Genomic DNA, 72,089 nt, shown 5'->3' on the forward strand with positions numbered 1-72,089 from the left:
ACAGTATCAAACCTATGAAGCCAATCTCGAGGGGAGTGCTTCTGGCCATGGAGGCACTTACGAAGCAAACATATTAATGATTTCTACCCATTCGCAATATGACTTGAGTCAATAACTGTCACCACAATGTAAATATCATAAGTCAAAAGTACAATTGACCATTTATTTGATCATAATTAAAGAGTTTTGTGTTAATTATGGTCAAAGAGTTCTTTTAATGGTCAAAGAATTGACTACAGTCAAAGATACTTGACTCTGGTCAAGTAAACCTGACTGATCGGGGAGACTTGGTTTATTACCAAGAGGGTTAACTACGATTAACCAAAGAACTACAGAGTTGACTACGGTCAAAGAGTGTTGACTTCGATCAACGAGACTTGACATGCGCCAAGAGAATTAACCACGATTAACCAAGATGTGCCAACTTCGGTTGGAGAGACTTAGCTATAATTAAGGCGCCTCTACCCTTGGTCAAAGCCCCTTAATTATGACCAAGAGCGTTGACTTCGATTAACGAGAGAATAAATATATTTTTTTAAATTTATTCATTATATTTGTTATGTGTGCACATGTGTTCAGTGGGGACGCCCACCGTGACTAGAACTAGTTCACAATGTGTTGTTTGCATGCAAAGCGCTAACAATTAATGGGTGCCATGGTGGTGCGCTTTAATTAATTGTTGCAGGTACTAGGAAGAGTTATTTTCCTAAGCGCTACGGGAGCCTAACAAGCATCTAGGAGGCGGTTTGCGTGACCAAGTGCTTCGAAGACTCCAGAGTTGCCCTAAGTGGCATGTAATAGGATTTTAGACAAGTGGCATGTTGCCAATTTGAAATGAGCTTGAAGCTCTTGTAATATGGATTCACGTTGGATTTTGTATCAGGCAGCTCTACGCTAAACTCTTGTAACAAATTCTCTCTTCAAGAAATAAAATACCTTCAGGGGGGTCCAGCCCGACATGTTGTCTTGGGCCCTAGCTGTGTGTAGAGAGAGAGAGAGAGCTCTTATGAGAGTGTTTCTACAGTAAATTATGAGCGTAAGGTTCCACAAGAGAGTTAGTATTTCATTGGTATCAGAGCCTGGCTTCACAGCTTCCTAAAGCTGTGACGATCAAGTACTAGTTGCGTGGAAAATTTCCAAAGAAGGGATGCTATTATCGTACAGAGGGATGGACAGACGAGAACTCGGAAGAGCTGAGAGTGCATTTCCCATTTGAAATTTCCCGTGCTCATTAACCACGTAGTTCACAGAGAAACCCGAAGCCCAAGTCGACGGAGCACATATCTAGGAGCAAAGGAGTTGTGGAATGACAACGTATGAGACCTGCCGATGTGCTGGATTGAAATCTCGAACCATCGTTGTGCTTCACTGACGTAATAGCACGCAACTGCTTAAGCGTAACGTTTAAAGCGGGGTGCAAGGTGCTGGCGAAAGTGAAGCCTCTGTCCAAAAGAAAGCGATGCCTTGTGCGTCTTCTTTGTCGTGACGTAGATTCCTCATATATGGTCAGACATGGAGAAGGTGCGAAGGAGCGACGGGTCATGCTATCGTTCTAATTTCGACCAGTGGATGAAAATCTTTGCTAGTCCCATGACGTGTGCACGCGATGCTTGGCGATGCCCTCTACTCTAAAGCTTCACGAAACTGCTAAGGTGACGCAACGTCCACGTGGATGCTGACGTGGCCAAGGTGCCAGCTAGGAGTACACATGGCAGATGAGTAACAAGCTTGATGATGTGGCAGTCCATGCTGGCAGACAGCTCAGTAGATGGCGTGGCATCCGCACGTGCGAGTTGATGTGGCAGTTAGGTGACACGCATGTGCAATAGATGACATGGCACTGACACGTGGTAGACATCGCAGTAGATGACATGGCAAGACACGTGGTAGGCTGATGTGGCTCTTGTCAGAGGTCTAGTTAACTTGACCCAACTAGACCAATCTGGTCACTGTAACCAAACTGTGACTCCAATTAGTCCAATTGCAAACTAACCAGACCAAAACCAATCAATCTGGTTAGAGTAACCAACCGGTTACCCATCTGGTTACTGTCTCAAAAAAAAAGGACAGTTGCAAAGACTGTTTCTGCTAGCAGATTTCACCTACCTGTCAGACTTTTACCGTCAGAAAAGCAGCAGAAAAGCAAAGAAACCAAAGATTTGCACAAGAAAAGGGATGCATGCCTTTGTGCTCAGAAAAAGGGAATCAGATGCATACTCAATGCTTTTTGTAGCAACCAGAAAAAGGGCAATATAGTTGATGATGCCTTGACAACTTTGTGGGTATATGCCTTGAGTTGCAACCCGGTACTGGCATAGATTGTGAATGCAAGACACCTCTTGTTGAGGTAATTTTTCTCTTTAAAAAGCAAAGATAGCGTGCATCAGTTGCATACACAGTGTGTGTGAGAAACTTACAGATCTCAGACGAGTTGTAAGAAAATGGCTCAATCACCTATCCGATGTACATCCAAGATAGAGAAGTGTGCAACAAACTCAACAAGAATTTGAGCAGATGGTACACACTAGTATACAAGAGATGGAAAATCTCAGAAAGGATCCTAGGACTCAGCATTTGTTTCAAGCAGAAGCTATGCCTAATGCAGCATATGATGTGCCAATGCCAAAGGCACACTCTCGTGTACAGCCAGAGAAAGAGAGATCTCATAGGGGACGGTCTCATAGCAGGAAGACATCGAGGCATCATCACCGATCTCCTAGTCCATCACTGTCTACCTCGAGTTCGACTTCTGTATCTTCTTTATCAGATAAACCATCAAGGAAAAGAAGGAAACACAAGAAGTCCAGGAAGAGTAAGTCTTCCAGAGAGACCAAGGAATTCAAAGAGGGAGGTAAATCTGTCAACTTTATGACCTACAATGGACAGTATGGTCATACAAACAAAGCATTGCAGTTTATCAAGCAGTTTGATGCTGCATTCGGTACTAAAAAGTTTTCAAAATCCTCCAAGTTAAGAATGGTCAGTTTGCACTTGACAGCGATAGCTAGTGCATGGTGGAGTGCACAGACCACAGATGGGTCAACCCCAAAGAAGTGGAAGGACTTCAAGAAAGACTTCTACCAACAGTTTATGCCTAAACAGTTTAGAGATCATGTTCTTCAAGATTGGGACAGTTTGCATATGGATGCAGGAGATACAGTGGATGTGTACAACCAAAAGTTTTGGGACGCTTATTTGCACGTTGCACCTTTCAAAAAGATCTCCAAAGAAACCCAAATGAGAAAGTACAGAGCAGGTCTCAGTCCAAGAATCCAGGCAGTAGTGAATGCTTTGGGGGCAAAGAACATTCAAGACCTTATGCATTCAGCTTCAGTAGCTAGTCTTGTGCCATTACAAGATCCATCTATAGTACTATCCTTGCATGCAGGACGTGCTGAAAGAAAGAAACTGATTTTTCAAAATCAGAAAAGAAAGAGTACCCCAAGGTTGGAAAGAAAGGGTTTCAGCCTCAGAAGCCGAGGGGTACTCAGTTTTCAAAGACTTATAAAGGAAAATCCCCATTCACTCATGAACAGATAGCTGAGTTTCGCAGAGATGGGAAATGCTTTAAGTGTGGGAAAGAGGGGCATGTAGCTGCCCAGTGCCCTGAGAAGCCTTCGGGTTCTAAGGAGCAGAAAAAGCCACAAGTACCACCGAGGCCAATGGTGAGAGCAGTCCCAAATGTTTTGGGGAGAGTACCTCAGATCCAAAAGAAAAAGTGCTTTTGCTATCATGGGAAAAGATAAGAGATCAGCAAGCATTAATCCTATTTGATCTAGGGTCTACAGACAATTTCATATCTGAAGATTTAACCCTGAGATTAGGGATAAAAACTGAAGAGCTAGGCAGAGCTCTTGATGCTGATCAAATGTTTCAAGGGAATCCAGTGCAAGTTACTCCTTTGATTGGAAAGCTTCATGTCCATGTGCAGAACTATGTAGATCAAGAGGACTTTTTAATCTCTCCTCTCAAGCAGCATGATGTTGTACTTGGTACACCGTGGTTCCATCGAAAGGAAGTGACGATAGAATACCCTGAGAGGGTGCTGAGTTTTATCCATAGGGGAAAAAACCAGCGTTTAGTTGCCAGGAATAAAGGGGAGACTATCCCCATTGTATCTGATGTTACATGTGGTAAAGCAATAAAGTCTGCAATTTCCGCGTACATGGTTTTTGTAAAAGAAAAAGAAAATGATATGCATGCTGAAATGAATGATGCAGACAAAGATAAATTTCAGTTTCTTGTAAACTTTAAAGATTGCTTTTCCGATGCTTTGCCAAGGGAGTTACCCCCAGAGAGACCAAAAGATCATCAGATAGAGTGAATGCCTGGTAGTGAACCACCAAACAGACCACCTTATAGAGTCAGTGTGACTCAGAGAGAGGAGATTATGGCTCAGGTACAGGACTTGCTGTCCAAAGGGTTGATTCATCCCAGCTCATCTCCTTTTTGTTCCCCTGTACTGCTAGTACAGAAGAAAGATGGCTCATTCCGTATGTGCGTCAATTACCGCGTACTGAACAAAATGACCATCAAGAATAGATTCCCTATTCCGCGCATTGATGATGTGCTAGATCAGTTAAATGGAGCTTCAGTTTTCAGCAAGATAGACTTGAAGAGTGGCTATCATCAAGTCATGATACAACCACAAGATGTGCATAAGACATCTTTTCGCACTACATTCGGGTTGTATGAATACTTAGTGATGCCTTTTGGGTTGACAAATGCTCCAGCCAGATTCAATAGAATGATGGATCGCATCTTCCGAAAGTACAACCATTTCACGAGTACTTTCTTTGATGATATCCTAGTCTTTTCAAAGACAGAAGAAGAGCACAGGGAACATCTTGCTTTGGTATTTCAAGAACTTCGAAATCATCAACTTTTTGCCAATAGCAAGAAAAGTGAATTTTTCTTGGAAGAGATCCATTATCTGGGGCATATAATATCCAAGAATGGGATACAGATGGATCCTACAAAGATTCGAGCCATCCAAGAATGGCCGGAGTTGAAAAATGTGCAAGAAGTCCATAGTTTTTTGGGACTTTGCTCCTATTATAGGAGATTTATCAGGCATTTTGCTGATATCGCAACTCCATTAAATGACCTTACTAAGAAAAATGCAACCTTCACATGGGGAATATCACAGAAGAAAGCATTCAATACACTCAAGGAGAAGTTGACTACAGAGCCTATTCTTGTAGTCCCGGATCTTTATCAACCTTTTGATGTTGATTGCGATGCTTGTGGAGAGTGTGTTGGGGCTGCATTACATCAAAATGGACATGTAGTAGCCTACGAGAGCCGAAGATTACGTGATGCTGAAAGAAATGTGGGAATCTATGAGAAAGAGTTATTGGCTGTAATTCATGCCATCCATACATGGAAGCACTATCTTTTGGGTGCAGATTTTACTATTAAAACAGATCACCAAAGTTTGAGATACTTTTTGACTCAGACCAAGCTTTCCGAGAAGCATATGAAATGGGCAAACATGATGTCAATGTATCATTTTCAAATTATCCATACCTCAGGAATTCGGAACAGAGTGGCAGATGCCTTGTCCCGAAGACCCCAGGTCAATAATGTGACTATTGCTTATCATCAGGACCTAGAAGGCATGAGGGAGCAATATGCTAGTGATGCAGATTTTGGTGAGATTTTACAGCAAATGCAAGAGGGGCAATCCACCGGTCACTATTCCTTGAAAGATGGGTATCTAATGAAAGATGATTGCCTATGCATCACCCAGGAGATGAGGAAAAAGATTTTGGAGGAATGCCAAGCACCTCCCTATGTTGGACACAAAGGAATTACAGCAACAACTCTAGCACTAGAGAGGTATTTCTTTTCGCCAGGGATGCGGAAAGATATACATCAGTTTGTTACTCAATGCCTTACATGTCAGAAAGTGAAGTATGATAGACGAAAGGCACCTGGCCTACTTATGCCTCTTCTCGTGCCTCAGGCACCATGGGAAAGTATTACAATGGACTTTATTTTTGATTTGCCAAGATCAAAGTCAAGGAATGATGGGATTTGGACTATCATTGATAGATTCAACAAGCAAGCTCATTTCATTCCGGTTCGCAAAACCATAAATGCAGATCATATGGCTAAGCTTTTCATGGCACAGATCTTTAAGCATCATGGTATGCCTAAGTCCATTGTCAGTGATCGAGATCCCAAAATGACCAGTCTATTCTGAAGAGCTTTATTTGATAACATGGGAACGAATTTGAATTTTTCTTCTTCTTTCCATCCCCAGACAGATGGTCAAAGTGAAGTAGCAAATTCTACAGCATTGGATATGCTGAAATGCTACATGGGTGACCACGGTTCAAACTGGGAAAAGTACCTACCATTGGTAGAGTTTGCTTACAATAATACAGTACACAACTCTACAGGAAAAGCCCCCTTTGAGGTCATTTATGGGAAGTTGATTTTGCGACCTATCTTGAGGACCAAGGATGAAATATTTGCAGCCGATCAGGTTGTGAGAGACCTCCAGACAGCTTACAGCCAAGTTCGGACAGCAATCGAAAGGTCTCAAGAGAAACATAAAAGAGCTGCAGATAAGCATAGGAGACAGTTAGATCTCAAGGAAGGGGATTGGGTACTTTTGAAGTTTGAAAAAGCTAGGCTCCGCAAGTTTAAAGGAAAACAGAAAGTGTATGCAAAGTTATCTCCAAGATACTATGGCCCTTTCACGGTTATAGAAAGAATAAATGAGGTTGCATATAGGTTATCATTGCTAGAGCATTGGAGGATTCACAATGCATTCCATGTGAGTCTTCTAAAGAAATTCCAAGGGCCAGAGCCTACAGAGCCAATATCAGAGGATCCACCAGAAGTGGATGAGCTGGAGGAGGTCCTTCAGCCAGAGCAAATTGTGTACCATATTGTACGCAAAGGCCCTCAGGGCAAGGAGTTTTACAGGTATCTTGTAAAATTCAAGAATTATACAGCATTAGATGCCAAGTGGATGGACGAAGACATGTTATCCAATCATCCATAGCTTTTGGATGTTTACAAGGAATCTTTTCAGTTGAGGTCAACTAAATAGAAGCCGAGGGGATGTCACCACAATGTAAATATCCTAAGTCAAAGTACAGTTGACCATTTATTTGATCATAATTAAAGAGTTTTACATGTGTTAATTATGGTCAAAGAGTTCTTTTAATGGTCAAAGAATTGACTACGATCAAAGATACTTGACTCTGGTCAAGTAAACCTGACTTCGATCGGGGAGACTTGGTTTATTACCAAGAGGGTTAACTACAGTTAACCAAAGAACTACAGAGCTGACTACGGTTAGAGAGTGTTGACTTCGGTCAACGAGACTTGGCATGCGCCAAGAGGATCAACCACGGTTAACCAAGATGTGCCAACTTCAGTTGGAGAGTTGTGCCAACTTCAGTTGGAGAGACTTGGCTATAATTAAGGCGCCTCGACCCTTGGTCAAAGCCCCTTAATTATGATCAAGAGCGTTGACTTCGATCAACAAGAGAATAAATATATATATATATTTATTTATTTATTATGTGTGCACATGTGTTCAGTGGGGACGCCCACCGTGACTAGAACTAGTCCACAATGTGTTGTTTGCATGCAAAGCGCTAACAATTAATGGGTGCCATGGTGGTGCGCTTTACTTAATTGTTGCAGGTACTAGGAAGAGTTATTTTCCTAAGCGCTACGGGAGCCTAACAAGCATCTAGGAGGCGGTTCGCGTGACCAAGTGCTTCGAAGACTCCAGAGTTGCCCTTAGTGGCATGTAATAGGACTTAGTCTAGATTTTAGACAAGTGGCATGTTGCCAATTTGAAATGAGCTTGAAGCTCTTGTAATATGGATTCACATTGGATTTTGTATCAGGCAGCTCTATGCTGAACTCTTGTAACAGATTCTCTCTTCAAGAAATAAAATACCTTCGGGGGGTCCAACTAGACATGTTGTCCTAGGACCTAGCTGTGTGTAGAGAGAGAGAGAGAGAGCTCTTATGAGAGTGTTTCTATAGTAAATTATGAGCGTGAGGTTCCACGAGAGAGTTAGTATTTCAATAACTGCAAAATGTCTCACTGCGCATCACATCCTGAGCTCTCATAACGGTATCAAACCTATGAAGCCAATCTCAAGGGGATTGCTTCAGGCCATGGAGGCACTTACGAAGCAAACATATTAATGATTTATGCCCATGCGCAATATGACCTGAGTCAAACCTACTGTGTTTCAAGTATGGAGCCAATGCAAGCAATGGAGTTACTCAGTAACTTCCCCCTCTCCATACTGAAACAACCAAGTATCTGAAGACAGACCATGTAGCTCCCACTGCAAAGCATCCCTGTCCATAAAGGACCATATGGCAAGTAACCTCAGAAGTATAGCAACCTCCTAAATACTGAGACCATAACCTGTCTCACTACGCATCACATCCTGAGCTCTCATAACGGTATCAAACCTATGAAGCCAATCTCGAGGGGATTACTTCTAGCCATGGAGGCACTTACGAAGCAAACATATTAATGATTTCTGCCCATGCGCAATATGACCTGAGTCAATAACTGCATAATGTCTCACTGCACATCACATCCTAAGCTCTCATAACGGTATCGAACCTATGAAGCCAATCTCGAGGGGATTGCTTCTGGCCATGGAGGCACTTACGAGGCAAACATATTAATGATTTCTGCCCATGCGCAATATGACCTGAGTCAATCACTGCAGAAACCACATCTGTCTTGGCATAACTAGCCAATGGATCATACCGGGCATCATTAGCCAAGGTATCCTACTCACCATGCATAGCCTCATCCTCATCTACAAGAGGTACTTTGCATCCTGGGAGCAAACTATAATTGTCCATAGAAGATGCATCAACAATCTCCATAGGAGTATAAACATGTGGAATACTTGAGACATATGACCGTCTCTGACCAAAATCAGGAAGTAATCGTGGCTGTCCCAACTTTATAACCTGCTCACCGTGGGAAAACCTCCCACTCCAAGGGAGATTAACTACCCCTGCAAAGAATTCGAAGGTAACTGTGCACTTACACCCTCCTGGAACACCACTCTCCTGCTATCCACAGTCCTGGGATGTCTAAGCATAGCATCCTCTCTGCAATAGACATCATGGCTACGTATCAGCTCTCTAGCTAAAGGATCCCATAACCTGTAGTCCCTGTTGGACTCACTGTATCCAAGGAAGATACACCTCCTCAATCTGGATCCAAACTGCTTGTGCATATCTCTAGAACGATGAGCATAAGCCTCGCAGCCAAACACACGTAAATGCTAATAACATGGTGCCCTGCCTATCAAGGACTCAAATGGCACTCTACCATCCAGAGATCTCCTGGGTGACCTGTTAAGCAAGTATGCAGCTGCCTTACATGCCTCAGCCTATCAAGTCCGAGAGCTAGACTTACTCTTGGAGTTCCCCCTTGAACATGATCTATTTCTACCAGTTGATTTGCCTCTAGAGTGCATATCATGGCTGTATTTCAGCCCATCAACAACTTGTAATTTCAGCCCATCATGCTGTAACATACAAAATGGCATCCAAATGGCATGTATCACTATAGCATTTGTGCATCCAACTTCTGAGCATAGGCATCCAAATAAGTGGCAATATCATGCATCCGTTGTACCCTCGTGACACTTGCAAGAAGTTATGCACGTACCAGCATACTACATAAGAGAGGGCCTAGCCCTGTGACGAGGGAGAGAATGGCTTGGGAGTGGTTGTACAGCATAAGAATGCAAGGTAATGCAAAAGAAAAATGGCACTGTACTTGTGCTGTCATTGTTTTTAAACAGCAATATCTTTTGATCCAAAAGTTGGATCAACTTGCGTCCAACAGCAAAGTTGTAGTGTTTTGAAGGATCTACAACTCTCTAGTTGGACATAGAGGCAAATTATGCACGGGTGAAAAGATATACAGTCTGCAAAATGGCTGTCTGTACACCGATCATCGAACTCGTACAAAAATGGCATTCTGCTCACTTTTACTGTCAGATTTCCAGACTTTTAAAAAAGAAATGTCACTCTTCTTCTCCAAAGTGGATGTTGTTGCTATCAGTGGACTGCTCTTCCTTTGCTCACGGGCTGGAGTTGCTGCTAGTGCTGGGATGTTCTTGTTCCTTTGCTCACATCTCTTCCTTTTGAAATAGCCTATACCGGTAATGGGGAAATACCGTCTAGATTTCTAAATGTCTGTAGACTTGTGGTCTTTACCTCATGATTTGTAAAGTCCCCTACAATGCTAACCTCCATGTTGGAAGTAATAAGTTGCTTGTTGCCAAAGATATTGAGGTGTTAGATCTTGACTTTTCAAGATATGGTGACACCTTCTTTGAGGTGGTCTTCACTGGTGGCTGCAACCAGCCTGGGATGACAAAGCCAGAAGAGGGGGAAGTACAGCCATATTCCATCTTAAACAGTGAAGCTTCACGACAGACGATTCTGCCACATGTGCTCTGATACTAGAGAGGAGGAAAGTAAGTGCTCTTTCTGCGAGTTGCTGCTGTATCGGTACTTGGTAGAAACATAAACCTCCCTCTGTCTGATGTTCGTTAGCTCGCTAACACTAGCTGTCGATAAAGGCCTGCAGCATGTCTGAACAGTAATTTGTGCCACTCCTGCCAACCAGCATTAGACCCAACAAATCAAAGAGCACACGAACACAAGCAATCACTTCCCAAATCGTGCTGCATATGACGGTAATGGTTTCTACAAACAGACGCCTTGTAGAGGAACACAGAGTGTCGCCCAGTTGCCACTAGTTGTAGCCAAAGCACCACTGCTCAGGGCCTCCAATGACGATGTGTGAGTGACAGACAGATTTGCCATCAATCCTTAAGCAAACAAGCTACTCTTACAACTGCCATGTCTACCCACTTCATGTTCCTCCTCCACATAAGACACCAATGCAGAGAAATCACAGCTTTGCTTGGTTCTCTTGGGCTTGGTTCTCTCGGTTCTTCCTGAAGCTCCCACCAGGCTGCTCCTCTTTGACCTTGCTGGCTATACTCACCAAGCTCTTACCAAGCTCTCCTTGGATCTGATACCAGTTGTGGGGAAAGAGGGAGCACACAGGAAGGGATAAGAGACATCGTATGTGGTGGAGCAACAGCTACTCCAGCTTATTCCTCTATCATATATATATGAGTATACACGGGCATTGTACAAGTGGGCGGGCACACTACCCTTTACCCCAACAGATATGTCCTCTTGTCATTTTAAGTTCTTGATAAGTTCTATTCTCATTGAAATAAATTGGATCGGTACACAACCCAAGGATCATTGCAATGAGAATAATATGGAGAATATTCTCTTTTTAAAATATGACTTTAATCTATCTACATCTATGCATTTCTACTTTCTAACACTACCATGTCTAGTTTTCTAGTTTTTCATATATTATATTATACAACTTGCACTACAAAAGAAAAATCAATGCATAGCATAAGCATAGTATTAATTCTTCTCTAGGTAGAAAATATGATTATAAAGGTAAATACATAATATAAGCATAAAAAGGTAATTGCATAACATAACATAAAAAGCCTTGGAGTAGTCAAACCTTAAGATAGTCTAACATAAGAAGCATTATAGTAAGTGCATACCATAAGAACATCTAAGTGTTTCTGATTTTAGTAAATTCTTACATCCATGTAGAGGTCATGAGAGTAAGGCTGGATGAAAAAAAGGGAGTGTGTTTTAGCTTTGTTACCAATGAGTTAATATGCCATGCATATCATATATATTGAGAAAGACTTGACACATGTTCAAAAGAGTGTAGCAAATATTGGGGAGGTATCCTTTCCATCACACCATCCTATACACAATAAAAGTTGGCATCTCAATCTTTCAAAACATATGAGTACAATTGATGAATCCTGGCTATCCAATTACTTTGATGGATTCCTATGCAAATACGGGCTATTAAGCTACAACCAAGCTTTGTTTCCAAGTAAAATTTACCCATGATGATCAATCTCCTATGTGAGGGCTTTTACGTGAGTGCTATTTGCAGAGAGATTACTACAAAAGTTCGAAGCATGGACCATAAAAAGAACTTTGGTGTAAAATTTTGAAGCAACTTGCCTGGATTAATGTCATCGATAGTGTCAAAAGCTGCAAGGACCAGTACAGGTCTACTTATTGACGCGACTTCACTTACATCACCCTCCTGGATTGATCCGAGGATTCCAGCAGATCAGATAAGCCCCGGACCTAGAGCCCGCTTGACACTTTGGAAGATGCATGGGAATTGCCGACAGCAATGAGTAGAATTTCAAACTACCACAAATGAGTTGAGAAGCTGCAAAATGAGAAAGATCGATGAGCACAACAAGGAACCAATGCAAAAGATTTACTGCATGACGCAGGGGGGTGAGGAGGAAGATCTGGCTGCTCTTTACACGAGTCGAGAGGTGTTCTTCCTGGTACTCTATTTCCTCTTTACACGAGTCCAGTAGCTTGAGGAAAGCCTAGAGTACAGAGACAAGAAAATGCTCGTAGTCGCTCCTTTCTTCCTTCTAGTGACAGAATTTGATGATCGATGGGGGCAGAATAGTAGCTAGCTATGATTTCTGACCATTGCCTCTTCCTCTCAATTCTTCCTTGTGCTCCTCTTCTTGCTCGTGCAGCACCCTGTCTAGATCTCCAGCATCCGCAAAAATGGGAGATTAGCAAGGGAAAAGCAGGGGGAAAGCAGGGGAAAACAGAGGCAGAGGGATTTGCGACTGAGAAAATTGAATGCGGGAGATGGATGTGGAGGACCTAAAAATTGAGGCGGGAGATGGAGGACTTGAGTGTGGCAAGGTCGACCTTTGAGAATCTTACATACGTTCAGGCAAGAATGTCCCCAAAATTTATTTTCCTGCCTCCCGCTTTCCCCCCTTCCCCCCCCTTCCCCTCAGATTTCTCCCCCCTTACATATGGTTCTAGGGTCACGTACATCCTCATATCGAGGCAACTGTATATATTGAAACACTGTGAAACTTGGTTTCAAAAAAACAATGCAATTTCAAGTCATTTCCACAAGGATTATGAAAGCTTTTATGTCATCCGGTAGAATTGTGCAAGTGGTGCCTGAAAAGTTTATATTGTACAAAATCGATCTTTAGATTCCACCGATCTCGAAATTGACATTTCAAAAGTCGATATGGGGTTTTTAAGCACTCCAGATGTTGGAAGGAGGCAAACCTTTGCATGGGCAATAGTAGATGGTTAGATAAGATAGCTGACAAGTGGCACTATGCATCGATAAAGGGAGCTCTCTTCTACGAGATTCTTGCCTCTAATTTCATTTAGAGTCACTATGGAAACCCGAAATCAATGGCATTGATTTCGCTCCGCTGTATCTACAAACCACGCTTATAACAATGCTCATACCTTAGGGAAGTTATTGAAGGTTCCTCGACTGTTGATAATCACATTGTAAGCCTTCCTTGAGAAGATGTAGTTTGTGAGATCCTCCAACAAGCCCCGTAGGGATGAGGGGAATTCTCATAAGCTTTCTATCTACATGCAATAATACAGTTTACATTTGGCTTTTAGTCTCATCTTATTCCTCTATCATTTTATCTGAGTGTATGAACTAGAATCTAACAGTTGGTATCAGAGCAGGTCATCTTAATAGCGTGAGGATTCCTTGTTTGCATGCTAGGTCTGTAGAACGAGAGTTTTATGCATGATGGAGACCAAGTCAGAAGCTGTGAAGCTGGCGACTTTTACTGGCAACAACTTCCATGCATGGCAACTGTCAGTGCGACTTTACCTCATGGAAAAAGGGTTATGGCCAATTGTCTCAAGAGCTTGTGCGAAGGATTCAGATGATTCTGCCAAGTGGGAGATCCAGAATGAAAAAGCTCTTGGTATTGTTGGTAGAGCCTTCGGCGCAAGGTACAACTAGCATCTCGACTTAACCACCAGTGCTACAGAAAATTGGTTGTCAATTGAAGCTTTGTTCGGTGCCCGTCTCAAGAACTCGAAGGTGATGTTAAAGCAAGCATTCTTTAGTCTGAAAATGGATGGAACTGTTTCTTTGGGAGAGCATCTGAATAAGATGCGATCGATCCTCAATCAACTTCTTCATCTTAAAGTGAAGGTTGACGATGATGACATTAAAGCGGTCCTCCCAACAAGTATGCTACCAGCGTATGATGGAATTACAAAAATTTTACGTGTGAGTGTAGACGTATCTTTGCCAGAATTAATCGCAACTCTCCTGGATGATGAGTGGCAATATAAATTGGATAGAAATTTTGAAATGGATCAAGCCTATATGTCAAAGGTATTTCCTCAGAAGGGGAAGGCGGCAAAGAAGGATCTGTCATGTGGATATTGTGGGAAGCCTGGACATCTAGAAGAATTTTGTTTCAAGAAAAGAGAGGATACTGAGAAAAGGAACAAGGAAACCGAAAAGAGTCACGGATCAGCTCATATTGTCGCAAAAGATGATGCTGCACTTTGCATGGCTACGCTAAGCTCCAATGATAACAAGTGGGCTTTTTAGCTAGTTGATAGATTTACAACAGAAGCATGAATCTTCTCTGTGAGCATTTCTTTCATCTTTGGTCGTGAACTGATGACAGTTTTCTTCTCTTGTTTTTGTGAAGAAAATATAACGACTTGATTTTCAAATTGCATTGAGAACTCTTGTTTTTTGTGTTCTCAGATTTTATTGAAAATCATTTTGTGTCATCAATCATACCTTTGCCCTGCTTTGATTTGAGGGGTGTGTTGGAAGGAGGCAAACCTTTGCATGGGCAATAGTAGATGGTTAGATAAGATAGCTGACAAGTGGCACTATGCATGGATAAAGGGAGCTCTCTTCTACGAGATTCTTGCCTCTAATTTCGTTTAGAGTCACTATGGAAACCCGAAATCAATGGCATTGATTTCGCTCAGCTGTATCTACAAACCACGATTATAACAATGATCATAGCTTAGGGAAGTTACAGAAGGTTCCTCGACGGTTGATAATCACATTGTAAGCCTTCCTTGAGAAGATGTAGATTGTGAGATCCTCCAACAAGCCCTGTAGGGATGAGGAGGATCCTCGATGGTGGAGTTCTCATAAGCTTTCTATCTACATGCAATAATACAGTTTGCATTTGGCTTTTAGTCTCTTCTTATTCCTCTATCATTTTATCTGAGTGTGTGAACTAGAATCTAACACCATAGCCAATGGAAATGGTCAAATTTTGCCTCTAAATTTTTTTGCCACTATTGTACAATAGTTAAAAAGTATTACGTGGGAGTATTGAGATGTTATTTTTGTAGCTAATGTGGTAACTGTCTAATGGAAGGTGTTCAAGCAGGTTTTTATGTGACCACTAGTTTCAGGTGACCATGCAATAGGGAGTATCATGCGGCCACGCCATAGTTGCCAATTGGACAAGATTCATGCATGAAGTGATAATGCTAGTGTGTCCAATTGCATAGGTACGTTGTCAGCCCCGGTGAGTGGGTTTTCAATGGAAGAACACAATTGTAACACTCTAATTTTAGCAAGTTGTGAGTACTTTTTCTTTTCTACTACTTTTTAAAGGATTTTTATGGATTTTTCACATTGAAAATTTGCCATGTTTCTAGACACAAACTCTCCAGTTGGGCATGTTAAACCTTTGAAATTGGTCAAGTCCTAGCATTGCAATGTTGTGTGATACTACACAATTCACCGTGACATTGCTTTTATGTGGCCAAGTCTTGCACCTATAATTTTTACTTGCATGCTTTCGAACACAATTGTAACACTCTAATTTTAGCAAGTTGTGAGTACTTTTTCTTTTCTACTACTTTTTAAAGGATTTTTATGGATTTTTCACATTGAAAATTTGCCATGTTTCTAGACACAAACTCTCCAGTTGGGCATGTTAAACCTTTGAAATTGGTCAAGTCCTAGCATTGCAATGTTGTGTGATACTACACAATTCACCGTGACATTGCTTTTATGTGGCCAAGTCTTGCATCTATAATTTTTACTTGCATGCTTTCGATTCTCTGATTTTATCCAACTTTTGAAATTTGATAATTATGACAATATTGGGAGAAAGTCTAGAAGCTTGAAAACCTTACAAGTGTGCAATACATAACAAAGATGTGGCAATGTTAAGAGAAAGGCTTTTGCTAACTCTGATTGCCATTGTGTACAAAACTTTCGAAACATTATTCAATGGAGTTTTAAACTTTTACTTAAGATTTATATAAAAGCTTAAAGCACCACTTTTTGCAACCATTGGTTAGCCATTGTTACATTGAATGAACATAATATATACAAATGGAAGCCCATGCACGTTACTGCACCATATACAAAGAGAAGCAAAATCCTACAAAGGTCTTGTAGGTTGATTATGCGACCATGGACCTCGGAATGTATCTTCTCTTCTTGCTCCAATGTTGCAAGATTTTGCAATGCAATTACGGTGACTACATTTGGACCCCCCTCATCTTGCATGCACACAAAGAAGTTTAGATGCTCCCATATTCAAAGATTCACAATTCCAACTACATCTCGTGTTGGAAGCTCAACATTGTCAACATTACTGCATTTTTTAAAGAGCATGGGCGTCGTCGATCCTCTCTTAGAATTTCCTCGGCTTTTTCTTGATAGAATAAGAGAGAAGCATGCTCGGGAGTCTATTTTTGTATCTCGGGGGGGTCACTCATCATATGTAACCCTATCACGTGAGTTCAACAGAAGGATTTTTTTTTTTCTAAAATTTACAGAAATAAATATACATAAGGGACTATTTAAAATAGTTTTGGAAAAAATTTACAAATTTGTATAGAAAAGGGGTACATTTTATTAATGAAATTTTTTATAGATAAGGGACTTTAATTATAGGCCTTGAACGCACGTGATATAGGGGGTTTATACATAGTGACCCCCCCGAGTTTTGTATTGGTTGACGCAAGTGGGCCGTCTTCGTATGTGCAACATGTTAGGTCTTATGCTCACATCAATGGGGGGCTGGGCTCTATAGATGTGCTACCGCCTTTATTGCAAGTGGGTGTTAAAGGTTCATTCTTCTTAGCCAATCATATGGTGTTCTTGTGGCAGTTTGGAAGCAAGTTTTTGGCCTCACATCGGGAGACAACTTTCATCAGTAATTTGCTGGCTCGTCTTCATTTTGCTTGATTTAAGGTGTTGGGTTACGAATAGGGAAAATAGGCTCACCACTTGGCTCTAAGGATGACAACTTATCAGCGTATTGTTTAGGATTTGGTCAAATAGGTTGTTATCCATTTTATTTAGACAATATTTGTTAATCAATTCACACACCTTGAAGAAAAGCTCACACTTGAAAGAAATGTATTTTTTTATGTCCTTGATATTCCACACCCTTCCTCCACAATTTTGTCTTCTCTAGCAATTGAAGGATAAGGATATCTTCACTAAACTACCATACATCTGCTCAATCCTAAGCCCAATGCCTTGCTATACTCCTATCAAGCTATCATTTCTAAACAAGCCTCAAACTTGTGACTTCAAACATTGGCAACCAATAGTGTTTGAGATGGGAATTTGTAGATTTAATGTATGTATTTCTATCATGAGCATGATCCTTATGAGTATTTTCGTATCCAAGCTAGCATGCACTAGATTGTTCATCTAGACCCAAAAAATCATTTTATCAATTTTCATTTGCGTTCAAAACATACCTAACTTCTTGCTGATTTTATGTCTCTACAAAAAACCCCCCAAAACCCACTTGATGAACTATATTGTTGGAATAATTCTTGCTTACAAACAAGTGATGAGGAGAAGCATTGCCTGCCCAAATGGTTTCTTAGCTCAACTGGTCAAGAAAACCTTTTGGCATTGGATTTTAGGTAAATTTGCTATCAGATTTTTAGCTATCTGAACCTGAAAATGTCCAAAGCGACTAAGATGTTAATCCCCATAATTCAAGGACCTACACAATTGGGATTCAATCACTAACACAAATAAGTAAATCTGTTTACAAGGCCAAGCATCCAAATCAAGGAGAAGCGATATCAAATCATGTCTACTTATCACAAAGAACCAAAGAAATGCCGTAAGGATGATCAAAGAATCATGGGTGTTCAAACATAACCTCGCATTAGGCAGAGCTTTTTTTAGTACATGATGCATACACACGACCTCTTCCAAGACATAAGGCCTTTCCAATGAATTTTTACTAGACAAGACTAGTCCATCGAGCATATCAAGAGTGAACCTAGCATTGTCGACATTGAAGTAGCAAACGACATGAATTTTTATCCAAACAAGACTAGTCCATCGAGCATATCAAGAGTGAACCTAGCTTTGTCGACATTGAAGTAGCGCACGGTGTCTTGCATAGTAAGAGCAGACCTCCAACCTGGGAGTGTTGATAGAAGAGAGCTTCTGGACGAAAAATGCAACATTTGCTGGAACATTTGTAGTAGTCGATGGAAATCTTTGACTGTGTGCAAGATTGGACATAGTGCAGGTGGATGGAGCAATTGGTTGTGTGCAAGAAGGTGAAGATGGAGTGTACATGAAAGCTGATGGAAGGGGAGGAAAGATCCATTTGGGGACAAGACTACAAGAGTCAGGTTACAAACTCGATTCTTTCTTTTCTTTTTTTATGTGCGAATAAGAGTTTTATATTAAGAAAAAGAAGAAAAGACATACAATTAAACCCTAACAAGAGCAACATACGATACTCTAAAATTTACTACTATTTACTATAGTAATGCAGAACTGAAAGCAATTCATCCAGCACAACAAAAATGATCAGAAAAGGCAATCTATCTAAAAACCACAGAATTACGAGTGAGCTAGATCCTATGAATAACCATTGCACAAAGAAAATTCCAGATAAATCTTTGACAATCTGTCATCTTCCCCCAATCACCTGATAGTGCATTCTTCCATCTATTTTTAGTAGACAGATGCTCACAATCCTAAACCATGTGAAAAATGTGTGCCATACAAGTCTTATAATAGCACAACCTGGAAACCAATGCAAGCGTGTTTCTAAAGAAAACCGACAAAGAGGGCAAATAGGAGACATATCCTCACCCCACTTAGCAAGCCTATCCTGAGTCAAAAATCCTACTAAAACCATCCTCCACAAAGTGAAATTTAGTCAAGCAAAGAAAATAGAAGACCAAGCACGCCTTAAGCGTAATCTCCATATGAGAATGCCATCATGTGAAACATAAGAGCTCAAGCCCCACCTAGGAATCCTTTTTTCTCAACGCTCATGGATGGTGCATGGTGAAAAACAAGCAAATATCCATTCTAAGCCATGAAAATGACATTATATGGCCATAATACTTTGCACAAGCCTTGAAATCTCGTAGTTTAAGTCTTGTGTAACATATGATGCCCAACCACTATCATTTGCAAGGCTAGACACACACCAATCCATGTTTTACAACGCTCATGCATGATGTAGGGTGAAAACCTTGGAAATATCCATTCCAAGCCATGCAAATGAAATCAGATGGACATGATACTTTTCACGCGATTTTGCAAAGTATAATGGCCTTTGAATACCATTTTCATGGCTAAAAACATAGTGATGCATCTTATTCAATGCTCATGCATGATGCATGGTGAAAATCTAGGAAATATCGATTCCAAGCCATGCAGATCACATCAAATGGCCATGATAGTTTTCAAAGGCATTAAAATTACCTAATTTAAGGCTTGTAAAATGTATCATGTCCATGGAATACCATTTGCATGGCTAGTGATGCAACGTTTCCAATGCTCATGTGTGATGCATGGTGAAAAACTAGGAAATGTCCATTCCAAGCCATCCAAATGACATCATATGTCCAAGATACTTTGAATAGGACTTACACTCCAATATTTTAAGGCTTATATGAAGTATTATGCACACCCATGAATTCTTTTCAACGCTCATGCATGATGCATGGTGAAAAACTAGAAAATATCCATTTTAAGCCATGAAAACGATGCGGGATGGCCATAATACTTTGCACAGTTCTTGAATTCACCTTTTTAAAGGCTTGTGAAAAGTATCATGCCCATCAAATACCATTTTCATGGCTAGAAGCATAACGATGCATGCTGGGAAATATCCATTCCAAGCCATGAACATGACATCAAATGGCCATGATACTTTGCAAAGGAATTGAACTCACCTATTTTAAGGATTTTGTAAAGTTTCAGACCCATTTAATACCATTCTCATGGCTAGAATCACACCAATGCATGTTTTTCAATGCTCATGCATGATGCATTGTGAAAAACTATGAAAAATCCACTCCAAGCCAAGGAAATGATATCCAATGGTCATGAAACTTTGCATAGGCCTTAAAATTCCCTACTTTAAGTCTTGTGAAAAGTATCATGCCCATAAAATACCGTTTTCATGGCTAGAAGCATATCGATGCATGTTTTTCAACGCTCATTCATGATGCATGGTGAAAAACTAGGAACTATCCATTCCAAGCAATGCAAATGACATCAAACGGCCATGATAATTTGTACAGGACTTCAAATCTCCTATTTTAAGGCTTCTAAAAGTATCATGCCCATATAATACCATTTGCATGGCTAGATACACACTACACACTGATATAATACACACCGATGCATGTTTCTCAACGCTCATGCATGAGAAATATCCATGCCAAGACAAGAAACTAACATCCGATGGGCATGATCCTTTGCAAAGGCTTGAATTTGCTAGTTTAAGGCTTGTGCAAAGTGTCATGACCTTTGGATGTCATTTTCATGGCTAGAAGCTGACAAATGCATATTTTTGAATGGGCATGCATAATGCATGGTAAAAAACTAGGAAATATCTGATCCAAGCCATGCAAACCACATTTGATAGCCATGATTCTTTGAGTAGGACTTAAAATACACCATTCTAAGGTTAGTAGAAAGTATCATGTCTTTTGAATACCATTTTCATGCCTAGAAGCACACAGATGCATGTATTTCAATGCTCATGCATGATGCATGGTGAACAACTAGGAAATATCCATTCCAAGCCATGCAACAGACATTAGATGGGCATGATACTTTGCATAGGCATTGAAAGTGCCTTGTTTGAGGCTTGTGCAAAGTATCATTCCCTGAAAATAACGTTTTTATGGTTAGAAGCACACTGATGCATGTTTTTCAATGCTCATGCATAATGCATGGTGAAAAACTAGGAAATATCCATTCCAAGCCATGAAAATGACATGAGATGGTCATGATACTTTGCATAGGCCATGAAATCACCTATTTTAAGGCTTTTACAAAGTTTCATGTCCATAAAATACCATTTTCATGGCTAGAAGCACATCAATGCATGTTTTTCCACACTCATGCATGATGCATGGTGAAAAACTAGGAAATATCCATTCCAAGCCATGCAAACGACATCAGATGGCTATGATACTTTGCGCAGGCATTAAAATTATTGAGTTTAAGGCTTGATCAAAGTATTTTGTCCATCAAATATCATTTTCAGGGCTACAAGCACAACGATGCATGTTTTTGAATACTGATGCATGATGCATGGTGAAAAACTAGGAAATATCGATTCCATGCCATGACACTAACACCAAATGGCCATGATACTTTGCACAAGCCTTGAACCCATTTTACTGCTTGCACAAAGTATGATGCTTATCAAATGTCATTTGCATGGCTAGAAGTTGACAGATGCATGTTTTTCAATGACCATGCATGATGCATGGTGCGAAACTAGGAAATATCCAATCCAATCCATGAAAATGACATCGAATGGCCATGATGCTTTGCATAGGACTTGAAATCACCTGGTTGGAGGCTTTTGAAAAATATCATGCACATCTAATGCATGGCTAGAAGTACAAATGTTTTAAAAGGTGCAAGGTGTGGTAAAATAGGAGATATGATTTAAAAAGTCAACATGCACCCTAAAATAGGGCCTCCCAGGCTACAAGATATGTAATCCAATACAAGTCATCATTTATTAAACCTAGTAAGAAACTAGAAGTGAGAGAAGTACTAAAAGTTTTAGGAAATGCAAAAACAAAGGAACACTCTATTTTCGTCGATATAGGTGTCGGTATATACTGATGCCTATACCAACTCAAATAAACTTTCAAAAACCAAACCCAAATGCCTCTTTTTTTGCCACACCTCTCTTGTTTGAGATCTTTCCAACTTTTTGCCTCTTCGTCATGACCTTTCCACTATCTCCCTACCCTCCTCTGCCATCCCTACACCACCCACACCACTGTTGGCCCCCACTCCCCTCCACTCCAAGCTTGAAGAAGAAGATTTCTATTTTGGGAACTAAAGAAGTGGATGATATTTTGAGTGGTTTGCCTTCAAAATTCTTCTTCTAGGTAAGCTTACCAATCCTTTCCTCTGCATTAGAATAATCTTTGGAATTTGCATTGTGTGTTTACACGTTCTTATGTCTTTGTGGTTGCACAAAAGGAAAATATGACATTTTTCTACTGCCCAGGGGAGATGATGCCAAAATTTTCCAATTACTTGCTTGGCTTGATATGATTGCATCATGTTGCTTGAGTTTATTGCTTTCTTGGTATCTTGCTATCTTGTTTGTGTTCTTTCATTTATCTTGTTTGTTTTGATTACTTTGTTGCTTTTTACTCATTGCTTGATTTTGTAGCATAATTTTTAGCACTCATGCACAATGCATGATGGTAAGAAATTTGAAAATACACATGCCCAACCATGAAATTGATGCCTGATCCCCATCAAACTTTGAAAGCACAAGGGTTTTAATCTCATTGAAGCTATGTAAAGTATCATTCCAATTAGACACACATAGATATGCTAGAAGCACTCATGGATGATGCATGTTTAAGAATTGTGAAAATACGCTTGCCCAACCATGCAAATGATATCCTATTAACTTAAAAATTTGCAAAGATAAGGATATTATTGGTATTGAGACTTGTATAAAGTATCATGTCCATCAAACCCACACATATGCTAGAAGCACACGGATGCATATTTTTAACACTCATCCACATTGCATGGTAAGAATTGTGGAAATACACATTCCCAGCCATGAAAAAGATACCTGATGCACATAAAACTTTTGCAAGAACAATTATATTACTTTCATTAAGGCCTATACAAAGTATCATACCCATCGGGAGTGTTGATGATGCAATCATTAAGGATGCTTGTATATATAAAGAAAATTATGAGATTCAGACATTAGGTCCAACCATAGGCTTGAATGCCTCTTTTGGAAAACTCTTCATGTAATGTCTTTTGATATGTAAAATTGTATTATTTATTTCTATCAACTATTGAATAATATTTGTTATCAAGTAAAATGCGTGTGTTATAAAAGGTAAAAGTTATCCCTTAGAATTTTAGATGACTTCTTCACACTGTGTACTATAAGTACTGATGCACTTAAGACTTTTAATTAATCTTTCACACTTAGATAATACAAAAATAGTGACAGTAATATCAATGTTGTGAATGGTAGTATTGAATCTTTGGCAACAATAAGGTACTTTGCAGCAACAACTGAATGGTCAACCATTGTGTAATATTACTCCACATATGCATTTTGTGCTACCATTTCTTGGTAAGAATGGCTGTTAAAAAATGGTTGCCATTTCTTCGTAAGAAATGGCAGTCAAGAGATAGTTGCCATTTTGTGCTACCATTTCTTCTTAGAAAATGGCAGTCAAGAAGTGCTTGCCATTTCTTTGAATGAAGTGGTAGTCAAGAAATGGTTGCCATTTCTTACCAAGAAATGGCAATCAAGAATTTGCTGCCATTTCTTCATAAGAAATGGCAGTCAAGAATTTGTTGCCATTTCCTCATAAGAAATGACAATCAAGAATTTGCTGCCATTTCTTTGTAAGAAAGGGCAGCCAAGAATTGGCTCCCATTTAGTGCTGCCAACAATTATTGCTAAGAAATGGCAGACAACAAAAGGTTTCCATTTTTTGTTGCCATTTCTTCCAAAGAAATGGCAGTTCAAGAACTAGTTGCGATTTCTAACTGTCATTTTTGCAAAAAATATGGCAAATTGAGAAGCTATTGCCATTTCATACATAAGAAATGGCAAAATTGGAAATTGTGTGCCATTTCCTATTGCCATTTCTACCTAGTTTTATAGTAGTGCTATTTCAGCTCCTTTGGAGTAGAATGTGAATCTAAGCGCAGATGTAGGTGAGCTTCTGGAAGACCCTACTATGTACAGACACATAGTAGGAAGTTTGATTTATATGACTATTACCAGGCCAGATTTGAGCTATGCTGTTGGGTTGGTAAGTCAGTTTATGCAGGCTCCAAGGAAACCGTATTTGGATGTGGCTAGACGCATACTGAGGTATGTGAAGTCCACATTGCAGTATGGACTATTTTATGAGACTGGGGTTCAGAAATAGTTGCATGGATACACTGATGCTGATTGGGCTAGTAGTATTTCTAACAGACGATCTACAAGTGGATATGTGTTCTCTTTTGGGAGTGCTGCAATCACTTAGAGCAGTAAGAAACAACCTAAAGTTGAGGATGAGTACAGGGGTGCATCAATGGCTGCATGTGAGGTAGCTTGGTTGCATAAGCTACTTTATGATATTCATCAGGGGCCAGTTGTCATTTATTATGACAACATGAGCAGTATACACTTGGCAAATAACCCAATCTATCATGCTAGAACAAAGCACATTGAGGTGCATTATCACTATGTGCGGGAGAAGCTTCTAGTAGGTTTTATTGATCTAGTTTATGTTAGCACAGAGGATCAGGTAGTTGACATATTCATGAAGGCATTGGGTGCAGAGAAGTTGCACAAGTTTAGAGACCTGCTTGGTGTGCAGGAATTGGGATTGAGCTCGAGGGGGAGTGTTGAGATATTGAGATCCACTCGTGATATGCCAAGGTAACCGTTGTGCATTTATGTCACCGACCTGTTAGCTGTAGATGCGGTTGGTACACCGCCCATGAATAATAGCTGGATGACAGCTATCTTTATGTACTCTAGTTAGTGGCTCAGTTAGTATGCCACCTTAGTTAGCTGAGTTTGGTTTGAAACCCACATATAGGGTTCACCTATTCTTTTGTACTGAGAGAGTTCTTTTGGCTTTCACAACTAAGAAGAGGAAAACTGTTTTCAGCCTCCACCTTTGTGTATATTCCCCCATTGTGTATGTGAGAAAGCCGCAAGTGAGACTCCTTCCTTCTCTCCCACTCTCTTCACACCTCTGAGATGATCCCACGAGATGAGGTCGACCATATCATATGGTCGAACCTCCTCCAGCTTCATATGTCTTGGGCTTGGGGGGGAGACCAGGATTTCCCTACCACCAATATTTAGTTCTACCATGACCACTTCTTGAGGGTCTCAAAGTATGGCCTTGCCATCGGACCTAAGTATCTTGAGGATAGGAGACTCTCACATGCATTGAGGATTTCCATGGGACAGCTGCAAGTCTCGTCACATCAGTTGAGGATTGACGCAGGGAGATCTAAAGGCATACCCAGAGAGTAGAGGATCTGTAGACTATGCCCGATGGGGGAGGTCAAGACAGAGGAGCACTTTCGATGTGTCTACCCAATCCACTATGAGATCCAAGGCTGATACCACTGCCTCTTTTAGGAGGGGCATGGCTAGGGTCCACTTACATGACTGAGCCATTTTCCAGACTAGGTTTGTGTTGGGATCTATATAATTGAGATGAGATGATAGAAAGATATATTGATGCGACATATCAAAGAGCAACAGGAGGCAATGCCACAGGTCACCAAGATAGAGCACAGACACGTGCTATATGCTTCTATGCACCTGAGTCAGCTCTCAGGGACGCTAAGGGAGAGGAGCTTGATAAGATGAGAGCATCATGGATTAGCAGTGAGAGTCACTACACGATACTTCTAGACAAGGGATGCACACTCCACATGTAGTATGGAGATTAGCCATATTATGCACGACAATTGAGGTCCAGTGTATTTTAGCCCTCCTTAGAGGAGACTATCAAAGATGATGCATCACCCTTCATGTAGCCCATCGGATATAGAGATCGAGGATAACATGCCCTCCGCCACCTCAAGGGACAACTCCATAGACACAAATACGAGAGCTACTCCCATCCCATCAGAGAGACACCAGGGTACTTGGATATATTGTGCCTATGCATGCACTTGGAGCGTTACCTCTGAGCACCTGATACTATTTTGCTATTTTGCTAATTTTTTCTTTTGCTCACTATTTTAGCACTTTAGCTTTCAGCAAGGACTTTAGTGAGCCCTTTGCTTCAGCCCATAGTGGCATGTATGTGTTACTTTTGGTTTTGTACTTTTGTCTCATAGGCCCACGAGGCCTCCTATACATGTTAATACATCTCTCTCTCTCTCTCTCTCTCTCTCTCTCTCTCTCTCTCTCTACTGAACACATGTCAGCCAGGCCGAGGCATTCTGATCGACCAAAGAGGGCCATCACCTAGCTCTACATGACACTCAGAAACATCCATATCTCTCTCTCTCTCTCTCTCTCTCTCTCTCTCTCTCACCCCCCCTCTCTCTCTCGTCCTCCCTCTTTCTCTCTCCCTCCCTCTTTCTCTCTCTGTTGTCACATCTCCCAAGTGCACATTCTGAGGGAGTTAGTCACCTACAGTGAGCCTATAGTCGTGTCATTGCTCATTTTAGCATAGTTTTCACAAGTGTAGCATAGGTCCTTGGGTCGTTTTCCAGTGATAGGTGCAGGCTAAAACGTGGAAAGCAGATCTCATGCGTGCATGGGTGAGAAAGAGGGCTTGATCACGACGATTGATGGAGGCTCTCACCTCCATGGGAGTTCAAGGGTTTAGAAGGGGATTTTAGGGTTCGAAAGGGGGACATGGTTGAGAGAGTTATCTAGGAGTTCTAGGGTTCAGAGGGGGTTGCAGGGTTTAGGAGGAATCCAAGGTTGAGGACTGGAGAGCTAGTCTCTTTTAAGGGGTAACAATTGAGGAGGAGGGACAAGGAAGGAGGAGGAGGAGGAGGAGGAGGAGGAGGGAGGAGGGAGGAGGGAGGAGGAGGAGGGAGGAGGGTGGAGAAGGAGGGAAGAGGAGGAATGAGGAAGGAGGGGGGAGCTGGGGGAGGAGGAGGGTGGAGGAGGGAGGAGGAGGAGGGAGGAGGGGGAGGGAGTAGAAGGGTAGGGAGCACAAGGGCAAGGGCATGCTAGAACACGATAGTGTGAGAGAGCATGGGTGCGATGGAGATCAATCACATGGGACCTTTTGGGTCTCTACACAAAGTGGAGGGACCTCAAAAAGTATAGGATTTTAGTATTTCTCTCTCTAGATCCTGATTTTGCAAGTATGGTTGGATCTTTTCTAGAGAGGATTTTGGTTATCCTCATCCTTTAAGATTTGTCATACCATCTTTCAGGCTCAAGATATTACAAGCGGAGCTTTGCCACTACTCTACACACACAATGCTCTCATCGTTTTTGTCCTAGACTGCACTTCTGGTCCTTATTGCCACATGGTTAACAATGTGTGATTGTTCGAAGAAATGGTTGACCTCGCTTCTTAAAAACTGAGCAAACAATCTACGGTGTTCGTAGATTACAAGGAAAAGATCGATAACAATCTCGGTCCATCTATCACCGACGCCATCTTTACCATACTCATTGGGTAAAGACAATCGTAGTAGCACATTGTTTGCAGAATCAACCATAACTCGAGGACAGGTAGTCAAATCAGTCCATGGGAGTTGTTAACCCTATGGCAACAAGGACCAGAAGTGCAGTCTAGGACAACAACGATGAGAGCATTGAGTGTGTAGAGTAGCAGCAAAGCTCCGCTTGTAATATCTTGAGCCTAAAAGATGGTATGCTAAATCTTAAAGGATGAGGTAGACAAAATCCTCTCTAGAAAAGATCCAATCATACTTGCAAAATCAAGATCTAGAGAGAGAAAGACTATCTAGAGAGGGAAATGCTAAAAGCCTACACTTTTTGAGGTTCACCCAGTTTGTGTAGAGACAAACCCAAAAGGTCCCCCCACTTTGTGTAGAGACCCATTTAAGGTCCCCCCCCAAAAGTGAAGGGACTCTTGCCCAATTTAAAGGTCTCCTATAAAAGAGGTCCCACCACAAAGGTACCTACAGATTGTGTAGACACCAACATATATAAATATCTCTCAATGGAATGAAGCTCCGATTCTTTGGGGTTTAGTGTTCAAGCTCACTATTGTGTTCATGTGATTGATCTCCATTGCATCCATGCTCTCTTACACTATCGTGTTCTAGCATGCCCTTACCCTTGCACTCCCTTCCCTTGTAGTCCCTCCTCCTCCTCCTCCTCCTCCTCCTCCTCCCTCTTCCTTCACCCTCCTCCTCCTCCCTCCTCCTCCCTCCTCCCTCTTCCTACACCCTCCTCCTCCCCCCTCCTCCCCCCTCCTCCCTCCTTCTCCACTCTCCTCCTCCTGCCTCCTCCTCCCTCCTTCTCCCCCCTCGTCCTCCCTCCTCCCTCCTCCTCCACTCTCCTCCTCCTGCCTGCTCCTCCCTTCTCCTTCACCCTCCTCCTCCTCCCTCCTCTTCCCTCCTCTCTCCTCCTCCACCCTCCTCCCTCTTTCTCCTCCTTCCTTGTCCCTCCTCCTCAACCCTTACCCCTCGAGGTTGCGAAGGAGACTAGCTCTCCACTCCTCAACCTTGGACTCCTCCTCAACCTTGCAACCCTAGAAATCCTAGATAGCTCTCTCAACCTTGTCCTCTTTTCAAACCCTAAAATCCCCTTCTAAACCCTTAAACTCTCGTGGAGGCGAGAGCCTCCATTAATCGTTATGATCAAGCCCTGTTTCTCACCCACACATGCAAGAGATCTGCTTTCCATGGTTTAGCCTACACCTCTCATTGAAAGATGACTTGAGGACCTATGATACACTTGTGAACACCTATGCTACAACAAGCAATAACACGACTGTAGGTGACCAACACCCTTGAAACCTGCACTTGGGAGAAATAGTGACAACATTTTGGCGGAAGCGAAAGCGGAGCACGTGTTTGCATGTGTGAAAAAGAGCCCCCTTTGAAAAACCATTCAAGACACATCTCTCAAGGAAAAGGAGTGAAAAAATGCTTCCAAGCGGTGCAAAAGGATAATGTTGCCTTACATAATCACATTAATACACTAAACACCAAAATAAACCCTTAATCCCTCCACATCCTATAAAAGCAACACCAACCTCCCCTCACTTCTTTTCCCATACTTTTCCCCATCTCCAAATTTTGTTAAGCCTCCGTATTTTCCGTCCTCCAACTTCCGCCCACCATTTCCACCACCACCACCACCAGTTTTTCTGTCAACCCCTCCACCACCACTTTGTTTGTCAGCCCCCCTCCATCTCCATCTCCACCCCCCCATCATCTTCCTCCTGACCACCTCCACTTTTTCCATCCATCCCCCATCTCCCCCACTCAAGGTTATCATCCTTTCCCCTTCCACCTCCACTCTACCATCCCTCTACCTCTCTCTACACCCCCATCACCCTCCACTCACCATCTCTCAACCTCTCTCTACTCCCCCATCTGCTTACACTCCATTTCCCCCATAGATTTACTTATTGAGGTAGGTGGGACCATTGATGCAAGGGTGAAGGATGGTGTCCATGTCGTGGGTGTGGATTTTGATGCAGAGGTTGTGAATTAGATCTCCACAAATAGAGGTGAGTCATTCCAATTTACATAGTCCAATGTCATGCTTAATGTTTTGCTTCTTTTTTCTTGTGTTAAAAATTCTTAAATTGATTTGTTTGTATAAAATGTGTAGTAGTTCGAGTTCACTTCTACATCCACATCTCATACGGTTCTAGAGTTTGGAGAACCCATTAAGGATGTTGGCTTTTAGTAAGACATATAGGTTTTCTTATTTGGGAATGTTTTTTTAATGTAGAAGGGAGGAACTATTACAAAATGACAATCACAGTAGGTATGTCTTGTTATGTAGAGAGCATGGCTAGGCATATGGAGGTTCATAGTGGTCAATTTGTGCGAAAGCCAAAATTGAAGAAGAGAAGAAATCGCTCAATCTATGTGGATGACATTGCCTCAGAGAAGTACCCATATCTATGTTGTTGAGGATGGTGTAAATTGCACCATCTACATAGGGCATAGGGGCAAACCCTAACCCTATTCCTAAGGGGTTCACATGTATATTTTTATGATCATTTTCAATGCAGTTAGTGTACAGGTAGCTATATCGTGTACACTCCTCTCTCTCTCTCCCTCTCTCACTTCCGCTATCATGGTATCAGAGCACCAGGTGCTCCCAAGCCCTTGCATCTTGTCAAGGCACCAAGCCTTCCATGCTTGCGGCATCCTCTATCTCCACTCTTTGTGAGATCTTTGTCAGAGACTTCCCATTGAGAGAGAGCACAAGACCTTGTTCTGTTAAGACACAATCCCTCCCTGTTGAGGCATTTCCGTTCCTTCTTCAACTCTTCATGTAGAGCCTTTCCTCATCTTTGATTTGAGGCAAAAAGCTTCCAATTTTGAGTTTTGGAGCTTAAGTAATATTCGTTTTAGCATTCCTGAGTTCTCTTATGAGGTTCATGGACATTTTCTGTAAGGTTCCTTGATAGGGAGAGATTCGAGAGACTCTCTGTGAGAGAAATCCATTTTCTAAGAGAAAAAATCTGAGAGGCTTGTGAGGGTGTTGTTCCTTCAATTTCTCCGATTAAATCTCTTCCTTAGGGACAAAGGCAACTTCAACAAAAGAATTAGCTTGTTTAGCCTTCCATTAACCCCAAAGTAAGCATGCAACAGTCTACACAAGAGACTCGATGGATCTATCAACAACTTTTGCAGCCTCAACTATGTCAAACCGAATCTTCCACAGCATGGCTCACCAAGCGGCTCAGCCCTTCTATGTGACTACTCTAGCACCTAAGGCAGCACCGACCTCAGCGCACAGCCGCTTCCAACACAGCAGCTTCTACATAGGCCTCGGTCTACATCTCCAACATGGCCCCATCAACAAATCCGCTCCCCTTCATTTACAATGCCTAGCCTCAAGCTTCAAGCAAACATGCCTCTAAGCATCTTCAACCGCCATTCCAGTAACTTCTGCAATAGCCCTCGACTCCTTCAACAAGCCATACAACGCCTTCATGCCCTCAGCTCGGCATGAAGCCAACCATGGTTGGGTAAAACGAATGTGGTTATGTTACTAAAGCTAGGTCAACAAGCTATCACGTGGTAGCTTATTCGACACATGGCACCTCAGATACCACATCAACATGCCACCTAGGGACAATTCGTTCTAAGCTCATAGTGCACACAGCATGTGACCCACAGTGCGACATCGTCACTAGGCCACCTCACCATTTTGTCCTCTCTTGTGATCAAAATTTGGCTATCCTTCAGGGGGCCATATCTTTTGATCCAGAGGGAATTTCGCAGAGCTGTAAAAAGGAAAAATGATTGCTAGATTGTGCTCTAAGCGTTGAGCACCTTAGAATTTCAATCTGACATTATCATAGGTCAGTATCATCAAATCCTCATCATCGAAACCACCTTCTGATCCACTGCAGTGTACCTAGCACTTAAAATGAATTAAGATAAAATTCATTTACTGCATTTTATGCTTCGATGTGTAGGCTAGCTAACACCACCATAGAGGAGATCCAACTCCACCAAGCCAAGTCAGCCATTGCCACATTACCCGATTAGTTCTCACCAGTGTCAGTCCCATCGGCTCTATCATCGGTGTACACATTCACATTGTCACTAGCTCAGTCCCTTGGCACTCGGCAGTTCACCACACTAGCGTGACACTTGGTAGAGTTCTCCTTCTTGGATTTTGGATTGTTGCACATGTGCACGCACACATGCCACCCATGTAAAGTCACACATTGTTGACTATTGTTTGGCATTGGTTCCTACACATACATAAGCCTTGTATAGCCTCTTGGCTATGCCCAACACATAGTTGTCATCATTCTACTACAGGCTTGATCCTTGGCATATATAGTCATCACATGACTTGGTTTTGACCATTTAGCGTAAGCCCCACAGTGGTAGCTCACACACAGTGTCCTCATGGGTAGACACTCTCGCCATCGGTGCATGGGTAAGCCTCTTGTACAGAGCACTAGGCCACCTCCAACATGGGTTTTATTCACATCATGTAGTTGATGATACTCCCGCTATCATATGTTTCCTTTCGTTCTATGTATTTGTTGTAAAGACATACTATCTTAAAATCAGATCTGTTGCATCTATGTGGATGACATTACTTTAGAGGAGTAGCCATATCTATGTTTCCTTTCATTTTATTGTAGAGACATGTTGTTCAAGTTGCATAATTTTGGAGTGCATCATGCTCATTGATGGGGGGAATTAATGAGTTTTACAATAGCAAGATAAGATAAGTTATGATTTAAAATGCCTACCTTTGGAAAGGCTTTTGCTTACTATTGCATCAATTGGAGCCCGGGGGATTCACTCTTCATTAAAGGGGGACGTCACCTACGTGCATGAACTTCAAGAAAACCCCCTATTTAAGATCCACGTAGGATGATAAAACACCCCTATTTAAGCTTATAAGATACCACCAAAATTCCATTATGTCCCCCCCTTTCCTTAAATCTACATTCTTTCTCAAGCATTTAGATTACACAATAAGCAAATTTAGGTTACTTTCCCTATGACTATTTAAAACCATACACAAAATCAAACTTGTTTGGACTAGTTACCCAAGATAACCTATATTATGTCCCCCCTTGTTAAATATGACATGGTCCCCCTAGCTTAAATTCAATATTTGGGAAAAAAAAGGGCCCCCGCCCCTAATGTATAAGCTTATGCCTCATTTCAAAAAAACCCCCTATTGTACACTCACGTGATATCATAAGTTTCCCCCTGTGAATCCCCTGGGAATTGGAGGTGATCATATGGCATTATATTTTGGGATATATTATAGTGTCATGGTTGTCAGGATGCCAACAATTGACTTGCTTCGGAGAAACATTTTGCTCATAGTGGCTTTTTGTATTTGGATTGATGCTTGCATCGAAAGTACATATTTGTTTTGGCATTGCATGTCTAACATAGCTAGCCACTAGCTATGTTCTTTGAGGTTGCATTTTTTTGAAAAACTCATGAAATTTGCAAAAAATAAACTTGTAAAATTTCAAAATCATCTAATGTTTGCTTAAGCATGAGTGATTTTTTACATATCTATTGCCCCCCTGCCCCCCCAAAAAAACTAGAACCTCAAAGCCCATAAATAGTAATAGAACAATAATTCACCTTAAGGAGTTGTAGTGGTGATGTCCTTTGATCAAACTCCCCCATGTGCATTGCGCTTTAACAATTGATGTATGCGTTGGAATATTGTAGTGCCTAGTACATGTCAAGGGAAGTGTGATTTTTGGATGCTCTCCCCTTTTCCTTCACATGCATGAAAGGCTAATTTTCGGCCTTCCCTCCAACAAAAAATAACTTTGTCTGAGCATCTCATTGAAACTTGATTAATGATCCATGGTAGTTGTTCTCTTGCCTCATGTTGGATGGCTACGGCCATGTTATTGTGCCTGCAATGGAGCTGGTGATCCAAAATGAAAGTTGAAACCTGACCTCGTATATGGCACATCCTAAAATGTGCTTTTGTGAGGTCTGTAAAGCCTTCCGGAAAAAACCCTTTTGATAAAACTTCATAGCCTTGGTGGTCTAACTCATACAAGAGTGCAACATCATCAAAGAAGGAGCATACAAGAGGTGCAATCTCCACGCCATAGTCAATGACACCCAATCTAGTGCAAGCATCTGCAATCAAAGTCCTCCACTTCATTTGCAACATCCAAGTTCGAGAGTAGAACACATAAAAATGCAAACCACTTTCTGACTTGTACTTGAAACACACGTCACTAAGTGTGAGAAATTCTAGTGTCCCTATTGGCCTTGCTGCAACAAATTTTTTCATCTCTATTAGGAGTTCATATAATTCCTTGCTCAGCTTCCCACAAGATGCCCACACTCTGTACAACAAGGTCACCAAGAGTTCCTTTGTTGCTCTTAAGTCACCATCACCATGTTCTTTTGATGAGGCCACACTTTTTGCTGTGAACATGCTTAAAAGAATTTGTACAACATTTGCCGATGAAAGACAACGATGGAGGTCCTGGGAGGGCACAAAGAGCCAATTTTATGACCACAATGTATGAAAAGATGATACGGTAGGAAAAGTGAAGAAGAAAGATAGTAGGGGAGCCAAAGTAGTAGGCTAGCGATAGCTCACGTAGTTGGGTGTTTGCCCATATGAGCTAGTTGGCCTCGGGTAGCCCACTGTAGGCCACGGGTAGATGTGCCCCTTGTAGATGGTCATGTGAGTGAGTGTGTGTGTGTGTTGTTGGGGGGGGGGGATATAGAGAAGAAAGAATGGTACCTCCAACTCGAAAGGTGTGAGATAACGTGAGAGGTCTTCAAGCTCCTTCAAGGCGGTGTTATTGAGCACGAGGTGACCCAACATGGGTATCCATTGTAGAAAGCTCTCAGGAACTATCTTGACGTTGGGCATGATGATGGGAGATCCACATTTCACAATGTTCACTAAAAACATTTTTCTCAATAGATCAATTTGTAGATTTTCAGCTAAAATATGTAGCTAATAAATTGCCTAAAATTAAAGGTGAAATGAAACATTAATTAAAAAAATAGGTGAAATGGAAATGTTGCAGTTTAGAGGTTTTTATGTCAACACTCACCTTTCACGTCCAATTGCACTCGACTCATTAATGTTGTTGAGTTAGGCAAACAATCTCCGCTAAAATCAAACTCTGCAAAACTTGCTTGATCATGAGAATCAAAGTGAGTAGTATCTATCAGCCCCAATTGAGTTGTTGAATCCAAGTTAGCACTATCCATCCATCCAAACTGAGCTCTTGTTTTGATCTCACGTAGCTTCCCGCAGTGCAGCACCCTCATTTGCGACGAGCCGATATTGCAATTGCAGTCACCACCCTTATGATCACAACTTCGTAGCTCCGCGCCATCGAACGCATTGATGCTTTCTAGTGCACCACAATCATATATGTGAACATCCCTCAAATTCGCCAGCCCCATAATCTTCTTTAGATTATTGCATTTGTTCACATCAATTTCTCTCAAGACCTTCAATGAGCTCAGGTCGCACAGCTCTGTCAGTCCATGGCACCGGGTTAATCTGAGCTGCTGGAGATGAGAAAAATGATTCCATCTCGTAGGTATTTTTGCAATAGAGCTATCAAGAATGTTAATTGTCTCCAGGCTGCGGGATTGTTGCATATCTATACTCAATGGACCTTCTACACCCACCAAACGTATAAATCTTAAGTCGTGTTCTTCTCTTAATTGTTTTGTGAATCTCAAATGCGCCACAGAAACATACGCCAAGAGCAACCACTTCAGTGAGATGCCAAAATGCAATCCTTCGATTCTTAGTTTTGTGCCTACATGAGTATCCGATGATACTTCCAAGCTGAGGAGGCAATCTTTATTTGACTTGCCCAACTGCACAGCTTTTAGCCCCTTGTTTTGTACAATCCGGACCACCTTAATGCATGGGCACTTGGAAATATCGATTCGATCATGACCTTTAAACGTGCAACTGACGACGCTTAGCCTCTCCAAATTCTGATGTATTATTGATGATAGATTAGGTCTGCCCAACTGAACCCCCTCCAAGAATAGCGAGGAAGGAAGTGCATTTGACAATCGCATGGCCATCCCTCGGTGCAACTCATGGACTTGGAACAGTTGCCATTGCATATATTTACCTGGCAACAGAGACACCCGCCTCAACTCTAGCAACTGCATCGAAAAGAAGGTTGATTGTCAATTGCAAAAGAAAGCACTATACACAATTTCAATTCCATTACCGATCTCATTAATAATAAGTACGAGAGAAGTAAATTAAAACTTATATTGTTCATCCGCGTGGATCCATACTTACATGTAGATGCATGCCCCTTTCATTTTCATCGTGCACCCAGCATAACCAGTCAAAAATTGTTTTGTAGTCTTCGTGTGAGGGAGCATGCAAGGCAATATCCAAGAAGATGCGCTGCCTTTTCGAATTCAATGCGTCGAAGCTGCTTCTAAGCACCGTAAAAATCCGTTCACCTTCGTCGACTCTCATTCCAACAAGGCTTTCCAAAAAGTCTTCCCAGTCATACGGGTCTTCACTGATGCTCCTTAATTTTTCTCCAAGACTCCGGAGCAGAAGAGGGTGGACATACTTACCGTCAGCAACCTTACATATGCCAACAAAGTCTCTAAATATCTCTTGTTGCTTGGTTGTAAAGCCAGCTAGTCGGCGTTGATTGCCAAATACTTCTTTGCCAAGAAGACTCTCGGCCTCTGCCAAAAGAAGGGGAGGTATAGGAGCTAAAAGAGGGGCTGCTGTGTCATCAGGTAGGAGAGTTGATAAAATCTGTTCGCTCCTACCCACAAGCAATATTTTGCTACCAACGTGGAAACAAACGTCCAAGTATAATTTAGCGGCCTCTAATGACTGAGTACCGACATTATCCAGAACGAGAAAAACCTTGTGTTTTAGAAGATGCTCCTTCAAAAGAGACTTCGCCTGCACGTTAATGGAAACATGGTCAAGCTCGGTATAAACTTCACTGAAAGATGCAGTAATTCTGTACGGAGTATCAAGAGGATGGATGAACATGCAGGGGTATTGCAGTGATCAATATGCGAGCACCTGTAATACACTCATCAATTGATCTATCACTTCTGGGGGTGCTCTGGTCAGATGTTTCAAAACATCTTTCATTCGCGGAAGTTCACGCTCTATGTTCGAATCAGGTGATAACACTGATAAGTCGTCCAGTTGCACGTGACATACTTTGCCTCCGAATTCACGATAGTAATGGGCAAGGAGGATGGTGCATAAGGTGGATTTACCAAGTCCTCCCATACCGAACAATCTGACGATGGTGGCACCTCCGAGGGCTGCACATGGGATGCTTCTAGCGAACATGTCGTCGATTTCCTGATCGAAGGCAGATCAATCATTAACAAAACAGCCCGTAAGGCTTACAGCTAATAAAATTTCCAGTCTGCAAGAATGACAAACACGCCGCACGGAAGCCGCATCATGCAAGCACCGACCAGAGACATGATTTGTTCATTTCTTAAATAATTAATCATCATCGTCATCATTGGCAGAAAGAGAGGTGACCCTATCTCAGTTTTCTCATAAGTATATGAACTCTTACCTTTTTCCATCGCTCCTTTCCTACTATCCAAGATTCGTCGAACGGGAGAGGGAAGCCAAGCACCATCTTGATTTTGTCAACCACGAGATCAATATAATTTGTCCACGAAAGGCTTTTTTTCTCGATCCCATTGAAACCAAGTAACGTTTTGAAAGCATTTTTCCACTTCTGGAGGTCCACATTAAGAACAGACCTCTCGGCATCTTTCTGTGTCTCCCATTCTTTCCACTTCCTCTCCCACCCCTCGCGGTTTGCGTGGTCCTTGCATTGTGCAACACTGAGCCGGAAGAAGAGGGGAAGAAGGGGTCTTTCCTCCTGTACACATGATACTAATTCGAGCATAGGATTTTTGTTTCGAGCGAAGAAATTTTCTGATAGAACGAAAACGGCCAGATCGCAGTTTCTCGCTTCTTCCAAAATATTTGTCATGTCCACAGGCTCACCAATGGGCAAACTTCTCTCATCGTAAAATACACTATAACCTGCTGCTGTCAAGCATTTATGTAATCCAGAGGTGAAATCCTTGTCTGCGCCACTGTGACTCAAGAAAATTCTACTTGCAAGTCCAAGCCTTTTTGGTTTGCTGCACAGACCAGGCAGAAGGTGTCATAGCATATGGGGAAAACTGTTTCCTTATAGAGGAAGCAACTTAATCCAGAGGAGAGACCAAATCGGCGTAACTCGGCTATGCTTGAGAATATGGGGGCAACTTAATCCAGAAACCATTTTGGGGATAATTTAATCCTGGATGAAGCATGTAGGTGATTTATAAGATCGAGGAGACACTGAAATCAAAGGAAACTCACCCGTAAATTGGCGATTCAGTGACATCCAGTCCGATATCCACGATTTGAACCATCGTTACGATATCAAGGTGGAGGGAGCCACCAGCCCCAGAGTATACTCGTTAAGAAGTTACAAATGTCGACCTTCAGCTGCAATTAACTTCTGTTATCGGCTCACAGCTCTTTAATTTAATCTACGGCAAGAAAGAGAGTTGGTGTGGACTCTGGAGACGGAACTCACCTCGTCTGTAACGCCCATCAATAGAATGTATAGCCTCGTGCCTTGTGTCTCACTTCTCCTGGACTTTCGTAGAAAGACGCATTTCGTGCTGCACTTTCTCCCGCCTGACGACTTGGCTCGGAATCAGGCTCTTTCTCTACGTTTGACTTTGCCCATTAATAAGCCTGATCGCTGGCGTTTGAAACTATAAAAAAAGCGGTATCTCTGACGACAGTGACGAGTTTAATTTTAAGAAGCTGCTCTGATGACTGATGCAAATTCTGCTATGGGGTCACTCTTTCACAACTCGGCTTCCAATCTCCATCTCGAACTTTTGCAGATTTCGATACACTTTCGGAGCACGGCACGTTTCGTGCTTGCTTTTAAATGAATTGAGGCCTCATTCTGACTTTGTAAAAGCGTGTTAGTTGTCAATAACGCGGTTGAAAGTTGAAACTGCAAATTTCTTCCTTCTAGAGCTCTATACGGCAAGTACGTGGAATATAGCAGATCATAAATTCGGAATTAAAATTATCTTAATTTTCTTTTTCAACCTAGAAAACAATGAGAGCCAATGCTTAGGTAAGGAGATGATTAGGTCAAGTGAGGACAAGATTCTTTGTCCAAAAAATGGGTAAACTTTAAAGGAGAGCTTTACACATCATCTTTTTCTATCGATAATAACATGCACCAAATTGGGTGGGACTTGCCTCCCAATAAAGAGGCGGGTGCCTTCCACATGTCAAGAACCGTTTATATACCTTTACCATTAAAAAAAAAAATAATAATAAAATAAAATAAAGCCAACTTGTATTAGGGGGGAGGTCAAGGTCCAGGGAGCAAGACCTAGATAGAAAACTAAAACAAAAAATGGCCCAGTGAAAGAGCAACCGCCCAAGGCCTATATTGACACGCAGTTTCCAAACACTACAAAAAGTGGATGATCTCCAATAGACACGATCCTAACAAAGAGTCCTTCCTCATAAGAAGGACCCCACAATCTGAGACAATCCTTTTCAGTTCATCTACAATCGTCGAATCTCCGCCGAACTTTGTCGACAGAAAACCATGGTGTTACGGGAGTACCAAATCGCCAAGCATACACAAGCTCTGATATGCACCCAATTGCATGTGGGGGTTAAAGGTCACTGTGCCTTTACCCCGGTTATGTACAATACTCAAACACATATATAAATGAATGAAAAAGAAGATTAGGGTGGTTCTGCACCCACCAAAACTTGTGTGGCTCTTTGTTTCTCTCTCTCTCCCTCTTCCGTTCTTGCTTCCGTTGAGAGCACTCTCAACTGATATCAGAGCCCGGGTGATCTAGCTGAGCGTGCGTGAATGCTTGAAGCTCAGCAGCTCTGTGGGAGGAAGGAGAAGCTCTGTGGGAAGCTTTGTGGGTGACTTTACTTGCATCCGAGTGTGTAGAGACCTTGGAGGAACCTTTGGAAAAGTCACTTTGGTTTTGCAAAGTGGTTTTGAGAGCCTGTTAAGTGTTTTCAAAGAAAAAGTCGTTTTTCGAGCTTTTCCCTGTTCCGTTCGATGACAGAGACTCCATATTGACTTGTAGAGGCAACTATTGCTTGCTTTTGGTGTCCACTTCACTTCAGGAGCTTGGAAACACCTTCATTCTTGAATCTGGGATCATTTCATTGGATTTCTAACTCACTGTGTCAGTTTCTGCGTTTTTTGCCCCGGTGTTGGAACTCAAGTTTGGAGCAACCATTCAATTCCGGTGGACTCAAGAGGTCCTAAAACTTCTATGTTGCTCATCATCCGCACTCCAATGGAGTTTACAAACAGCTCTGTTTCCAAAAACGTTTTTCAGTCCGTGTGTTGAACCCAGTGATTGAGACCACGGTTTCCAAAACCGTCTGTCCCATTGCGTTCCGGATGCCCAAAAACCCCTACCTATCAGTTCTTGCACGATTCAGTGGAGGGTTTTCAGAGTTATAGATCTCTATGTATTCGATTTCATCTCTCTGTTATGCATTTTTCATTCTAAGGTTTTGAAACCTTAGATTTATGCCACATGGCAGTGGATAAGTGTTGACTCCCATTTCTCACTCATCGGTTGGGATTTTGGAGTTATGGCAGAAGAGAGATATTTGTAGATTTTCTTGCTGAGTACGATTATGCAATGGCGCCCATGTTTTGAGGCATCTCAGGTTCTATTTTCAGTAGCGGTCATTACCGTAGGACTATGATTTCTTGAGCATGCCTTATGCAGATCACTCTGGTTGCAGTTTGAGCAGTGTGCGCTCATTCGTGGTGTGCATTGGGTTGCAGTGGATGATTTATAGGCCATTTGGATGCATTACGGTCCTTATTGGATGCGCTGATAGGCCCAAATTGCCTTGTGGGATGCTATTTTTTATGGACGCTTTGCACATGGATGCTATTTTATGTTGAGGGATAGCTTTGACACATTGCAGGTGATGCACTGATAGTGCTATGCTCTCTTGGATGAGATATTATTGATGCATATGCCAGTGGACGGTATTTATGCTTGAGTCATTTGGCACTTATTGGCATTTTGGATTGCCATTGCAGTTGGCATTTTCTTTTGGGCCAAATTTGCTCATATGGATGCATAGTATATGCACATGAGTTAGATGCATCTTTTGATGCTTTGAGCTTTGAGTTTTGGTGATATTTCAGTCTATTGTGGCATACACATTTGGGTGCACCTGGTATTTGGTGTGATTCCCTCTTGCAGGCACTAGCATTTGGGATTTTGCTTTATTTGCATCATGGCATCCTCTTCCATGTCTGAAAAGGAGTTTTTCAGCATTAAATAGTTTGATGGGACAAACTTTTCTTTGTGGAAAGAACAAATAAGGGATGTGCTTATTCAAAAGAAGCAGATTAAACCCTTGGCAGGGATTGAAGCTAAGCTTGCAAATATGTCTGAGGATGATTGGAATGAGTTGGATGCATTAGTAAAATCTACTATTAGACTTCATCTTGCAGAGTCAGTTTATTTCACAGTAGTAAATGAGAAGACTACGGAAGATTTGTGGAAGAAACTGTGTGCTACTTATGAAAAGGAAATTGCCTCTAATAAAGTTTACCTCATGAAGAGGTTGTTTGAGCTGCAGATGAAGGAAGGGGTCTCCATTGCTTCTCACTTGAATGAATTCAATATTATTTTGAGCCAGCTTCAGGCTCAGAAGATGAATTTTGATGTGGAGACTAAGGCAATATTTCTCTTATGTTCATTGCCATCCTCATGGGATACCTTCCGTACAGCTGTCAGTAACTCTACACCTGGTGGAGTACTGAAATTTGATGATGTTGTGGGTAGCTTGTTGGCTGAGGAGATTAGACGGAAGTCTATGGATGGCAACAAGCAGGATGCAGCCTTAAATGTGCAAAGGGGCAGATCACAGTTCAGGGGGAAGTCCCAAGAAAGAGGGAAGTCACGTACGTAGCAAATCCAGGGCACGGAACATTGAGTGTTACCACCGTGGCAAGAAGGGCCATATGAAAAAGGATTGCTACAAGCTAAAAAGAGAGCAAAAGGATAAGAAAAAGAATGCAAATTGGGGTGCAAATCAAAAGGAAGAGAGTCCAAGGGAGGACAAAGGAAAAGTAAAGATCGAGGAGATCAATGCAATCACACATGATAGTGACAATGACGTTCTCTTCATGTCTAGTTTATCTGCAGAGTTGCTTACCACTTTAGATGATGCATATTCCCAGGATTGGATTTTGGATTCTGGTGCTTCATTCCATGTTACTCCCCATAGGGAATGGTTCTCCACTTATGACAGTGGAAAGACAGGTTGTGTGCATCTTGGAAATCACTATGCATGTGACATAGTGGGAGTAGGTGACATAAAGTTTTCTTTTGCAAATGGGTCTGCATTTGTTTTGAAACATGTGAGACATGTGCCTAAGTTGACCAAGAGTCTTATTTCGGTGGGTCAGCTAGATGATGCTGGTTTTCACACCACTTTTGGCTTTCAGAGTTGGAAAATTCAGAAGGGCTCTATGCTTTTGGCCAGGGGTGCCAAGTGTGGGACTTTGTATCCCTTACATGTATCAGGGGTATTTGATCATGTTGTTGCAATAACCGAGCAGCCAAGCACTTCTTTGTGGCATTGCAGGTTGGGGCACATGAGCCAGAATGGAATGAAACTCTTATGCCGTTTGGATTATGTACCACATTTGAGTTTCTCTGATTTTGAATTTTGTGAGCACTGTCTCTATGGGAAGCAGACTAAATCAGCCCATAAAAGAAGGGGAAAGAAAGAGTTTGAAAAGCTTGATTTGGTGCATTCAGACATATGTGGTCCAATGCCTACACGGTCATTAGGCGGGGCTGAATACTATGTGACATTCATTGATGATGCAACTAGGAAAGTGTGGGCTTATGCTAAAGCTCGGAATAGTGATGTGTTCCAGGTATTTCAGAAATGGCTGGCCTTGGTTGAGAATCAGTCAGGTAGAACGCTTAAATGCCTACGGATCTCCTACGGATTGACAATGGTGGAGAGTATCTCTCTCATGACTTTTAGCATTTCTGTGATACACGTGGGATTAAGAGGGAGCTCACATCCCCTCGTACTCCAGAGCAAAATCCAGTTGCAGAAAAGATGAACCGTACCATTCAAGAAAGGTTGCAATGCATGCTTTCCAATGCAAGTCTTTCTGGTGGTTTTTGGGCTGAGACAATGAAGACTGCAGTGCATGTGATCAATAGATCACCTAGTAAGAGTTTGGATGGTGGTATTCCTGAAGAGGCATGGAGTGGCAAGAAGCCCTCTTACTCTCACTTGCGTATATTTGGGTGTGAGGCATATGCACATGTGCCAAAAGAGCTTCGAAAGAAGCTAGATCCTAAGTCTAGGAAATGCATCTTTCTGGGTTATGGTGAAAGTGGAGAGATGGGCTATCATCTCTGGGACCCAGAAGCAAAGAAGATCATACGCAGCCATGATGTGGTCTTCAATGAGAAGAAGATGCATAAGGCACCCATGAGGGATGTGGAAATGAGGAGAATCACTTTCCAGGATGTGAATCCACCTGCATATGTTGATAGACAACAAGTTGTCCATGCACCAAATGTGCAAGAAATGGTACCACCAAGTACTCCCACAGGTATACAATCAAGGGTAGATGATGGATCATCTATTGGTGGAAATGATGAGCCAAATGTGGCTGATATGCAGATGGGATAGCAAGCTGAAATGCCCTTGAGAAGATCTTTTAGAGTGTCTAGACCACCTGATAAGTTTGTTCCAGGGGTAGACTATGTGATGCTTACTGATTGCGGGGAGCCTTCTTGCTACAAAGAGGCTATGATGCGCGAGGATCAACGCAAGTGGGAGTATGCTATGCAATCAGAGATGAGTTCACTTATGAAGAATAAGACTTGGGACTTGGTTTCTTTGCCACATGGAAAGAAAGCATTGCCATGTAAATGGGTCTACAAAATGAAGGTCACAGGTGATGATGTGCCTAGGTACAAGGCCCGTTTGGTTGCTAAAGGGTTCAAGCAAGAGAAGGGTGTGGACTTTGATGAGATATTCTCTTCGGTTGTGAAGATGACCACACTTAGATGCATGCTTGGACTAGTGGCATCAGAGGATATGGAGCTTATGCAGATGGATGTCAAGACAGCTTTCTTGCATGGGGATTTGCATGAGGAAATTTACATGGTGCACAGCCGGAAGGCTTTGAAGAAAAGGGCAAAGAGCATTTAGTTTGCAAGCTGAGGAAGAGTCTCTATGGTCTTAAGCAAGCGCCTAGAGAATGGTATCAGAAGTTTGATGCTTTCATTCGGTCCCAGGGTTTTAGAAGGAGTGAAATTGATCACTGCCTCTACACTAAAAGGGCTAAGGATAATAGCCTGACAATCTTGGCACTATATGTGGATGATATGCTATTGGCTAGCAAGAACACTTATGAGCTAGATGCATTAAAGGCCAAGTTGCATGAGGCCTTTGATATGAAGGATTTGGGACTTGCAGTTCATATTCTTGGTATGCGCATCACGCCTGATCGGAGTAGGAAACTCCTTTGGCTTTCACAAAAAGAGTATGTTACAAAAGTATTGCAGCGTTTCAATATGGAGGGGGGGAATGCAGTGAGTACTCCATTGCCTCCATATGTGAAACTGAGTCATACAGATAGTACCAAATCAGATGAGGAAAGGGACATGATGGCCAAGGTTCCTTATGCATCAGCAGTTGGGAGTCTTATGTATGCTATGATAGCTACTAGACCAGACATTGCATTTGCAGTGGGAGTTGTTAGCCGGTATATGGCTAATCCAGGAAAGAGGCATTGGGAGGCAGTTAAGTGCATCATGAGGTACATGAAGGGTACCAAGGAGATGTGCATCTACTTTGGTAAAGGAGACATGCGTGTACTTGGGTACACAGATTCAGACTATGCAGGGCATGTGGATAGTAGGAGATCCCCACTTCTGGTTATGTGTACACCTTTGCAGGTGGTGCAGTGTCGTGGATGTCTCGCGCACAGAAGTGCGTTGCTTTGTCTACCACAGAGGCTGAGTATGTTGCAGCCATAGAGGGTTGCAAGGAGGCTATATGGCTTGATTGGCTAGTGGGAGATTTGGGGATTCATACAGGTGTACCGACATTGCATAGTGATTCCATGAGTGCTATTCAGCTAGCACGGAATCCGATCTTTCATGCAAAGACCAAACACATTGAGGTCAGGTACCATTTCATCAGGGAGGTACTTGAGGACAAGCGCATAGAGCTTGTCAAGGTTCATACAGATGATAACCCTATAGATATGCTGACGAAGAGTCTAGCTAGTCAGCGGTTTGAGTACTGTCGTGTATTGATGGGCATTGGATAGTATGCTCATTGATTGTTCTCCCTTAAAGGCACATTGTCCTTTAAGTGGGAGGTTGTGGGGGTTAATGGTCACTGTGCCTTTACCCCGGTTATGTACAATACTCAAACACATATATAAATGAATGAAAAAGAAGATTAGGGTGATTCTACACCCACCAAAACTTGTGTGGCTCTCTGTTTCTCTCTCTCTCCCTCTTCCGTTCTTGCTTCCGTTGAGAGCACTCTCAATTCAAGCTAAGGTCGACAGTAACTTAGCTATGTCCCCCAACAATACTAACTTCCAATTAAGGTCGAAAGATTGCCAAAGCCCTGCAAGTCTGACTGCCTTCTCAACCCGTTTCCAAACCTTGCCTGACAGTGCGGCATTCCCAGAACAAGTGTTTAACTGATTCCCTTGCCAACCCACACACCATACATTGGATTGATTGCCATCCATTTTGACAATCTACCTCTGACTGGGAGGCAACAATGAAGAATTTTCCACAACAAACAAGATTGCTTCCTTGGTAGGGAAGAGTTCCAAATGACTTTGAGTCACTCTTTCCACCACGCCTCGCCTTGATGGAGATTCCATTTGCTATTCAAATCTTCTCTTGACTTGCCCTCGCAAAGTAACTAGTTGCATGTACACCACCTTAGTTGTGAGTTTGCTAAGCTCGGTTCTCCTAATCATCCAACACTTACATCTCCAAAGTAAAGAGGGAAAGGGATTGGATGGCCACCATTGTGGCACTCCAGCCACAATTCGGGAGAGAAACGATGTGTCGATCGGACAACCTAAACTCACAATGAACTTGATTGAGGAGCTTCCAGAAAGCCACCTTACAATCCCAAGATACCTCACACCCTTTCTGTGGAGAGATCTTGCTCTCAGTAAGTCTAGGGTCGCTAACGGCTTCAGATTTATCATTACAGCACATCCCCACCAAATACGTTCCAGCAAACTTGCACCCCCATGCATCCCAATACTCCCTCTCCACTTCAACAAGCTAATACATTGTTTCCAGTGCTTATCAAGCTCAAAATAAATTCCGACCCTCACAGTTTCAGTGGGAAATACGAGGCCACCTTATCGTACCAAGACAGGCCTGACCATTGGCCTATCTTCTTTCATCTAATTTTTTCTATGAAAAATCTAGCCACTTCAACCCAAGGCATCAAGACATCGAGGTATTTGATCAGCCACTTGGGTCATTAATTGCTTGGGTGTAGCCATTTTTGGTAAGGTTTAGAGACTTTTTTGTATATGGGTATCCTGCATGACCCATAACTTATGCATTGCTCAACGAAATTCGGCAAAATTTGTCTTCAAGTTGTAGTACACATTCCAAACTTGAATGTGAGAGCAAAAAATTATGGAATAAGGATTTGGAATGAGACTGTTAATGCCTCGAGAGGGGTCACTCATCATATGTAACCCTATCATGTGAGTTCAATAGAAGGATATTTTTTATTTCTAAAATTTAAATATACATAAGGGACTATTTAAAATATTTTTGGAAAAAATTTATAGATTTGTATAAAAAAGGGGTATATTTTATTAATGGAAAAATTACATATAAGGGATTTTAATAAATGCGCCTTAAACGCATGTGATATAGAGGGTTTATACATAGTGAACCCCCCCTAGGTTAAAGCATTATCAGTGCTATGTTGCATGTGAAGCATGCATCCTGAAGACTATAGGATATAGCAATTTATTCAAAAACATCAAAATTTTATTCTATACATTAGGGGCGAATCGGGGTCTCAAAAGGGCCTCATAAGGAATGGATTAGGGAATGCTTAGTGGGCTAATGTACAAGGGGCTTGGAGGGTCCGAAAGAGGCCTAACCAGCCCAACCTAGGTGGGTTAAGCCCACATTTGAGCCCACCTCTCCCCCCATCAATGAGGGGAGGGGGCCACTTTTTGAAATTTGAATTTCAAATTTCGAATCTCCCTCCCTCCCTCTCTCTCTCTCCCTCCCTCCCTCTCTCTCCCTCCCCCTCCTCCCTCCTTCCCTCCCTCCTTCTCCCTCTCCCTCTCCCTCCCTCCCTCCCCCTCCCTCCTCCTCTCCCCTCCTCTGTCTTGCTCCTCCTCCTCCCTCCCCCTCCTCCGTCTGGCTCCTCCCTCCTTCCTCTCCCCTCCTTCTTGAGCCACCCAGGCTCCCTCTCCTCCCTCCTGGTGGAGCAATGGGGCCCTCTGTCCATTTGGAATACTCAAGGAATGGAGAAATCGCACTACAGAGCAAAGGCAACATACTTCAAGAATACAAGGCATGGGGGTGGCATCGCGCAAAGCAATGCACTACACGAAATGTTCGACTAGTTTTATAGATGTCTAGAGGCCAAGACTCTCAAGCGCGATAAGGTAGAGGTCTCAAGTCTCGCAAAAGCGGTTCAACATGTCAAGAAGACAAGGAAATGTGTTGCTTGGAAGTCCTCAATAGGGAGCCAAGGGGTTGTGCTTTGCTTGCAATGTAGAGTCAGACAGGGGACGTGTTGGGTCCTAAGAGAACCCCAAATGTAAAATGTTTGATGAATAAAGTTAACACTATTTTGAGTCAATTATAGATTCCAAAATTCACAAATTTGTTTGGAAATTGTAGAATTGCATGTGCGACATGGTAGGGCGGAGGGGTGAGTGGGTTGGGAGGGAGGGTGGTGAAGATTAAGTATTACCGAACTGGCGACAAAAGACCGGGGGGGAGGGGGTGCACTCAAAAAAGCCTAATTTAAAAGAAAAACACTAAAGTGCTTTAAAAAAGACTATATAAAGCACTTCAAAACCTTAAAATCCCTCATTTCTATGGCACGAGTTAAACAAACTGCTAGACCCACTAGACGCCATTTAGATGCTACCCGCTCTCCTCACAGCTCCATGGCCTCCGAACACACTGCAAGCCCTAGTGGCCAAGAGGGCAATGATTAGCAAGGATCTGAAGGCGATTCTCATCACCAGGAGTCCCAACAACACGAGTCCCCACCATCTGACTCTCATGGGGGATCCCAAGGATCTCAGCACCATGAGGAATCCCAGCACGATGAAGGATCCAAGAACGATTAGGGGTCCTCTCAGTCCTTCCACACAACTAACCATGGAAGTAGAGAGGTCTCCCAAGAGGGACAAAATAGTCCAATCCATCATGATCAATTGCCCCTCCCTCCTCTATGGGGTCCTGGCATGGAGCATCTAGACCAACAAGGGGAGCAAGAAAGGCAAAGAGAGGAGATGGAGAGATTAAAGGGGCCGCAACAAGAGGAAGTATTTGGCGGGCTCACAGATATAATGAACCTTGGCCCCAATCCTCCAACCAAGCAGACCGCACGGAAGAGCACCATCAACCCTCTGTGGCTCGATATTGTCACATATGAGGAGCCTCTAGTACAAGCTGAGCAAGAGCCTCAGCCTGCTGTCTCACAGCCTCATCAAAAGGAAAAGGGACCAAGGACAAAGAAGACCCCTAGGTGTGACAAGCCACCTCAAAGGACCCACTAGACACAGGAAGAGGAGTTTGAAGAGGCGGTTGTAAGGGAGGAGAGGCGAAAGAAGTTCAAAGCGGACAAGCGGCCATGGGGCCATGTCCAAAGGCTAGTGTAAGGTCCCCCAAATATTAAGAGGTGCAAAAAATCAGGTGTGAAGGCACTTCAAGAGATTCGGAAGTTCCAAACCACTGTGGACAATCTCATTCCCCGTGCACCCTTCTAGCATGTTGTACGTGAAATAGCACAACCTTCAAGGATGATGTGCATTTCACTTCAAGCGCTATGGGAGTAATTCAGGAGGCAACGGAGCAGATGACAGTAGGTCTTTTTGAAGACATGAACTTATGTGCTATCCATGCCAAAAGAGTAATAGTGATGGACAAGGACCTTGCACTCACCAAGCGCATCCGCTCCAATCCCTCCCTTAGGCCCTAGATGTTGTTTAGGTTCATTTGGTGTAACTTGAATCATTTTGTAAATCTATGCCCTTTGAGGCCAATCAATAAAAGATATTTTTATGTTCTATTACTATTCCCATGTTATTATACATGTTATGTGATGCTTTCCATCAGTTTATGCAAGTTCAATGTGAATTTGAGTGGTCAAATGATGTTTTTTTGGATGTGGCGCAGAAGGCAAATGTGTTCGGCATCATGCGGGGAGCTCAAAAATGCCAAAACCTGCTATGGCACATATGAGGCTTGTTTGACTTGGCACGATGCCGAACACATTTGCCTTTTGCGCCACGGTGAGATTCTTACTGGATTGCTCAGAAATGACCATTATAGCACAAAAATGTATCTGATAGCATGCTTTTGAACATAATAGTGAATGAAAATATTAATGCCAACAACAATTAACGTTACAAAATATAATGATAGTATAAAATAAAATTTGTAAAAGAACACAAAATGGGGCACTGTATAAAAAGTATATCTGTATTCATATAAAATAAAAGTTCTATATAATAAGGCTTCAAATGACTATAAATTAGCATAGAGGCAAACATAGCAAGGTCAACGAATAGAGTACGTGGGAGATCATAGCCCAATTACTGGCCTCCCAATTACTAGATCTTTTCTCAAGGCTTCAAAAATCACATCTATGATGCATTCTCCCAATTTCAAGCTTCACTCAAGAACATTGAGTTTCCAAGTTTTGAATTTACCGATGAAATACATGTGTGGATATCTAGTAGATCTGCCCCATCTCTTCCATTGGCTTGAGCAAACGTGTCCTTGGAGGAATGTTCACATTCTCCATCACTAGCGTTGGACATGAACGATGCTCGCATGTAGGGCTGAAGCAAATCTCAATACAAGAAACATGCCACTCTCCAACACCGATACTGATGCTAAATACAAAGCTTTTTTTTTAAAAACAAGTGAAAAGTGTTGGTATGTACGTCGTTGTGAACATTGCAACAAAGAAACCATTGGTGTGCCAGCTAGACCATTATGCAGTCCTACAGATAGTACTCACCACACACCTCCTCCAGCAAGGTTGATTTGAGGGTGGATCAACACAACAGGAAGGGGGGCATGTTAACATCCACAGAGTACAATCGCCGAATGTAGGGTAATCAATGGTTAGAGGTGGTTAGGCTTCATGATTTACTTCAACGGTTGTAGCCATGGAAGGAGTACAGTACAAGCTTAGGGAGTTTTAGCCCCAAATAGCTTAGGGCTTGGAGGTGTGAGGCTAACACAAGCGCTATTTGGGAGCTGGTTAGGAACACCTCCTAATTCTAGGTTTGTCCCAAGGGCTCTTATATGGTTAACACAAGCACTATTTCCGCTAGTAGGGAGATTGTTTGCACAAGTTGGAATACAAGCTCCCTCTTCTCTTCCAAGAATGTTTTGGGTGTTCCCTTATTTTCCTTATAGTGTCGTTGTGTTTGCACTCCATCCCCCTTCACTCTCCTCTTCCCTTCTCCTTCTCCCTCCCTTCTTCCCTCTCTTCTCCCCTCTCCCCCTTCCCTCTTGTCTCGTGGAAACATATTGCAACAATCCAGAAGCGTGAGTGACACATGCGGATTGCTTGTGCCTTGCATTGCTCTCACAAGGAGTAACTTGGAGTGGAGGCTCCATAGGCATCTCTTCAACATCTCCATGACACATGAGTCACCACTATTGAGACTACACAGAATGCAAATTCTTACATGGAGAGTACATGTCAAAGGCATGACCATGAATGATCCCACACAAGGTTTTGAGCTTTCTGCCCTACAAAAGAGGGCTCAAATCCAAAACAGACTAGCCCATCTAGAAAAGCAACCATTGCAAGCCTGGTACTATAAAAAAGAAGCCACAACAAACTTCTGGTTGAGAAACAAGTGGAGGAATTGCAAAATAAGTCTATCACTTGAGATCCAAGGTCCCTGTCGTGGAAAATTTTGGGATGACAGATTCATTGATCGAGGGAGGCAGCCCACTATGCCCTAGGGAAATAGAAACTTCTTCAGCCAAGTTAATCTTTCCTTTCATAACTCTTATGTCATGAGATTTTGCTAACAAAACAATTGATTTACCAGATATTGCATGACAAAGAGAAGATTTGGAGAGCAATTGGAAATTTCAGTTAAAATTTACCTATCGAAGACAGAGTAGCTAGTGAAACCTTGAGCAAAGCTTTCTGTATTTCTAATCCTATAGAGTGTATTTCTGATCCTATTGAGCATGAACCATTACCCAAACAAGACATAGGTACGCATTCTTCCATTCTTCAAAATTTATATGATTTAATTCAAAAAGTTACTAACAAGTGTGATAATCTTCTCCCTATTGATGAATCTATGATTGTTGACGATGGACACACGGAGACAATCCATTGACCTAGAATTCAATTGGTGTTGTATTAAAATTTTTAAAGTTTAGAGCAGGAACCTTGTGTTCCTAAGAAGTATGAAATAGGGGAACACCCTACAGAAACATCCAATCCTACTAGTAGTACACATGATTGTGGATTAACTATGTCCCACACAAAATTTGAAAAGTAATCATAATGTTGTGACTGTTGTTATTTGGCACATTTGTAAATTGTAGTCAAACTCTATACTATAGTTGACACACACTTTTGAAGGTAAATGGAATCTTGGTACTGCACCAAGCCCTTCAATTTATTTTTCAACATGGTCAAGATGGCCTGGTGAGATGTTGCACCAGAAAGGGGGTTGATTATAGTTGAAGGATGAAGTACAATAGAAATCTGATCAAGCTGTTATGGGTTCTTATCAAAGAATTTGTCCCAAGAATTTCTAACCACTCGGATATGCTAGGTGTTAACGTAGGAAAACGACCACCCGAATAAGGGGGGAAAGCATAAATGATCCAAAAGTGTACAATCATAAGGGTGTAACATTTGGGGATCAATTGTAACCAAAATATATGTAATCCACACGATGTGTGACAGATGGATTATATTCCGACCATCTTCTAGAATAGAGTATGTATCAAGTGAATGTTTTTTGAAAAGTAAATGAAATTTGACTCACTATTTTCCATGTCTATCTATATACTGAATGTCTCGGATCTTCCTAAAATATATAATACAAAATGAGAGAGAGAGAGAGAGAGAGAGAGAGAGAGAGAGAGAGAGAGAGAGAGAGAGAGAGAGAGAGAGAGAGAGAGAGAGAGAGAGAGAGAGCACCTTGTAGAACACGCATTAAGAATGCTTCTGTGCAACCTTTTCAATCCAAATGCAAATGCGGACTCTAAACCCCATTAACACTGAGAGAGAGAGAGAGAGAGAGAGAGAGAGAGAGAGAGAGAGAGACCTTCGAGAACACGCATTAAGAATGCTTCCGTGCAACCTTTTCAATCCAAATGCAAATGCGGATTCTAAACCCCCATAACACTTCTCCACTAAAAACCTACCTAAAATTTCCCACCCCATCCATTCACTCCACCGCACCCACTTCATCCAACTCCACATAGCATTCACTTCACATGCCTCTACCAGCATTTACTTTGGGTCAACGGATACACCCACAGGATAAGGTGCCAACTAACCTACTGAGTACACTCCCTAACAAGTCCAAATAATTTTATGATTGGCCTTGTTTTTTGAAGAGACTCTTACACAACAACCAAACCAAACCACCTTTCTACAGACAAAGATGATCAAATTGCAAAAGAAATTTTGATTGTAGACCCCAAGTAGTACCACATTCTTCACAAATGCATGCCGTCCAAAGTTATTACAAATGTAAGCCTATGGAAGGGAAAGCTGCAAAGCTTTGATCTCAAGGCAATGTATGTCATGGAAGTCTAGGCCATGACCACATTTATTGAGAAGAAATTTTGACCATTGCAGGCTTCCAATAAAAAAGAAACCCGTGGAAGCTATAGACATCTCTAGAGATCTCCAAGCTGTCCCTAACACTTATGCAAACATAGTTATTCAGCCATCTTGGAGGATACCCTTTTTGAAGTAGCCAAAATTTTGGAGAATGTACTATAATGACAATAGGGACTAATATTGCATACATCCCACCTACATGCCCCTACTACAAAGATGGAAATGGAGCTTCCTTAAGCGAGCGACCTCAACATGCTCTACAATTTTCCTTGCTTTTACTTCCCAAAGGTAGCTATCACCTATGCCCTTACATATCATATGCAATAGTTTATAGATACATATGATGAGGTACCTAACCCTTCAATCATAGCCTTAGTCCACTCCTTCTGGCTACTCATCATCTTGCTTCGTGACATCCATGAGTGAGCTCCAACAATCAAAGAACGCCACTAAATTATACAATAAGAGCTATTTTGTGATCTTGACACTAGCCCAACATATTGACAAATGATCCACATGTACCTCAAAGTCCACAATCTTGGCCCATCGCTAAGTACTTTCAAGGACATGGCCAACATGGCATTTTAGAGAGCGGCATCATCGCTCTTGTAGAATCTCGCAATGGTTTCTCAACAGGCATTCAATCATTCAAGCTACATAGTCTTCAGTGTGGCCTTCCCACACTTGAGGATCAACAAATAGAAGGGGTCATGTTAACCACCTTGCTTAACATTGCCACATTTTGTGCCTTCCCACATAATCTTGTAAATATGTGCTATGCATCTAAGGATTTTATTAACAATTGCCTAGGAGCCCTATCAGCCCAAGACGATTGTAAACACTAGGAACAATATAGTAGAGAAGATAGGAAGAGAAAGAGAGCATAGGGTTGGCCCTCCCATCAAAAGGTGCTATGCATAAAGGCCAAAAGTTTGACTTTGGACTTCAGTTGATGTATACATTTTGCGGAATACAAGTCTCTCTTCTTTTCAAGAGTTGTCTCTGATGTTCTTCTTGCTCTTGCCTTTACTTAATTTCACTCATCCCCCTTACCTTTCCCTTGTCTCTTGACTCCCTCCCCATCTCCCTCTCCCTCTCCCTCTCTCCTCTCCCATCCCTTATCCCCCTTCTTCTATTGTGGATTCACTCTTGCAATAACTCTAGGAGCCATTTGGGTGACGCATTTGGACCATTCATGCTTGCATAGATCCCACAAGGAGTATCTTGGAGTATGAGGCTCCATTGGCATGCTCCCAAGATCCCCATGACACGTGAGTCACCGCTAGAGACTACACAATATCCTTTCCAAACTAGCAATAACAGTATCACAAAGGTAGCTCAAACCCTCTACCAACAAAGCTAAGTCAAAAACTGAGAAAAGGAGAATAGGATGGAAGTGGTTGACCAATGAAGTTGTAATACCACTTGTTGGTTTGTGGAAGCAAGCACACATGATTATGGAGTAGGAAACTCAAAGATCATCAAGATTAGGTCAGATGTGGTGACAAGTTGTAGTCATATCCACACCCTATCCAAAATATATACTAAGTACAATACAAGCACGACTTGTATGCCCAGTAAGCAATGACTAGCATGGGGGAAATCCCTTTACTAGCTAAAATAAAAAGTGTCCTATCTCTACACCTATGTGATCACCCAATGCTCATGTCATATGAGATCTTATTATAGTATTCAATCCTAGTAGATAGTGGAGATAGTAGACAATGTGGAACCCCACATTCTAGATAGTAGATAATGGAGATAGTAGATAGTGTCCTAGCCCACATTCTTAGCAAGGAATTTGCAACCACATTTTATTTTCCCTTCATGGATTCAATTTCAAATTTGTATGATTACATTGAACATAACCACCTCTTTTGCTTGGTTGACAAACTAAGTTGTGAAAGAAAATATTGAAGTGTCTTGTGAGGACCTTGCTCCCATCAAGGAAACACTCAACTACATGACATCTAGAAGAAGATGATGTCCATGACATAATCCCAATTGGTGGGGTTACTCTATACAACATGTTGATTTTGTTGCCTCCCCACTACAAGGATTCATCCCACCACCCATATATGCAAATGTATGATGCTAGCCATTGGCTAACATAGTAGGTTCATTAATGGAAGACAACTTCTTAGTGTGAGACCTACACACCATTTATGGATAGGAGGAGATTAATCTGATATAATTAAGGTATGTACACATTAAAGGGCACTTCTAAATTCAAAACTAAAACATATATACCTACAAAAGAGGGGCAAATAATTATGGGAAAATTTGTAAAATTTTAAATATAGGGGTATTTTAAATGTGCTTGCTCTATGGACTTTAGAGAGCCATGGTTGGGTAAGCCCCCAACATGTTATATGGCTCATTCCAAAGTTTGAGAAAAGAGAGCCACAAAGTTAGGATACAAGCAGCCACAATTTTTAATTAGTTGGTTGGATTCTCAATCAATAGTTTAAACTTTCTAGATATATTACCAATCAATTTTCAAGTTATCTGTCGCTCTGATTGCTATTTTTAGTTATATTGCCAACATTTTTTGTTTGATTGCCATTCAATATGAAACTGACTTGCTAAGATTTTTGCCCTTTCCCAAACACTGGACCATTACACTATACTTCCCATAGAGAAAGAAAGAAAGTTTGCATGTTACATTGCCTATTACACTAGGCCTCCAATTTGAAGCCATGATGGCTCTTCAAGGCCCTTTTTCCCTTCAAAGGAAGGTTCCATACAAAATAACCTCTCAAAAAGAAAAGTTAGCTCCCACAAATCCCCTCCTAATGAGAAAGTTAATTATTTTGTAAAATTATCAATAAAATGGCTAGGCATGAATTTTCCCTTCAAAGACTAATTCATTATTAAGATAGTGATTAATTTGCTAAAGCACATGCCATGTACATTGTAATAATAAATTAACTCTACTTCCATGTGTTGGCTATATATAATAGCCATCAAAATGGGTGTAAAAGTAAACTGATGAAGAAGAATATGTGTATGATGATGACAATAATAGAGATGGAGATGGATATGATTTGGAGATGAAGACAAGAATTAAAAAGTAGATAATGAATTATTTGAAAATAAAAGTAGCTTCTAGATAATGAATAAGAGAAGGAAGAAAGTGCGTAGCAAGAAACCCATGACTATAAATAATGAAAAAGAGATGAAACTAAAGATAGGCATGTTCATTGTCATTCTTTTTTCCAACATTTCCAGCCAAACTAATAATCAGCACACAAAAGTATACTATTGAAGAAGAACACATGCATGATAATAACAATAGTAGAGATAGAGATGGAGATATGTTGAAGATGAGAACAATAATAAAAAAGATGGCAACTATTTTTAAATATTAAATAATAAAAGGAAGGGTGTGTAGCAGAAGATGCTCATGATGAGACACAAGCAAAAAGAAATGAAAATGCAAATAGTGATATAGGTCATTATCATCGACTTTTTCAACCAAACTAGTCTCTATCTTCTAAATGATATTAAATAATAGAAGGAAGATTTAAGATGGTGATGGCCTCTTCTGCACCTTCTTCCTTGTATTATTCAAGATTGGTCTTGAAGATAGACTCTGAGACTAGGTTAGTTGAAAATGTCGATGATAATAAACACCATTGCTGAAAATTACTCATTTCAAGAACAAGATGAGATACAAAGTGCTCATTGGTACAACAAGCAGATAATAATTCTTGTGAATGTCACCACATATAGTCATTTGCTTGATTCTTCTACGCATGATGCCAATCTGCTTGCTTACTCATAGGAGTCCAAGTTAGTGCAATGCACATACCATTTCTGCATTTCAAATGATAGGGAACATGACACCTTATTTGTGCAACATGCTTCTCTACTGCATTAGGAATGGATGAAAAAGTAAAATCCCCATGAAGAAAATATAAAACATCCTATAATAATAGAAGCAAACCACTACACTGGTGGATGTTGATATCCTACTACCGTGCTATCCTAAAATTTTTTGCACGGTGCTATACTAAAACAATCCCCTTTAGATTGGTTATCTTTAACCATCAGATTTCAACCACTGGGCTACTTAAAACATTTAAGTACTAGCATGGAAGTGGGTCGACACAAAATCAAGTATTACGAGCACCATAGATCATGGATGATGGTACGCCGAGAAAGTCCACAAGTCCAAGAAATGCCTACAAGATTTTTACTTCTAAAAAAACACAACATTTTGCGGCTCAAGGAAATTCCAAACTCCTAACTATCTTATCAACCTCTCTACAGCAAGCATCTCCCAGCTCTTTAGGCCAATCCAATGAACTATAGTAGACCTCTTCACACACTCAGATCACCAACTGGTTTCTTTCCTTTGCCGACTTGTAATCTCATAGTAACTCCTCCTTTCGCTTGGGGTCCTCTTCGTCCTAGTATTTCCTCTCTATACAAATTTGTGCCTCCATCATCTCCTGCCAAAAGAAACCTACATCATGAGCTTGACCAAGTACCTTAAAGGAGAAGGAAAAACAATAGCGAGGGAAATTAATATTCACTATCTTTGCCGACTCCAAGTAATACACTCACCACTGAAGCATGTCCTCCTTGTAGCTATTTTCCTCCTATTCTGGACCTGTTTCTGCGAGGAGGTCATCCAACATCGTTCTCAGATAGAACAAAAGCATTCCAAAGTCTTTTTGGGTATGCCATAGATTTGCAATAGTTGGATCGGTGTACAGAGTTTTGGGGCTAGGATTCATAATGGGCTCTTAGTTGTGTCTGCACTGCACTTAAATAGGGAGAGAGTCCATTGAGCTCGACCTTCTCATTATGCTTTCATACAACTGACTAATCCAAATATTTCAATCTCACATTAGTTGTCTAATCGAAATCTTTCATCCCACATTAGTTGTCTAATCGAAATCTTTCGTCTCACATTATGGACCTTGGCATGTCAAAGGACACTATCTAGTCACATAGCTGAGAAAACATTGCCCAAGCAAACTCTGGAGAAGAAGAATAATTCAATAGATTACACATAGATTACATCTCAAATACTCCTTTCCTTCAGATAGCATCTCAAGGTTGCAGGCTCTCGTCCCTTCTTGTTTAGATTACATCTCAAGGTTGCAAGCTCGGTCCTTCTTGCTCCTTTCCTGAAGGGGCATGTTCCTCCCTTCAAGCTCCTTTTCCTCGTAGTCAAGCTCAGGCTTGGCCTTCTTCAATTTGAGCTCCTCGTCTTTTGCATTTTTTGCCCAAATGACAGATTGAGCTGCAGCGTCTACTTTCTCGTGGTAATAGCTATAGCAAGGAGGCACATTTGACCTATCCATGACCTGGGCAATGGCAAATTACATTCTCTACAGCTAGATCTCGCATGCACAAACATCCCAAAGCAAAAAATGTGCACAGGGTGGTAGCGCGCAGGCCATCAAATCATGCAATCATCTATGATGGGGGTATGGCAAACCATGCATTTTGGACCCTACTGCATAGCAGGATAGGCATCCGATTTATTGCAGTTGTCGATACCACAGTCTTGATCTGTACATTATGAAGTTGCTTCTTGATTTCTTCCTCCCTCATCCTAAGGCTGCGGATGTTCTCCTTCATCTCCTCCACTCTTTGCTCACTCTGTGCAACAGCTTCATCTGAATCCCTCAGCATCTGTTGAAGCTGCTTAAATTGCTCAAAAACATCAACATGGGCCATTTTTAAGACTTCCACTCTAGTTTGGAAATATCTCAGGATGATAGACTGCTTCTTAAAACTATTCAAAGCCACGGCAAGCTCGTGCACAACCCTATCATAATCTTGCTACAGGGTCTTGTAGCTTACATTTTGAACCTTCAACAGTCTCTCGAAAAAACAACCCTTCATTGTGGTTGCTCTCTACATCCTTCCTGGCCTGGAGAGTTGCCTCATTGTCTTCTCCACCCTGGCTACCCATCCTTCCTAGCCTTGAAGCTCTCTCACAGTTCCTGTATCACCTTTTTGGTTTTCGCATTCTCCCTTTTCAGCTCCTCCATCATCTAGTATTTTTCAATGTTAAATGTGTTCTTCATGTTGCAGAGCCGTTTGTAAAGACCCTCCTTTTTGGCGTTTTGATCTTCAAGCTCCTTTTGCATCATTGCTAGCTCCTTGTTCGCAATATCCCCATCACTTCTCACTTCTTCAAGCCTATCTCAGAGCTCCTTGATGCGCTTCTCTGCTTCTTCTCTTCTATGCCTTTCCATGTCGACCATTTTTGCAGCGGCCTCAGCTTGCGGCCTCAGCTTGCTCTTGTGCCTACAAGGCCCTTGTTTGTGCCTCCTCTACATTGGCTTCTGCACCCTCCCTGAGAATTTTCTCAAGTTGCACTGCCTTTGCTGTGTCGGTGGCTTTCTCTTGTAGGAAAGTCACCTTCTGAGACATCTTCTTATCATATTGCTCAAAAATCCCTTTGAGGGTGCATCATGTGCATTGCAACTCCAACGGACTGAGATTACAATTGGGATTTTTGAGGGATTTTCCATCCATGCAATTCTCTCAAGGGGGGCCACACTAAGAAATCCTAGGTATCACGTGCATTCAAGGGGTATTAAAAAAACCCCTCAACTGAAATTTTGTCCCTGATAAAACCACCCCTCTTTACTTATAACTAACATAATTTTTTCTAAATTTGAATTAAAGACCCCCTCTTGTTATTGTAAACTTGTTAAAATTTTCCCAAAAGTGGAATTAAAATGCCCCTCCTTTTGAATGCACATGGTACACTAAAATTTTGGGAGGCGAATCCCCCGAGGAAACTCTTTAGGTTGGTTATCATGCTCTTGGAGATCGCCCTTGATAAAGATACATCACGTCCTTTCAGTTTCTCTACTTCTACTTGAACTTGCCAGAACCTCATGGTTCCTCTCATATTAGGAAAGAAGTGCATTGTCTTCTTTAGCACATCTTGGAGGTTTGTTGGCAAGCTAGAAAGCTTGACTCCACCATCTTTATTAATATGATCATTGGGGTATACATCTAGAATATCCTTTCTCTTCCACTGCTTTTCGAAGAAATGTGCTTACAAATTGCCTCTAGGAATGCCTAGCACATTTTCAATCACGCTTTTAGTGATGGTAATCTTCTGACCTTGATAGACTAGTTGCCCCTCCTTCACGTTCACCTCTTGTATCAACTAGGTGAAGTTTTTGAGAGCATCCAAATTGGTCTTTTGAAGAGCGAGTGAGGAGATCCCATATGTCATGATTTCAAGATCACGGGAGGAGAGGCTCTCGCACTGTGCTACAGAGGGGGAGGAAAGATTACATGAGGAGCTCCTAGACTCTGCAGGATCCATTATGAGAGGGGATAGAAGTTGCAGGAAGCATGCAAGGGAGATAGAAATGGTCGAGAGGAATAGAATATGAAACAGAGAAGGAAATGGAATAGTGGAGGCTTGAGTTTGCAGTCCGAGTGCAAGGGAGAAAGAAATGGTTGAGAGGGATAGAAGACAAAACAATTAAGGGAATGGAATAGCGGAGGCTTAAGTTTGTAGCCCAACTACACTATCAAGGTGAGAGCCACCGTGGTGGTTGGCCCAAATTTTGATTAATTAAAGGTGGTAGTACTACCTTGCATGGTAATGAGTGATTAGAGATGGTGGCGTCTAAGATTACTAGCCATGTCTGTGGTGGCGGCTAAGGAACCTTCAATGGGAAGCAATGGATGATGATCTGTGCAATGGGACTCACAGTCCTATTGTCGAGGTATCAATTTATCAGCAAGGACATCCTGATCTAATGTTGGAATTGGAAGAGGAGTGGACCATGCGATTTATCAGGGAAGAATTGCAGTTGGCAACAGCAAGCCCTCCCTAGGACTATTATTTTAGACTTGATAATCGCAAAGTTACATATAGGATGAGACAAGTATCCTTTGTAAGTATTGTTGCCCCCCCCATACTCTAGAGATAGTAGAGACATGATGAAACAATGCACTTGGCAATGAGGCATTGTTACATGTATGAACAAAAATCATATATAATACAAAGTTTTGTTTCATTTATTGTTAAGATTTTTTAAATTAAGTCTGCACCTCTAGATTGATGGCTCTCTATGGTCTATGGATGATAAAGTGATAAATTTTAAATTTGTGTGGGTATTTGTATATCTGTATTGTGCAAGAGAGAGAGTGTGTGAGAGAGATAGATAGCAATTAGAGCATGCAAGAGAGATTGAGAGATTGAGAGATTGAGAGAGAGAGAGAGAGAGAGAGAGAGAGAGAGAGAAGTTGAGAGTACAATAAGCGACACAAATAATGCACTTGGCCATGAGAGAGAGAGTTAGATGTATCAATAGAGAGAGAGAGAGAGAGAGAGCAGCTAGCGACACAAAGGGAGGGAAAGAGACAGAGGGAGGGGGAGGGACACAAAGGGAGACAGAGAGAGTTAAGATTGTATTTATTCATTTGCACCTCTAAGTTGAGAAAGAGAAAAATATGAAAGTTAATTAAGGTGTTTGAGAGACTAAGAGATTGAAAAAAAACCTAGATACAACTGATCCAAAGGGTGGAGCCGCTAACAAAATACAAAAAAATGTATATGTAAAATCAATGTCCATGACATAGATGGCTAAGGGTAACATGGCAAAAAGATGATCATCGGGTGTCAGAGAGAGAGAGAGAGAGAGCAAATAGGGACACAAAGGGAGGGAAAGAGATACAGAGACATAGAGAGAGCAAGGGAGAGGAGGAGAGCAATAGAGAGAGAGAGAGAGAGAGAGAGAGAGAGAGAGAGAGAGAGAGAGAGAGTGATGAGGGACACAAAGGAAGGGAAAGAAAGAAAGAAATATTAACATCCTTGAAAGACCTTGTGGGTCTATGAGAGAGAGAGAGGGAGATAGCTAAGGGCAATGAGAGAGAGAGAGAGAGAAAGAGAGAGAGAGAGAGAGAGAGAGAGAGAGGGGGGGGGGGGAGTGAGAGAGGCGAGAGGGAGATAGCTAGAGAGAGAGAGAGAGAGAGAGAGAGAGAGAGAGAGAGAGAGACTTTCCAAAGAAAAATTAATAAATATAAAAATATTGTAATTAAGAGAATTTTTAAGGGCAATGCCCATTTATAAAGTAAACTTCTAAGGTCATTTTCACATTTTCAGTTTCCCACTCTTGAGTAACCTTACATTCCACAACCTCCTCTTTCGTCTTCCCGAGCATCCTCCTACACTTATGGCTTCCCCTAGAGAGGCTTTTGACCAGTGGATTTCATCCACTGATTCCCATGCCTCTGCAGATCAGGTTTATCCTATCTTTTGCAAGGCATTCCATCTTGAGTCACACTTGAGAGCTCTCCTTCCTGTTGATAATCCCTCTCTTCAATTTTTTGATAGACTTATCCATGGGTAATCTGTTGCGATTGCTAACTGCCCTCACCAATGGGTTTCATTGGATATTTTGAGCTCTTTTGACCAGAGTGCCAACTTCAAGAAGACACTAGGTAGGGCCATGGATAATGTCCCTATCTCTCTTCGTGAGTATGCTATTCCCATCGGCGATGATTCATCTTCCCCAATTCATTTGATCGAGAGAGATGTAGGCCTTACCATTCTCCTTGCGACTAGCAAGTTTGATGAGGATGTTGGCGAGCAGCCCAAGGGTCCTGCATCCACAAGTGGTGGAGCAGGTCCATCAACAAGTGGTGGAGGAGATGACCTAAACCTAGACCTGGAGCATGAGAAGCATAATATTAGCCTAGTTGAGGAGCAAGCTCAAGGAGAGGTCATCTTATCTTCATATCCGACTCGTGCATATCCATCCTCCACCTATAATCCAAATGAGGCAACAACCAAGTCACACCTTGCTTCAGTTGATCCAATCAAGATTGAGGGTGAGGAATACCTTACCCTATTGGAAGTGATGGAAGAAACCGGTATTTGAGAGGATGAGGTGCTATGTCGCCTCTCAAATGACACTTTTGATGATGTCATTGACTTTGATGCTCCAGTCAATCCAGCAATCAATGAGATTGCATGCTTTGATGACTCGAGCCTCACCCCGATCTGGAGGCAATCCAACAACACAGAAGGCAATTGAGGATGCCGCACCAGAGTACGACATGTTCGATGAGCAGTTCATGAATTTGTAGAGGGAATTGTTCAGTGACAGAGATGAAGAAGCTGGCACCTCAAGCCAACATGAAGTTCAAGGCTAACCACAAAAGGGAGTCCAATTGGACACTGTAGCTGATGCACTCCACAATGAGGTAGAAAAGGTATGTAGCTTTGCCAGCATCATCATGTGATTCAAAATCATCAGTATAATTCTAGGTTCCATTTTAGGAACAAAAATCATTGCTTTTTCTTCAATTGGTAGGGAATAAAAAATAGGGTTTAGGGTTTAGAGTAGAAAACCCAAGCAAATTTAATGATCCTGCCACTGCCACTTGCCCCTAAATTTTTGGAAATAATTAGGGTTATGGTTTTGTAATTTAGGAAAAAAAAACAGTTCTAATCAAATTTGGGAGGCCACTGACACCCTAGCAACCATGTGTATCATTTTCAAGCCAAAAACCCCCTTAAAACCCTAAATCCAACATCATTCGACTAGAGCCCTGTTTTTGCAGAATGAAATTGTGCAACCCTCTCTGCTTTAGCAAGCAAAAAAGGGATGTGAGCCAAGTAGGAAGAAGCATAGACTAGAGTAGCTTAGGCATTCAAGCTTTGATGATCTTTGTGATACTACTCAATGTAAATAAATAATACCATTCTCAAATTATTTTCTCTTCCCGTTTACAAAACAATGTTTCCTTTTCTATGTTAAGTAAAATTGAGTATTATTTCCTTTTGCATGTTCTATTTAGATTTGATGTTTATTATTTCATTTTGCTTTTGTATACATTGAGAGTGCATGTAAGTAAATTAATAGATTGCAAATACATTGAAAATAAATTTAAGATTGCACATGCAAAGACAATTCTAAAAAAGACATTTTATTATATTGATGCCCGTAGGCAGAGTACAAGGTAGATGCCTGTAGGCAGAGTACAAGATAGATGCCCATAAGCAGAGTACAAGGTGGAGCATACAAAATCCCTAAGTGCCCTTGGGCTTCCTAAGACGTACAATAAATTGCATGTCTGCAGCGGTCACTCTAACCCTTTTCCTATGGATGGCAGCCAGTTGGGTGTCATCCATGAGGTCTACTAGGTAGGCCTCAGGTGCATGCTGCAGGGCAAGCAAGGCATCTCTAGAAATACACCAGGGAGCCTCCACGAATCCGCGCCTATAAAACCGGGATATTGGGCTAAGGTTGAGGTCCTACATGACCGCATACCACCATTGCGAAGTTGGCCATCAGGATGAGCAGATCAATGGACTTATGAAACTTTTTGATCTCTTGAAGTGCGACTGTCCCTGGCTTGAATCTATACCACCTCACTAGAGGAGGGCCTCTTTGCTCTTGATGTGGAGGGCCTCCTCCTAGATGTTGAGGGCCTCTTTGACCTACACTTGGAGCTCAGGAATGTCTCCCCCATTGGCGTGAGCCCTGATTGTCTGTTCTTGCCTTGGTCCTCTACTTCGTCCTTCGTTGTTCCTCTTCAGCATGCTCCTCCTTTGTGCTCTCCGAGTCATCCATCTCTATCAGAGGATCTTCTTGTGCCTTCCTCTATCACTCCTCTCGTGCCTTCCTCTGTCCCTCTTGCTCCCTGTCTGGCTTCCGGATTGGCATTTTCTTCCCTTCGACGGGGATCATCGGGGGGAGAGGGGGGGGGCTATCACACTCTATCTCTGAGTCTGGAGGTGGGTCTGGCTGTGCCAGTCTCCGTGGTGCTTGATGGCCATGGGGGATGGAGAGAGTGTGCAAGAGAAAGGGTGAGGGTGTGAGAGATAGGGTGGAAATCTCAGGGGCAAGTGGGAGGTGGTGCGGGAGTGGAGAGCTCTTTAAACAATGAAATGAAAATGAGGGCACATTATCTTATATAGGGACAAAATCCCTAATTTTTTTAAAATACTTGTTTCAATAAAAAGCCTTTAAAAAGTAAAATTAGTGCAACCTTGAGCTAAGTACTTATAATTAACATCCCATAACACAATATTTCTCATTTATACTACAACTCATATCCATTATACATTGGTTTTACTGCAAATCACATAACTAAAATTACAAAAAAATTCTGAAACTTATGCATGGGCATCCACATTGGAAGAGTCTACACCATCATTTTCATCTGTCTCCACCCATATGCGCCGTTGTCTATGACAGGTTGCATGCCACCTTGCATGATTCTTTCTTGCATTCGACGAGTTGTATATTCTTCTTCGACGTTCCACATTAACATCTTGCACTGCATGGGACACTAAGGACTCTTTGAATGCTAGTGTTGTAGCTACTCTTATTTCGATACGCCTATACCACCATTGAACCAATTGAACCATTGGGCTTGACTTAGTTCTACCACCCTCGTGTTGGGTCCCTCTATTATATGCACAATGTGCTTGCCAATGCGATATTTCCATGCCTTGAGTGGACCACACTCTGATGCTTCCATAATTCCATGCCATGTATGGTGCATGAGCTTATAATATGTGCTGCCAAATACAAAAACAAATCAGTAAATATAGGACCATTCAATATGCACATCTCAATGTCCAAGTTAGAGATTACCATGTACTATGTGAAATGATTCTTTCCCCAAGCTATCTCCATATTCCAGCTAAAGTCATTTACATCATTGATGAAACATTGTGCATCATCTTCTTCGAATCTTTTGTTTTGTAGTAAAGGTACCAAGCTATCAAGAGCTAACCACATTCGTGCCTTTTCCAGTCTTTTTTGTCCCTTCCCCCCTCGTTCACAATAGGCATTGTGTAACTTTCTCCATACATCAAACTCATTAGCATGTTTGAGCTTGTCATTCTTCTTCTTTGCAGAAAGGAATTTTAAAGCCTTGACACCACCAAAGCTTGGCTTACTTACAAGGAACATTGCCTGCTTTTCTAGATATTTTCTCATCTTTTGTAATCTTTACTTGCCCAGAGTGTAGTCCCATATATGAAAGAACCTTTTCAATTCTTGCAATCATCCTCTCACTCTCTTGTTGGGGCTTTAAGTTATTATATGCATCAATGATGTACAGATGCACCAACTTTTCAATTATTCTCACAATAGCATGAAGCGCACAAAAGTGTACTTGCTCAAGAGGAATTTCAAGAATTGGGCTCCATGATGGATCTTTCCCTGGAGCATCCCTATCTAGTGCCTTAGTTTGGTCTATCTCTGCAAGTTCAAAGGCCCATTGCTTTTGATTCTTTTTACCACCCTTTGCAAGTACTCTCGTTTGCATGCACAGTAGACAAGGATGGCTTGTATTTGCTCCATGTGCCACATTAAACATACATTTAATAGTCTTGAGGTCAGCATAGCATCTAGATGCCATTCTACATGGTAGGATCCATAGCCCTCAGCTTCAAGTAGCTCACCATTGTTATGACCTTTGATCACACTTGGGATATCTGTTTGGTCAAAAAACCACTTCAAAATTGAATGTGACTCTTACGGCACCTACAAAAAAAACTCACATATTATTTCAAAATATTCTAAGTCTTTTTGCATTATTGCATTAAAATACAAATTTCCATCATACCTCAAAGGCAGCCAACCACCAAATCTCCTGTTCTGATTGCACACACTAAACTGTCTTGCATCATCAAGCTCAACTTCAAGGTCCAGTATTCTATTCATCATTGTCAAACTAAATTTTTCTAATTTTTGACCTTTGACCACCTCACTTTCATCAAGATTTAGTACAATCTTCAGAGTATCATTGCATTCCTCCATAGGCATATTATAAAACTTCACCATGGCTTGTAGAACTCTTCGAACATCCATCACAAAGTTATTATTGATTGTCAATTCCAATTCTTTGGTCTCTCCACCATCCTGGTCAAGTTTTGAAGAGCATCCAAATTGGGCTTTTGAATAGCGAGAGAGGAGCTCCTATATGTCACGATTTCAAGATGACGGGAGGAGGGCCTCTGGAACTATGCTGCAGAGGGGGAGGAAAGATTGTGTGAGGAGCTCCCGGACTGTGTAGGGTCCATTACGAGAGGGGATAGAAGTTGCAGGAAGAGTGCAAGGAAGAAAGAAATGGTCAAGAGGGATAGAAGATGAAGCAGTGAAGGAAATTGAATAGTGGAGGCTTGAGATTGCAAGGGAGAACGAAACGTTTGAGAGGGATATAAGAGGAAACAATTAAGGGAATGGAATAGGCGACTACAGTGTCAAGGTGAGAGCCACTGCGGTGGTTGTAGCCCGACTATTGTCAAGGTGAGAGCCACCATGGTGGTTGGCCCAAATTTTGAATAATTCAAGGTGGTAGTACTGACTTTCATGGTAATGAATGATTAGAGTTGGTGGCATCTAAGATTCCCATCCATGTCTGTGGTGGCAACTAAGATCCACCAGGCTATCAGTTAATTACCAGCCACCGCAGTGGCCCTCAATTACTCAGCTTCCAGTTACGCTTGCATGCATGATTACTACAAGTGCAATAAATTATGGTAATGAGGGATTAGAGGTGATTAGGCTTCATGATTTACTTTTGTGGGAATTACTACCCGATGGTAGGGGCTGTCATCAGCCATGTCTATCGTGGCTACGATTCCACCGTACCATCGCTCACCCACCACCCCGCTTTAGCATGCATAATCACTACGAGTGCAGTAAAAATTACCAGTCACTAGGATCGCATCCTTAGTAGAGAACTATAGTGCATGGTAATGAGTGATTAGACATGGTAATGAGTGATTATACATGGTAATGAGAATTACTTCCCGGTGGTGGTGGCTCTCATCAGCCACGTTTGTCGTGGCTAAGTTAATTACCAGCCACCAGAGTGGCACCACACATTGGCATCTTCTTCATGATTACTAGCCCGTCTGGGAGACCACGGTGGCCTGCATGGATGGAACCTCGGGCTCCAACCACCACAGTGGCTCAAACTTTATGTACATATAAGATTCATGGCATTTGGCATTTTACTACATTGCTTTGATCCACCCATGCTCTGCTACTTTGCCCCACACCGCTCCTCTATCCTCTATGATGTCTTTTACGCCCCTGCTCTACTTTGCTCCACGATCCCTACTCCAACTCTCGCCACTGCATTTGCTCCCCTGCTCATCTTCTACTCACCCATTCATCTTCAACATGCCTAGTTGGTACCCCTCTCGATGCTCTGTGATTCATATAATATATGCCTTCACATATAAGGTCATTGCATTGCACTCACATGGAATAAAAATGCCCGCACTAGTGGAGACTCTTCATTCCCATAGGCGACGCCCCACACATCTAAATGTCATCACCTTGGATAACATACTCACAGAGGGCCTCTTTGTGGCTGTGCTGTATGGGTTTTCCCTAGATGTCGATGAAGCCCTCAATATTTTCAGCGTAGAGGTACTCTCGACTTGATGGGGGGGTGATTAACTGAGTCCTCGCAATGTGCATGGTCTTCGACCTCTCCATCGTATCCTCCTTTGGCTCCCTAAAAATTATTAATGCAACAAGCTAGACTGGCTGAAAATTGAGTTGTAAAAATTCCTCACTCGATGTAATGTTTTGGTCTCTAAGAGACTAAGGCAGTTATGTAATCTCTTTTTGTTCAATTTGAGGCTCTCAGTATGCACTGTTGTTAGCTTTAATATTTGTATAATTTGAATGATTATGGACGCTACTTGTAATCTTTTGTTTAAGGATCGGTATAAGTTCATAATTTTTATATAATGTGTTATTGGACGTAAATGTACATTGTAATCTCTTTTGCTCAATTTTCACTCGATAAATTATACTTTTTCCATCATTTATATTTACTACAACAAGGACTAAAATACCACGAAAGAAGGACTATAATTTCCTTGGTTTATGACCAAAATAGCTCTAAAATAACTCCAATGATCCCACCATTGTGGTTGCATGGAGATACATCTATTAAACTTTTAGAAAATACAATTGACGATATGGCCCTTGAGGGGTCCCCTTTAGGGGAAAGGACCATATCGACATGCCATTTCTGTCTAGTGGCATCCTGGATATTGTATAATGCATGTAGATATGGCCCTTGTCCCTAAAAGGGACCCCTCAAGGGCCATATCGTCAATTGCATTTTTCTTGGTTGCACAACGAAAGACATTTTCCTTGGTACACAAATATATAACTCCAAGAACTAGCACGGTGGCTTTCATAGATCTCCTCCCGTAATACATAAAAGTAGGTAATGGAGCTATAACTCCAAGAATTAGCACGATGGTCTCTCCATGACAACCTTGAATTTTGGGCGATGACAGGTGGTCATGCCAGAGATTGCGCTGAGGAGGAGATGCTCAGAATGATAGATTGTGTCTCATTATTATGCCAAAAACCAGCGCGGTGGTCTCTCTAAGCCAACCTATGATTTGCATGGGCTGCGGGCAAAGAAGCGGCAAAAGGCTGCATGATGACAGGTGGTCAGGCTAGATACTGCACTACTGCAGCGGTGTTTAGAATGATAGATTGTGTCTAATTATTACGGCAAGAACCAACCAACCTTCAATTTTAATGATCTGCATGGGTGCGTGCCCAGTGACAGGTGGCAAAGCTACAACAAAAGGGTGCGCGATAATCAGTGATTAGGCGGCATAGGCCAGAGACTACGTTGCGCGATGTAGTGCAGAGATGCCATGTGTCGAGCTATGCGGTGTTCTGAACAAATAGATTGCGTCTCATTATTATGCCAATGCACCTTCATGACATCGGGAAAATTTCCAACGAGAGCGTGGGTCTGTGCAAAATTGAAATATTCACTCAAAAGCGCATTGCATCGTGGCCTCAAAAATAGTTTCGCAATTGGGCACAAGCTAACATTGACCCACTTGGCTAGGAGAGCTGTGTTTCATAGTCCTATGTTAGGGAGTGTGAGGGCTCCCTGTAGCTTGGGGTGTTTGATCTCATCTGAAGGAAGATAGTGGCATTTCTGTGAATTACCATCCTCTACCCGAGTCAACGTTTGCTTGGGTGTAGCCAATCGCGAAACTATTTTCAGGGCCATTTTGGGGCCGTGACATGACAGGCTCCTAGGTGAAATTTTGAATTTTGCACGGACCCGCACTCTCATTCATAATTTTGCTGATGTCATGATGCCACAATGACTTAATAATAAGATGCAATCTATTTATTCTGAACACCACAAAGCTCGACACATGGCAGCTCTACACTACATCGTGCATCTCTGCACTGCTTCATGCAATACAATCTTTGGCCTCTGACCCACCTGTCATTGCACAACCTTTTGTCATAGCTTTGCCACCTGCCACTGGGTAGTTTGCCCATGCAAATCATAGGTTGGGTTAGAGAGACCACTGCGCTAGTTTTTGGTGTAATAATGAGACGCAATCTATCATTCTGAACATTGCCTCAGTGAAGTCTCTGGCTTGATGACCTGTCATCGCCCACAATTCAAGGTTGTCTTGGAGCGACTACCACACTAGTTCTTGGAGTTATAGCTCACTTACCTATTTTTACGTATTACAAGAGGAGGTCTATGACAACCAATGCACTAGCAAACAGAAGGATATCTATGATAGCCACCGCGCTGGTTCTTGGAGTTATATATTTGTGTAGTAAGGAGAATGTATTTCCTTATGCAACCAAGCAAAATGCAATTGATGATATGTCCCTTGAGGGGTCCCCTTTAGGGGCAAGGGCCAATCGACATGCCATATCTGTCTAGTGGCATCCTCGATATTATATAATGCATGTTGATATTCGCCCTTGCCCCTAGAGGGGACCCTTCAAGGGCCATCGTCAATTGCTTTTTCTAAAAGTTTAATTGTATTTTTCTAGATGTATCTCCATGCAACCACAACGGTGGGTCATTGGAGCTATTTTAGCGCTATTTTGGTCTCAAACCAAGGAAATTGTAGTCCTACTTTACTAGTATTTTAGTCCTTGTTGAAATAAATATAAATGAGGGTAAAAGTATTCCGAGCCACCGCGGTGATAGAAGGCCCGGTGGTGTCATCCAGATAATCAACTACAATTCATTGAGTGAAAGAGATTACAATGTACATCTACATCCAATAATAGGTTATATAAAAATTAACAAGTTATACTGAGCAAAAATTGAACGGAGGACCTTACATTTATAAAAACTCGGCAATTGCTGAGAGCCTTAAAGTCCAAAAGATTACAGCTAGTGACCATAACCATTCAAATATAAAAGTTAACAATAGTGCATACTGAGAGCCTCAAATTGAACAAAAAGAGATTACATAAATGTAATAAAAACAGCAATTTCTGAGAGCCTTAGAGACCAAAACATTACATCCAGTGAGCCAAAAGATCGCTTAGAGCCTTAGAGGCCAAAAGATTACATCTAGCCATTGTTGAGTGGTTATGAGCCTCGTGTGAGCAAGAGGGAATTTGTACAACTCAGTATTACTGCCAACCTAGCTTTTTGCATTAAATTTTTTTGGGAGCCAATGGAGGAGACGATGGAGAGGCCGAAGACCATGCACATTGCCAGGACTTAGATTACGCCCCCCCCAACAAGTCGAGAGTACTCTGCTGTGAAAATACAAAGGCCTTTGTCGACGTTTAGGGAGAACCCATACAACACATCCATAAGGAGGCTAGAGGTGAGCATGTCATCTAAGGTGGCGACATGAAGATATGGGGGGAATCGACTGTGGGAATGAAGGGTCTCCATTAGTGCCAGCATTTCTACTCCAGGTGAGTGCAACGCAATCACCTTATATGAGAAGGCAGATAACATTGGGATCACAGTGTATTGAGGGGGGGGGGTAGTGGGCATGGTGAAGATGAGTGGGTGAGCAGCAGATGAGTAGGGGAGCAGATGAGTGACAAGAGTCAAAGGAGGGAGGAGGGAGCATGGAGCAAAGTAGAGCAAGGGGAAAAAGAGCTAGATGAGGGGTGTGGAGCAAAGTAATAGAGCAGGGGTAGATAAGAGCAACGCAGTAAAATGCCAAATGCCATAGATCTTATATATTATAAAGTTTGAGTCACTTGGTAGAGGGAAAGTGAGGTCTTCTTGTAGGAATATTTCCCATACATAATGAATGCATTTGGGGCCAGAGGTTAATTACATTTCTGACATAGTTTATGATACTTGGAAAGTGGCAAACTCATAAATGTTGATGCACTTTGGCAATTTGATGCATTTTGGCAAAATGATGCAGTAAATGTCACTTGGTATATGCCATTTGTGATGCATTTTGGATGCATAAGCTAGTGGCAAAAGCATACACTTTGATGTTCACTTGAATGCCAATATAGTGAGGCCATATCCATGCAGTAAATGCAT

The 72,089-nt window shown here is 41.9% G+C and overlaps 1 protein-coding gene across 1 annotated transcript; it reads right to left on the reverse strand.

The window, feature by feature from the left end:
• Positions 1 to 31,001: 31,001 nt before the first annotated feature.
• LOC147893006 (TMV resistance protein N-like) lies at positions 31,002 to 38,035 on the reverse strand. The gene is made up of 7 exons (XM_087386830.1): positions 37,983 to 38,035; positions 37,177 to 37,759; positions 36,660 to 36,950; positions 35,901 to 36,533; positions 34,675 to 35,758; positions 34,356 to 34,519; positions 31,002 to 31,052 (listed from the first exon to the last, which is right to left on the reverse strand). Exons 1-7 carry the CDS (start codon positions 38,033 to 38,035, stop codon positions 31,002 to 31,004), a joined length of 2,859 nt encoding a protein of 952 aa, XP_087242956.1.
• Between the last annotated feature and the right edge of the window lie 34,054 nt (positions 38,036 to 72,089).

This window comes from Dipteris shenzhenensis, chromosome 16, assembly GCF_047967505.1.
Source record: "Dipteris shenzhenensis isolate YYH24624 ecotype China chromosome 16, Dip_SZ_1.0, whole genome shotgun sequence".
Taxonomy (NCBI): Eukaryota; Viridiplantae; Streptophyta; class Polypodiopsida; order Gleicheniales; family Dipteridaceae; genus Dipteris; species Dipteris shenzhenensis.

Bases quoted from the DNA above. Each gene is read 5' to 3' on its own strand.
- LOC147893006 (XM_087386830.1), bottom strand. From the start codon at position 38,035: ATGGTTCAAATCGTGGATATCGGACTGGATGTCACTGAATCGCCAATT. The intron at 37,760-37,982 runs GTGAGTTTCCTT...TGGTCTGTGCAG, and splicing joins ACTGAATCGCCAATTTACGG to CAAACCAAAAAGGCTTGGAC. The intron at 36,534-36,659 runs GTGCTCGCATAT...ATTAACGTGCAG, and splicing joins AATTGATGAGTGTATTACAG to GCGAAGTCTCTTTTGAAGGA.